The sequence below is a fragment of the Trachemys scripta genome, chromosome 8, assembly GCF_013100865.1.
Source record: "Trachemys scripta elegans isolate TJP31775 chromosome 8, CAS_Tse_1.0, whole genome shotgun sequence".
NCBI lineage: Eukaryota > Metazoa > Chordata > Testudines > Emydidae > Trachemys > Trachemys scripta.
The window spans coordinates 93,582,314-93,654,402 of NC_048305.1; the positions used below are offsets into that span (position 1 = coordinate 93,582,314).

The 72,089-nt window shown below is 41.8% G+C and overlaps 2 protein-coding genes across 4 annotated transcripts in view; one reads left to right on the forward strand and one right to left on the reverse strand.

Annotated features, from left to right (window-relative positions):
- Window positions 1-3,899: 3,899 nt before the first annotated feature.
- HOOK1 (hook microtubule tethering protein 1) lies at window positions 3,900-48,034 on the reverse strand. Its single transcript, XM_034779388.1, is given in 17 exon segments — window positions 3,900-8,790; window positions 11,499-11,586; window positions 13,583-13,723; window positions 15,232-15,292; window positions 15,371-15,458; window positions 15,839-15,949; window positions 16,671-16,872; window positions 18,332-18,472; window positions 19,399-19,565; window positions 21,803-21,886; window positions 22,906-22,968; window positions 25,038-25,105; window positions 26,601-26,733; window positions 29,714-29,764; window positions 30,135-30,207; window positions 35,581-35,666; window positions 47,862-48,034. Coding segments are annotated over 17 exon segments (1,710 nt in total). The 5' UTR covers window positions 47,913-48,034; the 3' UTR covers window positions 3,900-8,688.
- Window positions 48,035-63,160: 15,126 nt separating this feature from the next.
- LOC117882217 (E3 ubiquitin-protein ligase RNF170-like) overlaps window positions 63,161-72,089 on the forward strand; it is a 19,393-nt gene continuing 10,464 nt past the window's right edge. The window contains exons 1-3 of one of the 3 annotated variants that reach the window (XM_034780289.1): window positions 63,161-63,263; window positions 70,493-70,611; window positions 71,031-71,106. In XM_034780289.1, coding sequence (XP_034636180.1) covers window positions 63,243-63,263; window positions 70,493-70,611; window positions 71,031-71,106 — 216 coding nt within the window. In that variant the 5' untranslated portion in view covers window positions 63,161-63,242. The remainder of the gene's footprint in view (window positions 63,264-70,492; window positions 70,612-71,030; window positions 71,107-72,089) is intronic. The other 2 variants (XM_034780290.1, XM_034780291.1) reach the window with 2 other exon arrangements.

Consider the following 72,089-nt stretch of genomic DNA (forward strand, 5'->3'; position numbering starts at 1 on the left):
AGACAAGGGAATCTTAACTACACAAAAGTTCTGAAAAGTGTAGATAATTATATAAACTTTATCAGAGTCCACTCTCCTTAGAGGACTTGACTGAGATAAACACATACAGTAGTGTGATAGACAAATACTGCAACTAAAACAGCGTAAACAATTATGTGGATTTTCAAAAGTGGCTATCAAAGTGATGAAATTGTTTATTATTATAATAGACTATTGCAAGAAAAGGAACCACCCCCTACCAAGACAGACGGATAAAAATTTTAAATACTACATCACTGTAAAAAGGAAACTTTTTTGTGGATATATAATCCAGAGTACGTTCAGTGCAAATATTTCAGAAAGTCATAATTCCATTGCATTAGCAGCCATAAATGTGCAATTATCCCCACTGATTTAACAATCTAGGATCCTAGTCTACTGTCAGTACACAGAAAAGTCAACGGGAATTTTGAGTGCATAACAAATGCAGGATCAGGCCCTTAAAGATTTAAAAACTGTGTTTAGAAATTTTATATTTACCCAAGTAGCTGTCACTAGGAACAGCATTTTTAGTATAACCTGTATAATATTTTAGTGTCTCTAATATTATTTTAATAACTCTATATCAAAATACATAACTCATTACATGCAACAGACTAAATTATACTGAAAAAGTCATACTTTCCATTCAACAATGCGTGGTATTATACAGATTTCTAATTACCATAGTGCACTGGTAGCACTATAGTTAAACTACAGTTTACTTTAACCTCTGAGATGTTTTAAATTCATACACATTACTTTTCATAAGGAATAAAACACTTAACCTTAAAAATAAACACCTTTTTTATAATATATACACACACACACACACACACACACACCCCCCCCCCCNTGTGGCAGCGACAAAAAAAAAAAAAAAATCATGGTTATGAAAGAAAAACTGTCCTAGAAAAAAGGACAAATTACTTACCTGTACAGCACCTGTTGTACTTTGAAATGCATTGTGCACATATACATTCCAATGTAGGCGCTTATGCACCCAATGCACTCAAGATAGAGACTTTTTGCTAGCAGTAACAGCAGGCAGCGCATGCAACCCTGCCATCCTCATGCCCGAAGCAGAGAATATAAAGGGGCACACTGCCATGGTGTGATGGGGTGTGCTCCCCACACCAGCCCAGCAAGAGCTGAATTAGGCTAGGTGGGCCCAATAGGTAATTGGTCTGTAAGCAGGGGAGCTTTAGGCTGGAGGCAGTTATTAAGGACAGGCTCACCTGTGCAGGAACGGGGAAGAGGCTGTATAAAGCCGGGTAGCTGCCCGCAGATGGGGGCAGCTGCTGCTGGGAAAGGCAGTAGGGAAGTAATCTGCAGTTGCTCACTGAACGGAGGGAGTTGGAGACTAGCAAACCCAGAGACGGAAGAAGATAGGTATGTTGGAAGAAGCCCAGGGACAGGGACCAAGGCTGCTTGTTATAGGGTCCTTGGGCTGGAACCCAGTGTAGAGGGCAGGCCTGGGTTCCCCTACCAGCCATTGGGGAGTGGCAAGGGCTTTGGAGATGCCAGCCAGACAGCAGGTCTGGAAAGACTGAGTTCCCTGGAAGGGGAGGACCTTAGTGGTCTGGCTGGAGGGCCATGCCACAAAGAGGAGGCTGCAGATCTGGGAATAAGTGCGGCAGCAGAGTGAGACAAGACGGGAGAAGATGCTACTGGAGGGACAGTGCAAGCTGGCACAGCTAATTCCCAAGGTGGCCAGCAGGAGGCGCTGCAAGGAGTGTGTGAACCCTGTGACATGTAATGAACATCAGAGGAAGTAGGGAAAGCACTGGGGTCATGGAATGTATATGTGCATAACACGTCAAAGAACAAGAGTTACTAGATAGGTAAGTAACCATTTTTTTCTCCTTCTGGTGATTGTGCACATATATACCTTCCACCTTGGGTAGAAATAGCAAATAGCAATAGTTTGCTTGAATGTGGTGGGACTTCAGCAAGTCAGTGCTGCAGTCTTTCTTCAAGCAGTTCAAAGTTTGCATCCGTTTGAGAAGCTTGCGTAATTGCACAGTGTCTGGAGAAGGTATATAAAGTTGTTTCTGCTTAACAAAATGTTCACTAATGGTACATTGCTCAAAAAGGCTTAATGTACTGGGATATATGCTCAGCTGTAACAGGTTGTCCTTTCATCCTTCTAACATAAGCTACAAAAAGTCTGGGAGATGATCTCAAAGTGTGACCCAGATAAAAGGATACAGCCCTTCAAATGTCAAGAACATGAAGCTTTTCCTCAGTCTTGTAAAAGTGGGGCTTCAGAAATAATATTAGGAGATATATGATCTGGTTGAGGTGGAATACCAAGACAACTTTAAGAATAAGATGAGGGTGCATCCTGAGACCTTGTCTTTGTGGAATATCACATAAGAAGCTCCTGAAGATCTGATACCCTCCTTGTGGGAATAATTGCTACCAAAAATGCTGTTTTCATTAATAGCAATGGTAAAGAAGCTGTTGCCAATGGTTCAAAGGGGGAACCCAATAAAGTGTGACCATCGAATTCCGGTCCCATGCTGGTATGGAGCAGATAGGAGGGCAAACGTGAATAAGTCCTTTTAAAAGCCTGGTTACCAAAGTATGTGAAGAGATAGAACATCCTTCCATCAGCATATGTAATGCAGATATAGCTGTTAAACAGACTCTCACTGAACTGATGGAGAGACCAGAAGATTTCAGATGTAATAGGTAAACCTAGGTATGTCTTATCTCTGTGCGACACAGTGATAACTGATGAGATCTGGCCTAGGTTCATTTAACTGCAATAGTGGCTCTAATAGAGTCTGTTCTGTTGCTGACCAAAATGGCCTGCATCTCCAGAGAAAAGACTTTTTCAACATTACTTAGCCAGAGATCATTCAGGCTATGAGGTGGAGAGATTGGAGATTAGAGTGCAGCTCTCTCCTAGACAGTACAAATATATTAAGTGCATTATTCCTTATCCTTTAAGGCAGGCCTGCACAACATGCGGCCCGCGTGGGCCCACTGTGCGGCCCGCGGCGGAGGGTGAGGGAGGGGGGCTGAGGAGGCGAGCGAGCGGGCGGGCAGTGGCGGGGGGGCAGGTGAGCCAGTGGCTGGCCCCAGCTCACTGCTGCTCCGCCTCCACCTCCTCCCCTGAACACGCGCCCCCCAGGTTACCTGCTGCGGCGCGGGCGGCCCTCCTTGTGCCCCCCTGCCCCAGCTCACCTCCACCTCCATCTCCCTGGACCTGAGCGCGAAGCCGCCGCACCGCTTCTCAGCCCTCCCAGGCATTCCGGGTGGATGGGGGAAGGGTTCTGGGGGGGAGGGGGAGTCAAGGAACGCGGGGGGTTGGATGGGGCAGGAGTTCCGGCGGGGGAGGGGGGCAGGCCATGACCTCCTTGTCGGGTGAGGAGGGAACTGTTTTTTTAGATTTTGGCAGCTCATCACTGGCCGGAAGGGTGGGGAGCTGAGGAGGCGAGCAGTGGCGGGGGGTGAGTAGGCGAGCAGGCAGCGGGGGACTGAGGCAGCGAGCTACAAGTCGGGGGCTGACCTGTTCTACTGATCTGGTCTGGCTCCCATCCCCTCTCCAAGCGTTGCAGCTGTCTGGAGGTGCCTGCCTTCCTCATTCACACCTCATTAATTCAACAGGGCAACTGATTACAAAGTGGGGGGAAGACCTTATTTATTCTACTTCTAGCATAAAGACATTTTTCTTTTACCTTAATTATACTACCTTAGGGGCCCGCTATAACATATTACCAAGGTTCAATAACGCTGTTTCGGTGGGGCGGAGCTGGAGAAGGAGGGTTTGTTTCCGCATGGTGGGCGGCGCTTGGGGGGGGGGGGGTGGTTTCGGGGGGGGGGGGGGGGGGGGGGGGGGCGGGGGGGGGGGGGGGGGGGGGGGGGGGGGGGGGGGGTTCGGCCCTCAGCTGTTTTCTTTGGAGTAATATGGCCCTCGCCGCTTTACGAGTTGTACAGGCCTGCTTTAAGGGAATAATGTCATTTCATTACCTTAAGTAGTTACTCAGACACTTCAACTTAAACACACTGGATAGATAAAACCGTAAAACACGTGTATTAATTACAAACAGAGATTTTAAGTGGGTATAAGTAATGAGGCATAAAAACCAGAAAAGCTTAGAAGAAAAATAAAGATTAAACACTTACTAATATCTACTTAAGAATCTCTTAGTTGCAAAGCAAACTGTGTCACCACATGCTCCAGCGGATTACAGAGCAAACTTTCAGCTCTGCTATGATCTAGCAAAGGTTTCTCCTCCTCCCCTAGAGTCCTATGGCTGTTTCCTTTTGTCTTCTAAAGTGTGGAGAATAAAGTGGGGGGGGGCAGGTGCCTTGGGGTGTTTGCCCATGCTTTTTATAGTTCCAGTCCCTCTCGTGAAAAAAACATATCCAGTTGAGAATTGAGAGGCAAAGTCTGTGTGGAAGGATGATCCCTGCTGTTCTTCTTCACCTATTTGTGTCCCTTCCAGCTTGATGATTCTGCCTTCTGCTTTGATGCAAATTAAGGCAAACATAGACCTGTCTTGAACAAAGGAATGTGTTTGACCAGTTTGGTGCTACATGAACCTGAATATGTATTTTTAACATCATAGAGGGGAATCATGTTGCCACACGTTTTATCAGGACAATACTGACCAACAAATTATGAATTTTCAAATGATACTTACAAGGCACACCTTGTACAAAGATGACTATAAAAGTGTGTAGGGTGTGAGTGCAGGGGTGTATTCTATAACAATACTGTTCTGGACACATCCCTTTGAAGTTTCTTGGATTAACCAATGATCCAAGTAGAAAAATATTTGAACTCCAGAATGATGAAGATGGGCTGCTATCATTTGGTAAACACTTTTTGGGCAGAGGGCAGGCCAGAGGGTAGTGTCCTGGCAGTGCCTGTTCCCAACTACAAATTGAAGACACTCTCTGTGATCCAGATGTGTTGCCACATGAAAGTAAGCATCCTGCAAATCGAGGGCAGCATACCAATCACTAGGGAAGGGATAACAGATGTGAGGCTGACCCTCCTGAATTTGATTTTCTTGATTAAACTTGTTTTCTCAAATCCAAAATGGGCCTTAGACCACCTCACTTTTTGGAAATCAGCATGTAATGGGAACAGACATCTTTCCCTTTGTGTTGATAAGGAATTTCCCTCTATTGCTCCCAATTCCAAAAAGAGACTATACTTCCTGAAGTAAAACAGTTTTGTGAGATGGGTTCCTGAGAAGGGATGGGGAAGATGGGTTGAGGGAAGGGCAGTAGAAAGGATAACATAGCCCTCGTTCACAGTGCTGAGCTCTCACTTGTCTGATGTGATCTCAGGCCATGCCTGGCAAAAGAGAGAGGGAGGCACTTTCCAAAAGGAGGTTCTGGCTCTAGGAGGTGAGATGTGGTTGGTGTGCTGTCCTTGATCAAAATGACTGTTTCAATGCAGAAGTCTGATAAGAAGAGCCTGCTGATGATGAAGCTGATGTCCCACATCTAGATGGTTTAGATCTCCTCTTCAAAGCATCCTGAAGTCTGAGCTGGTAGAATGAAGATCGATAGTATGTCTGAGGTTTGATCTGTTTTCTTTTTGTTGCTGGAATACAAACTCCCAGAGAAGAGAGAGTTGCTTGGGAGTCTAACATGTACATGGCATTATCAGTCATTCGAGAAAACAATTTAGAATCTTCAAATGGAAGGTCTTTGATTGTGTCATACAGCTCTCTATGGCCTGTAACCAAGACTGCCTCATCGACCTGGCTGCAGCCATCGAGTGCAAAGTGGTGTCTGATGCATCAATGGTCGCTTGGAGATAGGTTTCAGAGTAGCAGCCGTGTGGCACTTCTGAGACTACTGCTAGAAAGTGGTCCTTGTATTCTTCTCGCAATTTGCAAATTTTGCAAATACTAACACATTAACATACATATCTGGACAATAATGCTTGATAATTTGACATCATTATTTGAAGGTTTGTGGTGGTATATATAAGTTGTTTACATTCTTTGTCCTTGGGGTAGGATTTCTTTGATCACTGCCATGATTACCAAGGAGTCTGGGACAGGGTGGGTGGGGAAAAAAAAAAAAAATCATATTCCTGCTGGGGAACATGACAACGCCTGCCCATGTGTTTGGCAGTGGGTGGAACAGAAGCTGGGGTTTGCCAAAAGGTTTCAGCAGGATCTAATGGGGCTTCATTCATGGGAAGGACAACCCTTCCCGGGGCTGGAGCTTGTAAAATACCTAAAAACTTGTGCGGATTGTCATGCACAATTTTGACTGTACTCCTAACAACTACACACCTTGTGAGATCTTGAAAGACTTTGAAGTCTCCAGACAGTGGTGAAGATGACTCAAGAGTTATGGACTCATCAGGGAAAGAAGAATGTGAAAAGAAAGACATGCGGGTTCATCCCTAGATTTCCCTTCCTCTGCCGGTTCCAAAACTGGATATGGCTGACGAACTGAAAGATGTTCCCTGATAGACAAAGGCACTGGAGAAGGTCACTTGCTCCTAGACTGCATAGCAAATGGTGATCTGGAAGCTCTGGGAGCAGTTCAAGGGGGACAGTATGGCCAGGGCAGGTGGCCATGGAATGCAGAATGATGTACCAGCGTTAGCAGCTATGCTGGCAAAAGTGTGTTGATGGTACAGTGAAAAAAAAAAAATGGTGCTGTTCATGCCAATGTAGTTGAAGCTACTGTAATCAGTACCAGATGGTGATGAAAAGGAGAGTCAAGCACAGGGATGCACATGAAGGCTTTTGCTGCAGGGACATAGACAGTACACATAGCAGAGATAAGTACTTCTCAGATAACGCAAGTGGCACTGGAACCAGCAGTGCCAGTGTTGTAGATATCGCTGACAGAGAAGGTGAAGCCCCCAGTCTCGATAGCCCCACTGGAGCCGGAGTTGATGGTGCTGCCTCAGACAGTACTGGTGAATGTTGGTGTTTATGACCAGACCTTGACTCCCATACTGGAGGCATTTTTAGCAGATCTGTCCCCCTTTTGAGATGAAGAATGCAATCCGGACTGTGACAGCCTCAGAAAATGAAGACTGTATTGAAGGCTATGAGAAGACCACAGGAGAAGAACATCGTTTTTCTCCTGATTTTGGCTTTGGAACTGAAGCAGCCAGAAAGGCACCGAAGAACTCTCCATCTTCTCAGGACTGGGATCGGGCTCTGAAGGACGACACTTTTCAAATAAATGTACCTTAAGGCAGAAGTCCCTTTGCTTCTTTGTCGTCATAGGAAAAGAGGTATAAATGTCCTTAACATGTCCCTGGCCTAAACAAATTAGGCAACTTGTGTGGCTATCATTCACAGGGATCATGGCCCTGCAAGTAACACACTGTTTAAACCCTGGGGATCTCTGCATGATGAAAGACACCCTGCACCAATAAATAAGCTACTAAACTACTCTCACAACTAATAGTATGCTCTAATACTAACCAATGCTAAAAATCTCTAAAAACTATGTACACAAAGATTTTTTTCAGTAAAGTTAGTTAAACAAACTGAAGCTCAAGAGCAATGGGGAGCTCCAACTCTTGCTGTGAGTGGTAAGAAGGAACTGAGGCAGAGGTGGTGGCCATACCCCTTTTTCCCTCGACTCTGTGTGCAAGGAAAGCAGGGGTGCATGCACTACCTGCTAACACTGCCAGCAAGAGTCTCCGACTCGAATGCATTGGGCACAAATGGACCTACAGTGGACTGTATACATGCACAATTGCTCAAAGAACCACCATCACAATAGTTAAAGAGCCTGTGGTGCTGGGAAAGCAGGGTAGTTCGGTGCAAGCTTAAATAAAGGGATAGAGCACTAAGCCTTCAGATCTGTTAGTGAGGATGTGTCCAGCCCCAGACGCTGCTTTTCAGAAAGTTGAAACTTACATATGCATGTTGCAAAAGTGGGGGATCAATGTGGACAACACTTGAAGGAGAAGAATATGTATATTCACCTGTTTGCCTAATACACTGTTTTCAAGGGATCTCAAAACAGTGGCTGGCAAAAACAAGGCTCATTTCACTATGAAGCATAACTGCCAAGTTATGTGCAGATACTGTTTGCAAGTTTAGTGAGCTAATTTGCATAGAATCATAAACTTGAGCTTGTGGTCAACACACACTGCCCCAAGCAATGGTAGAGGTAGGACATGGAGCTATGCAAAACCTGGCAGGTTTGGCTGGCATAGGTGAGTGCTGGGGTTTCTAAGGAGATAGGGGTTCACAGGGTATTGGGTCACAGGGGGCTGCTCTTCAGGAAGTGGGGCAAACTAGGTGCAGTTGGCTGCAGGAACACAGGAGGGAGAAAGAAGTTAAAGGGAGCCTTATGGCCTCTCTTTGCGGAGCTGAGAACCACTGCCCATCCTGGGAATTCCTTCCTGACTGAAATCCAGCAAGGAGAGGAAGGAGAGAAAAGATGCCTGCCTGGCTGACTACTCAGCATTGCAGCAATGTCCCTGGGGACCAAAAGGCAGAGTTTTTGCAGCTCAACCAGAAGTGTGAAATTCAGACTGAGCCACAGGCAGGTGTCACAGAGCTGTCAAATGAGTGACTGTCACAAGACATGTGTGACACCTGGGAGCCCAGATGAGGTGACTGAAGGACAGAGTGGCAGTTTTAACTGAATTTCCCATCTTTGGAAATAAGTCTGACCTTTAATAGTGTTTATATGTATTTACTGCTTATATCAAAAACTTAAATTAGAGTTCCGTTTCTTTTTTGGCTGTATATAAATATCAGTTAGCTTTACTTACATATGTGCTTCTATCTTCTGCTTCAGCTTGCTGGACTATAAAGGTAAGATAATTAAAAATGAATTTAGATACATAATCCAGAAAATTAAATATATAACTCTGGGTGCATATACAAAAGGGAGCTCCAACTTTTACAAATAGTTTTCTTCAAAAGTTTCACTTTTCAGATACTTTTACCATGTGTATTTTACTGCACAATTCAGAAGTGTAATAGTCTCTATGCATTTAGATAATTTTATTCATATTCTTTGCATCATCTGACATTCTGGATTTTATAGTATACTTCTTGCTATAGAACCATTTAGCAGCAGAAGTGGAAAGGCTGAGACAATTAAAAGAAGGAGGCAGAAAGAAGGAAACAAAGAAGACATGATTACAAAAGCAGACTCCAAATATTTTTCATTCATTAACTTTACGTCTCAATTTAGAGTATTAGAACATTTAGAAATTTAAAATGGGTTTATTTTAAAATACATAGTAATATTTTCCTACATTTGAAATAATTCACTCTGAAACTGTTAGAACAAAAACAAAAAAAACTAACCTGCTCCCCCTACCAAAAAAATAGTCTAAATGAAGCCAATTCATAGGATTTCCATCTAAATTTTGAGTGCCCCTCAGTTTATGAAAACACCAGTAGTAACTTTGGGCTTCACTGTTTACTAGGAAGAACTGTAGCCTCAACTGGCAGGACTTTCAGCTTCAAAATAGCAAGGCTAATGTGATTAATTTAAGAAAAAAAAACGTATAATTTGCCAGGGTGATTTATAGGCAGTATTGGTCTTCCCAGATTCTGCAACTAGTAGGATTTGGGGAAAGAACTACTTGCCACTTCCACAAGAAGAAAATCTCCCCAATCCCAAAGGGAATAAAAATCCAGAGGCAATTCTGTGAGTACAAATTCAGAATCTGAATCACTCTATTAAGCTTATTCTGTTATAGGGAATTCCTTAGAATGATTAAAGCCTGTCACTCAAACACAAAATAAAAAACATAAAAACCACACACACCCACAATTGCTGTGCTTTGTGTCATAATTTTCACGACCTATCAATCCTAACCTGAATTTACCACTCCTGAAAGCAAGGATGCAAGTAAATAAAACTTAAATGTAAACTGTTAATTTTAATTAAATGGTTTAAAAAATTGTAATCTTAAATAATTACAATTATATCACAAAAACGCGTTTTTGAAGGGGATTGGCAGACAGAAGACGTTATAAAACATGTCTTACAGTGAAAGACTCTAAGGAGGTCAATCTGTTTTGTGATTAAGTCTTCCCGCAACCTTCTCTTTGTTAAGACAGTCTACCAATGCCAACATGGCAAACAGAAGTTTTATAATAAAAAGCTCTTCAGCCCAGCAGACAAAAGGTATAACAAGATCCAACAGCTTGAAGCTGATGCTAGACCAACTCAGACTAGAAATAAGGCACAATTTTTAACTGTGATGGTAATTAACTATTGGAACACGTTACCAAGGGTCATGGTTAAGGCTGCGAGTCTGTCACGGAAGTCACGGATTCCAGCTTGGGCAGCCCCTGGGCCAGTAGCAGCAGTTTGGGTGTGTGGGAGGGGGCTCAGGCTAGAGGCAGGGGGGTTAGGGGGTGTAGCAGGCTCTTACCTTGGGGTGAGAGACTCCTACTGCCAAGGCCCTGCAGCTCCTAAGTGGTGGAGGGGCTGGGGGGGGGCTCCGTGCAGCACGCTGCCTGCCGGCCCCGCTCCCGCAGCTCCCATTGGCTGCCATTTCCAGCCAATGAGAGCTGCAGCAGTCGATGCGCTTGTGCTCCTCCACTGCCTAGAAGCTGCAGGGACACTGAGCCGGGTAGGGAGCCACTGTCAGCCCCTCCAATCCCTCCCCTGCAGCACCAGCAAGGGTCTCCATCCTCCAGCACCAGCAGCAGGCAGCCCCGGGCCACCTGCCCCAGCACCTGTGGTGCCCCTGGACCACTCCCGCCCCCAGAGTACCCGTGGTCCCTGCCCAAGTTTACGTCACAGGTATTTTTAGTAAAAGTCATGGACCCCAGGTCACGGGCTGGGAATTTTTGTTTACTGCCCGTGACCTGTCCATGACTTTTACTAAAAATATCTGCGACTAAAACGTAGCCTTAGTCATGGTGGATTCTCCATCATTGTAAATTTTTAAATCAAGATTGTATGTTTTTCTAAAAGACATGCTCTATTTCAAGCAGGAATTAATTCATACGAAGTTCTATGGCCTGTGTTAAACAGGAAGTCAGACTACAATGGTCACAATGGTCCTTTCTTGCCTTTTCTATGAGTCCTCAAGGCCAATCCTTCTGATGAGAGGAAGCCCCCTAAGGCGCCATCATGGCAGGAGCAGAATGGCAGGCAGTGCACCTACTATCCCTGTGGGCACACTGTGAGAGTTAATTTGCAACACTTTGCCAGGTGAGTTTAAGTGAGGACTTATCAGGCTTGAGGGTTTTATTTTATTTTGTCTATTTAAAAAAAAAAAATTACAAGGAAGATGGACCCCAAACCCTGAACAAAGTAATTTTCATCAGGGAGAATAAATCCTATCTCTTAGGCTAATAAAAACCCCATCAAGCCACAGCCTTGTTGTTGTTACAATAATTATCAGCACCAGCAAGACTGAAAGGGAGAAGGGGCACCATTCTGATTACATTTAAAGAAAGTCTGACATTAACACACAAGAATTTTGAGAAAAGGTCAGAGGTCTCCACCTTCAAGAAGTTTGAGAACCACTAGTTTTCACTTACTCCTTCTGTCTTGGATCCTTGCTCCTGCAAAGCCTTCTGGAGATCCTCAATCTGTTGCTGCAGCTCTCCAATACGCTCATTGCTTAGCCTGTTAGAAGGTAAAAGAACTCAGTCACTCATCCATCTTCTAATAATCAGGACATGTAGAGTGAAGTTATTCCCCTACACATCTGGGTTATAATTCTTCAGTAAGGTTACACAAAATGGAAGCGTCTGAAGTCAATACATATTTTGTTTGTGTATCAGACCTAATCATAGAGGCTGCAGGCAGGTGCTTGGAACATTTACTGGACACTTAGTAGCCTGTGGGCTAAAACTTACTTTTTTGGAGGGGGTGGGAGGGCTGTGTAGGTGGTGGACAGTGCCTACCTGGAGAGAAGGGAAGTGTCTGTGGTACCTGAGAAAGTGCTGGGATTCCTGCCCGAATGCTGCCCCTAGACTATTTCAGGGCTTCATCTTCAGTATCAGCTTTTGGTTAAAGGAGTCTGATAAATTTGAAGTCCCTCCTCCCCACCCTAACCCCTTCTGGCTGTAGGACAAGGGACGTTACTTGCTCTTTTGCTATTACCTTGAGCACTCTGCCCCATACCACAAAGCCTCCTGGCTTCTAACAATGGGAAGCGTCTTTACTACTACTCTCTCTCATCTCCTTCTGGCTGTTACATAGGGTATCTACTAATCTAGCCCCTCACAACCTCTACTGCCTCCAATGCTGGTCTGTATTTGGAGCTTCCCAAAGCAGCAGCAGCAGTGAATTGGACATGCTTCTTGTCCAAGTAATTGGTGCCCTCAGCATGAAACAACAAACAACAAGCATGAAAACTAATGAGATTGATGATCTTTAAAAACATAAGGGCTAGTATTTTTTTTAAATGAAGATTTAGACTTCAGATGTTGATGGCACTGGTCTCCCAACTGAGCAGGGAAAACTTCCTTCTTGGAAGTGGTGGTAGAAGATTGCATTTTTTCCTTCCTGCTGCAGATGATTTATCTTATACTAAAATATTAAGTATTTGGATACTTTATTGGGCAAGATTGTATGAGCTGATGTATTTTGTTTTGAAGAAACCTTAGCTTTTGGGCTGAGACAATGCAAAGTTTCAATCCCATCGAAAAAAACCTTTGCAAACGTAAGGGAAAGAAGAGAGGGGATAAAACTGGACCATTTTAAAATGGCCTACATATAGTCTCCTATTTGTGGATCTCACAAACATATTCATAGGTTTTCAGCAAAAGTGTCTGCAGTACTCTTAAAAATGTTAGCAACTTAAACTACTCCTAAATTGTTATAGCCTAAGGGTACATCTACACTACAGCGGGGAGTCGATTTAAGATACGCAAATTCAGCTACGTGAATAGCGTAGCTGAATTCGACGTATTGCAGCTGACTTACCCCGTTGTGAGGACGGCGGCAAAATCGACTTCTGCCGCTTTTTGTCGGCGGCGCTTACTACCACCTCCGCTGGTGGAGTTAGAGCGCCGATTCGGGGATCGATTGTCGCGTCCCAACGGGACGCGATAAATCGATCCCCGAAAGGTCGATTTCTACCCGCCGATTCAGGCGGGTAGTATAGACCAGACCTAAGATAAACTTCATTCAGCATTAACCAGTGGGGAAATTCACCCAGTACCACAACTCTGGCTTCCCAGCCCAAAGGTCTACAGTTTGAGCAATGTAAAACTATAGTGACCGATTTTCTTCACCCACTCTAGGACTATCAAGAATCACCCAGAGATGAGTCCTAAAGAATATCTGCTTCAAAGAATACCACAGCATGGAGCCGCCACATTTGGCCTGCTGACATCTTTTTTTGCAGGTTTACACTTTCTATGTTCTTTGTAGTTTCCTTACCCCTTCCTCTTTGTAATTAATGCATCAATGCTTCCATTAGCCAAAGGGCAGGACAAGTGGTTACCGTCAACTAGTGTTGGATCAGCAAGGCAAGTCACACTGCCTTCTAAGGTTTCAGTTCTGAGATTATTCTCTGCAGTGCGATTAGCTGCTGTTTTGTCTGACTGGTGCCTACTCCAAACTGCTCTCAGGTTTATAAAAGAAGGTTAAAAAAACCAGGAAAACAAATCACCTTTTTTCTGTTTCCAGTTCATTCATCATCCGATGCTTTTGCTCTAGCTGTTCCTGGAGTTCTACAATACGTTCATTTTCTGAACCTTCTTGTTGCAAGAGAAGCATCTTGTTTTCATGCTGCAGTCGAATAAACATTTCTCTATGGGTCAAAAACAAAAAGTCTCCATTCTGTGAAGAATTTATATAAATAGTTCTTGACTAACTAAAAAGAAAGTAATTTTGCAGAAGAGGTGGCATTCCAGTTCACTAAGATCCACTGTACTGAATGTTCTTCAATAAACACAAGTGTCATAGTACAGCGTTAGCAAAAACAACCTGAAACAAACACCTTCAAAGATCATCAGCAAAGTTGGAACCTCTAGATCCAACACTCACACCTCTTCCACTTGAGCCAACAATCATCCCTTATGTGGGCTAGAGGGGCACGAGACACTCTGTCAGTGAGTTTCTCCGCTATTTGCTGATAGCAAAGGCATAAGTCTCAGGAATCCTACGTTCCATTCCAGGCTTTGGAAGGGAGTGTTCTCTAGTGGCCAGACTTCAGCCAGTTTCCCCAAAGCTTGACCCCTTCTGCTACACCCCCCTCTAAACTGTCCCAGTCCTGTCTCTTCCCCACCCTTGTCTTTTTGTCCCAGTCACATTCTCCTTGATTACCCCATCCCAGTGTCCACCTGGGCTTCTCATCTTAGGGTACGTCTTCACTACCTGCCGATACGGCGGGTAGCAATCGATTTATCCGGGATCGATATATCGCGTCTTGTTAAGACGCGATATATCGATCCCCGAACGTGCTCACCGTTGACTCCGGAACTCCACCAGAGCGAGCGGCGGTAGTGCAGTCGACGGGGGAGCCGCGGCCGTCGATCCCGCGTTGTCTGGACCCCAGGTAATTCGATCCAAGATACTTCGACTTCAGCTACGCTATTCGCATAGCTGAAGTTGCGTATCTTGGATCGATTCCCCCCCCCCCCAGTGTAGACCAGCCCCAACTCCCAGTCTCCTGGCCCAGCCAGTCCTAGTATCCCCCTTTGGGCTCACTGTGAATTCCAAGGTGATGTACTTTCCCCCAGCCTCATTCTTGGAAACTGCTGACCTTAAAAAAACCCCACAATCCTGTGGCAGACACCTGCATATAAAATTTCAGTTCAAAAGGTTAAAGATTGGTCAACTGAAAACAGGGTCTTATAATGGGAAGTGTTGAGCAACCTTAATAATAGGTGGTGTTACCACCCTGCCTATAATACTATTAGACTACTTCTAAACGTCTTCTTTCAATTCCTCTATGAGAAGAAAACACATTTACTGTAGTATTAGTAAGACATATAACACCACATTATTCAGGGCTGAACCTGCACTTTGCAAGTTTATGTGATTGCCTATCCTTGGTTCTGCCAGACTTTCCATATAACCATGGCAAGTTCTTAACCACTCTGCTTCAGTTTCCTCATCTACAAAATGAGGATACCTTCCTACCTTATACAGTGTGTTGCAAAGTTTAATTTAATGTCTGTAAAGCATTTTACTAGTACCTTCCCTATAAGAACATCAAAATGCTAGTTTTTTAGTTGCGGGGGGGGGGGGGGAACTGTTTGAGTCACGGAACTTTTGAAAGAGAAGGGTGTTGCTCAAAGTGAGCTCTTTCCTTACCTGTATTCCACTGGTAGAATTTCAGCAGCAAGATTCTCATGACTTTTTACAGCAGATGCATCTGAAAAGACATGACAAATTGACAAATTCACTTCTAGATAACATTCCAATCTATTTTAAAAAAACATCAAGAAAGTACCTGCTTGATTCAGGCGATCCTGTTGCATCTGAGAACACCGGAGCTCTTCATTAGTTTCTTTCAGAGCATCACGCTGTACTATAAGTCTCTAAGAAAAGGTCAAAGCACATTTAAGGTAGAAATAAGACAAAATTGTTTCATGTTGGCACATTCCATTACGAATGAAAGATCTATCATTTATAACACTATTTTCAGGACAGGAGTTAAATGTTGAAGGCTTCTGATAATGTTTATACCAAATGCTGACCTATCAATTTCCAAATTACAAAGACCAGTATATTAAAGCAACTATATATAATTTCTAGTGCTAAGTCTCATCCCTATGGTAGCACTACTGATGCCTAAGAGCACCTGAGAAATTATTCTCAAGGTGACCACAGTGAAAAATTCTGGCCAGGCCAGCAGACAATAAAAAAAATCTGAGAGACTTTCTAGTGAGTTTGATTAACACTCATGCATAAGACTTACCTCTTTTTCTTTGAATAAAGCTTCATGCTTTTCTTCAAGTCGCTTCAATTCAAATGCTAAAGTATCAGCTCTTTTGGACTCCTCCGAAAGTCTGTTATGAAGCTCCTGGACCTATAATGACATAGGCATTATATTTAGTGTATGTTCTAAGATTTTATTGATATAATTTTTTTAAACTCTGGCACTCTTATGGGTGGGGAAAAAGAGGGCTGGATTAAGAAGAGGAAGGAGATTATGTTTAAGTAGTTTGTTATTCACACAGTCTCAGAAGCCTAATAAAATAGGTTTCTATGGTTGTTGTAATTTAAATCAGAAATAAAAATGTGTGTCTCTTTGCTGAATGCAACCAACACACATGGTTCATCTTGGCCAGCAACTTTTTTTCCCCTTAAATAAAAGGCATAGGAATTCTGATGACTAGTTTGGAACTTTTAGAAGCGAATTGTTATGCACTTCCAAAAATGAAAACAAGATATTTTTAAAAAGGATTTTTTAAAATCAGTAAGATAGTATATCATACCTAGAGGATGTCAGCTACACATTAAACAAGACACCTGATCACCACTTCACTCAGTGAACCGATGGGTTGCACACTGTGCCGTGAACTGCAGGTCAAGAAATGACCTCAGTTAAGCCAGTTGGTGAGAGTTTGGAGGGGAAAAGGGGAGACTGAGAGTATATTGCAGAGCTGAAAGTTTCCTTATAAACAGTCTTGACACCAGCCCAACAATTGTTAGATCAAGCAGCCCAATTTTTTTCAGTCAACTGTAATTATATTTTATAAAAATACACCTGAGAATAGTTAAGATGTTGAGTACAGTTGTTGCCTTACCTGCCTTTTGTATGTTTCCAGCTGAGCACGTGCTGCATTTGCCTTCTTTAGCTCTTCCTCTAAGCTGACTGTATTATGCATATACATCATGTTGGTGTCTTGCAGAGACTTCACCTGTCGGCGGAAGTCATTCAAGTCCTCCAGTTTTTTACGATACACTTCAACTGTTGACTCCAGTTTACTTGCCTTATCTGCAAAAGTTCTACAAGAATAAAAATGAATTACAGAAACAGTGAGATGCATTTTTCACACAAACAAACTACAACTAAGCAAATCAATAAGTTCTGCCCTCATCTGCAAGGATGGTTCCAATTAGCTTAGACAGGGAGATGCATGCATATATCCAAGGCTAGAGTTACGTCCTCTGTGTAAAACTAATGCATTATTTTAATTCTTAGCTGTAGGGTTGATACAGACTCATAAATGCAAAGTTTAGTTTTAAAAGTAGTCATTGTGGAGGTGCAGCCCCACAAAACTGTGTGTTGACATATGTCTTGTAGACAGTATATGAAATGGCCCCACACATTCATGATGGTGTTGGAATTAATACAAGTGAACTATGCCCTAGGCTACAGATTGATCCTGCAGCTGAGTAAGCCTGCAAAATACCGGTGCCTCTATCTAGCAGGAATAGGTACAAAGCTAAGGTATATTACTACAGATAGGTTTTGGAGATCATTATCCTATGGGTATTTTTGCCAGGAGGCATGACCAAGGAAGACAAATTGATCAGCTCCTTTTAAAAAGTATATAAGACAGAAAGTGTTCTGTCCAAATGATATCAAGGTATTTTGAATCAGAAATGGATCTTCATTTTACTGGCACTAAAGAATTAACAAACCTTTAAACTAAATATTGAGTCACTTTACTGTTTGGTATCTTACAAAATTAAAAATTAGCATAGAAGTCATTACAAAATCCAGTCTCTTATACTTAACCTGATGTTCTTCTATGAAACTTGATATAATGTAAGATTGCAATATATTTTATTCTATATTAAATTATCTATTATAACAATAAAAAAAAAAGAGTGACTTTACATGGTTATATTTCTAGAAATATTATAGCACCATATTTACTTTCTGTATTTTTTAGTAACTAGTTTAGTTTACATATGTTGAACTGAACTCAACATGATAAGTTCTCATCATGCTTGTTGTGTTTTGCCCCTACTTAGTCTTGTAATCCTGAACATACAATCTAACTAAAATACTGATGCAATAGTTAAGTTTCATTTTCACTTGGTTTGAGACTTATATTTGGGCAATTACATTTTTTCTGTATCAGAAAAGGCGGGCCTTTGCCAATAAAAATATCCTGTTGGTAATAAAATCCATTATGATTACAACATTCTCATTTCCTAGGGTATTTTATGTTTTCTACATCAGGAGGAGAAAGGTTGTATCTTTTAGTCCTGCTTCATGTGGAAGTCTTTTGCAGAATAATGTTGATATGCAGAGTACTTATTGTGGTCATAAACTTACATTTCACCTTCCAGTTTTATTTTTCACTCTGGTCCTTTTTTCCATTTAGTTTCAAGTTTGCTTGTAGTAACACATAAACTGTGTAATTTTATACAGAAATGTCTATCTTTAAATATGGAGCCTTGGCATTATCATTCAGAACCTTCAGTCTGAATGGTAACTATGTCCACTACATACCTAAGAACGTCAATTTCATCTTTTAGGGCCCTAGATTCTTCTGCCAAACAGGTCAACTCATCATTTCTATGTTGCAGCTCAATCAGTTGTTTCTCCAGATCTTCACAGTGAACACGATAATCATCCTTTGCAGCTTCAAGCCTTTTGTAAATAAGAAGCTGTTGAGAAAATATATTTTCCTATCTTTTGTTCACGTAACTAATATGATCCGCTTTCTACTGAAACAGTAAAAAAATATTCAAAATACATAAACGTAGCAGACACACAATAAAAAAGTATTGTCACAGGGCTATTTACTACAACCACACCATATCATATAAACAGATCTGTTAGTTTACTGTGTTAATATTTTACTCAAAGGAGTTTCTGGTTAATTTATGACTGCCGTAAAAGAACGTATGAATCACTTAGACCCAGACAATGTTGGGTTTTTATTAGTACAAATCACCACATGAAACATGTGCTTCAGTTCTTATTCTTGGTCCTGCCTTTCTCCCTCCCATCAGAGCCCACAATATTTTAGAACGGGGGTGACAACCTTTCAGAAGTGGTGTGCCGAGTGTTCATTTATTCACTCTAATTTAAGGTTTCACGTGCCAGTAATACATTTTAACGTTTTTAGAAGGTCTCTTTCCATAAGTCTATAATATATAACTAAACTATTGTTGTATGTAAAGTAAATAAGGTTTTTAAAATGTTTAAGAAGCTTCATTTAAAATTAAATTAAAATACAGAGGCCCCCGGACCAGTGACCAGGACCTGGGCAGTGTGAGTGCCACTGAAAATCAGCTCGTGTGCCACCTTGGGCACTTGTGCAATGGATTGCCTACCCTGGTTTTAGAAAATGGTGGAAAGAAAAGCATTAATGGTCTCAATGATCATCCAAAATGGAAGAAGTTTAGGGGAAACACTAAACTGTACCTTATATAGTTTATATTAATTCAATGACAGAGAAGCTTTTAGAATAGTGAACTGAGAAGGAAAATCCTGCATATTTAGAAGAAACTCCCATCACATATGACAACAACATTTTGAGAGATTAAATAAAGCTGCAAGTTATTTCATACCTGAAGTTTTCTTCCTGTAGTTGTTCTAGCTGCAGCTGTACATGGAAATACTTTTTTGCAACAACAGTATTTGGATCATCAAGAGAGCCATCTAACTGGTCTAATCTGTCATTCATGACCTCGTTTTCAGACATCAAGCTGTTTTTTTCATCTTGAAGGGCAGCCACCTAGTGCACGTAACACAACATCAAGTTTATAGGTCCCATCCGATTGCCAAGAAGAACACAAAATAATAGATTATAAGATGCCACCAAATAATTTGTTTGTTACATAGAAGTTGAGCATTTGAAAAATTTAGGAGTGATTTATAAATACCCTTAAGCACCTAGCTGCTTTAGAGTATGAAAGTTGTCAACCAAGGAGGTGTGCCTTTTTGTTTTGTTTTATAAATGAAAACTATCTTCTAGGGCATGTGGTATTGTAATAAATATGGGGGGGCAACTGATATTTCCAGATTTTATAAAAACAAAAGGAAACAAATATGTTATGATTAGAAACTGAACAGAAACAATAACAGTAGGATGAAGAGTATTTCCCATTTGGCTTGTGTACTAACAATAAAAAGCAGAATGGCATTGGCTAGCACACTAACACGGCACTGCCGTGCGTTCAGCTATGGATGGTTTTGCAAAAAGCAGGTCCAAGAGCCATAAGCTAATAAGCAGACACACAAAAAATCCTAGACAGCATCATATAGGGCATGCATTTTTGAAGTGATTGAACTGGTTTGATTTTGAAAGTGTTCACAGCTAAGCAAATGGGAACATAACATTACACTAAGTTGGTAAGTATATTAAAACAGCCATAAAATGGGCAAGGGTTAAAAGACGGAACCCTTAAGCTCTTTCAAGTGAAAGATGATGTGTTAATTTTAATACTTCATCAAACATCAGAGCATATAGCATGTGTTAGTTAACTGGCACTTAAACAGTAGAATGTGCTCTTCGGGTTATGTTTTCCTGAATCATAAAGGAAACCTACCTTTCTTATATTCTTGGAAAATATCAAGGAAGACTGAGACCTTACAAGTGAATTTATTAAGAATTAGTTTAAATGAGAACGGTCAGTCATTATTATGACTTTCAATACATATGCAGCATACCATGGTGGCAATATTTAATAAGATATAAAGTTAGCATAATAATCTGAGGCAATATTAAAAGATTTTTTTTATTTATCCATCCATGATTATACACAATTTAAGTGCCTATAATTAAATAGATGTAAAAGAAACCAACAGCACTCTCCCACCTCTTCACTGCGTACTTACTGCCTTTAAGGTCCTATTCTCTGAATATCTGGGAAGCCAACTTACTGTATATTTGCAGACCTAGAGCAAATCTGTGCCTTAAGAGTCTTTTATTATTCCCTGTACAAGGCCTAATCAGTCTTCAATCATGGAGACAGTAAACACTTTTAAAAGGCAGGATGTTTATTAACTGAATGTCTCATTCATTTCCTTCATCCTCATTTCAGGTCCCTCAGAGTCCCATTGGCTGTCTCCTACTTCTTTTCAACACCACATACATTATGCTGAAACCATGGTGCACCATTGGACGATGACATGAACAAATATGTATTGTGTAATTTCAAAAATATGGACACCTATTTTACAAAATATACTTTCCATTAACTTTAGTTACCATTCGTACATTCATGTTCAACTATACATACTTTTAACCACTACTCCTGGTCATGACATGCAAAGAGGATAGACCAACCAGATTTGTGTGAACTGCCATCAAGTTAACTACTCCAAACAGAAGTCTATAACAGCTGTGTGGTAGTTCGGACTTCTCAAAACGATGCATGATAGGTATCATAGCATAAGGAGAAAGGGCAATTTGGGACTGAAGCAGAAATGGCTGGCATAAAGTTACAGGCTAAAATATTTCCCTAGCCTTGCTATTTGGTAAATTCAGCACAATCATACATTTACAGTGAGTGCTATTATTTCACCTTCAGTGACTGCAATCAGTCCATTATAATGAATTGGTTCTTAATATATTTTTAAAAGGGCTAAAGCTATAGTTAGCTGAAAATAAGCATGGAACATTTTTATAAGCATTTTTACTATTCATAGCTATAGTATTGCAATGACCGATTACTAACTGCAAGATATCAAGTTATTGCACCAAGAAATCTTTCATACTATGGATTAGCAATATATTTTCCAATAGTTGCAGGGGAGCTGAGCACGGATTTACATTAAAGGATAATATTTCCAACAATCACATGTATGAAGCATTTCAGCATGGGGAAGCTTTGTTTCAGTACAAACTGAAAAGGCTAAGAACTTATAGGTGAAATTTAATCTCTAAAGACACTGCATTTTGCAACTGTTTAACAGAGCTTCTATTTCTTAATGTCACATATTTGAAAAAGTATGTTTGTCTCTCCTTACCTGCAGGTCTAGTTCTTGACATCTTTGCTTCAGTTCTTCTTTTTCTGCTAGTGCTTCTTGAAGGTCTTCAAGGGCTCTTTTCATCTTAAAAAAAAAAAAGATTTCATGCAAGTTAGATATATTGAAATTAAGATTATTTTATATGCTCCCTATCTGTACGAGGCGGGACATGTAAGATAGATATGACAGAGAGAGTAAGGCACATCTCTGCTGCAAAAACAGACAGAAAAACTGTAAAACCAGGTTCTGAGATTTGCTGCTACAGAGGTGTTTGTTTTTGTTTGGTTGCATTTTTTTTTTTTTCCCCTCCAGTGTAGACGTACTCGAAGTGACTTGCTTGCCTAAGGTCAGAGAGAATCTGCAGCAGGGCAGAAGATTGAACCTGAGACTCCAGCATACAAGACTAGCAACCAGGCTACTGACCATCTTTCCTCTGATAGCTATAGGAAGGTCAATGTCATCATAGGGGAAGCATCTGAGCTCTTTCTTGGGGAAAGAGTGCTTTTAAATTAACGATAATTCTACTTCAAGAACAGAACTCTGGGTGTTTGGGTTGACACCGAACTCAAATATTTTCTAAGATCACTCTGCAGTATGCACTCATCTGTACTTTCTAACCTTAATGGAGGTTGATAGCACTTACTCTTTGCTCTTCCTGTCACATCCTCCTGCAGTCTCTACTCAGGCAACAGAGATGATAAGATCAGCCATTTCATGTCTTTTACAAAAAAGCTAAGTTTATGTGCACTGCTTTACTCAGTCATTCACCTACCTCTAGCACTATGGGTGACAATGAAAGATAAGAGTTAAATTTACTCTAACTTCCTAGTGTAGCATCAGCATGTTGCTCTGCCCTTTGTGAAATACAAGTCTGGGCACTGATTTTGGTAAGCTGGTCTGAGGGAAACAACAACAACTGGCTGGTAAAGCAAGAAGCAAGTTAATCTGTATGGATGAAGGACTGAAATTTCTTTCATTGGGAGATGATGGGAGAGGTACCTTTGTGTCTACTCTCTGAATTTACAAGCATGGTACGATGTGAATAAATTATTTTTGAAACTCTTAACATTATTTGACTATTATAACAAACATAAGACAATTACCTGTTGCTCCATTTCACCAGATGTATCATTTGTGACAGAACTCAGTATTTCCTTGCTCATGAGCTAAAAAACAAAAATGGCACATAGATTAAAATAGTGCAAATAGATATACTATAGAGTGAGTGGCTTCTGGTGTTGAATTAGATTCCACCTCTCCCCAATTTAACTTCAGTAGTTGTTGGTGTGACAGATACAGCAGTTTCCTGCATATCCTTGGGAAACCTTATTGAATCAGGGTTAAGTATCTTTGGGGTCCATTGTATTAAATTAATGGTTTATGTATTATTGTGAACCAGGACTGTACATAACTTTTCTAAGGGGGAGATGTGATGTGAGGCCTGGGAGTACAAAGGATTATATTGAAAATGTGCCACACAAGAATGGACTTTTGGGATAGCAAGTATGAAGTGGATTTCCTGGGGAATACGTAGGGAGAGGTTAATGCAAATTCCCACCTCTGCTTATGCAAAAACTCAGCCTTCTGAAACTATGCCCTAAGGAGTGGGCCATGTCTGCTGAGTATCTGTTCCCGGAGACAGGAGTTGGAAGGCCCGAAGTATACCAAGAAACGGTGAACTGCCAAGCCAGGGTTCTGAATCTGAGACAGCTATGAACTTGTAACCAGAGAAAACCCAGGTGTGGGTTCTGAAGGACTGAAACCTATCAGAGCTTGAGTCTGGAGTTGGCAGTGACCACTGGTAAACTTTTTAGCATGCATGAAGGTTCTTTTATTATTTAATATGTTTTCTCTGTAATGCTTTCACATTAAGACTAAAGAAAGAGTGGTGTGGTAACTTATGATTGCGAGCCATGCACTAGTCATAGCTTCTGGAAAAAAAAAACAAAGTGCAGACACTGTCTTGCTGGGGATAACAGTATAGGCAGGGAACCATGAAGCCTAAAAGAACCGCCAGTCAGGAGAGAGTGAGATGCCGGTCTTCATGCTAGAGAGGTGATGGCTGAGACCTTAGAGTGGGTGCCCTTGGTGGACCACGGAGGGGGAATACAGATGCAGTTGCTCTGAAACTGTGACAGTTAGTATTTGACTATTATACTGTTACACTTTACTACTAATTCAAATCTACAGTACCCAGAGAAAGTACTCTGTTCTTTTAACAAAACAGGTGTAGTAGCTTTATGGGTTAAATGTTGATCCCACTGAAATCAATGGCAAAACTCTCATCAATTTCAACGGGGATGAATGTTCACCCAATGAGTTGAACCAGCATTAGCAGCTGTCACCACTCCAGTGTTTCTTAGATTAATTGTCACGGAGGGAACAACTGGAAGACTAGTATAGAGTACTGGATACTGCATTTGGCAACTATCACAGCTAATAAGCTCTGCCTCTTATTCAAATCTTTTGATAAAAAAAAAAAAGTTATAGCGATAGACCCAGACTTTAACCAGAAGAAAAGTTCAATTAGTCAAAATATGTAGCAAACAACATTCTGATTAGCAGAATTATATCTACACACAAAACCTTAGTACCCTTAAACACAACTGGTTTCTTAACTATTGAAACTAAAGTTGTATTAGGTTTTATTACTGGATATATTTTCAGTGCAGGATAGGTTAGTAGACTCGTCGAATCATTAGGGTTGGAAGAGACATCAGGAGGTCATCTAGTCCAACCCCCTGCTCAAAGCAGGTCCAACCCCAACTAAATCAGGAACAATCCCAAATAAATCAGGACCAACCCCAAATAAATCAAAGAACTCCAAGTAAACCAGACTTCACCAAACTCAGAGAACTGGTAGGTAAGGTAACATGGGAAAAAGTTCAGGAGAGCTGGTCCCATGCAGAAGTCAGAGCAGCTTAAGGGCTGCCCTAACTTCCATCTGCTTTCAACAGCCCCCTAAGGACCAACACTCAAGTGAGAATCCTCAGAACACAAAGTGTGCTCTGGCACAAGAGCTGACTTGAGAACAGAAAGCATAGAGCTGTTTACAAGACACAAGGGGAATGCCCAACTGCCTTTAAGGAAGCTTTCTGGTTCCTTTTTGCTGGTGATCAATGCAAAACAGCAGGAGAGGGAAGAGGGGCAGGGTGTAAAGATCTGGCTCTATATATTTACATTCAAGCTTTCCTGTTGAAAGTTTTAGGCTATTTATATATGAATTATTACTTGCCTCTTGAATAGCAGCCATAACAACATGTTGAACAGACTCTTCTAGGGTCATTATATTTTGTATATGTTCTGTAATGGAGAAAAAGTATTTCCAATAGTTTACTTATGACAACATTTACTGTAAAATGGCTTGAAGTGGCATATGTTCTGCCCTTTCCGCAAAGCGGATATCAATGGATAATAAAGAACATGATAATTCTATGACAAATCATTTCCAAAAAAGTTATTGCTCTTATTAAGAATAGTTTCAGTGATGCTGACATATTAGTAAATATGGAGTGAGGCCCTATATACGTAGGCCCAATTCTCTCATACATTTACTCACATAATTTCAACAGGTTGCATCATATGGAAGTTTGCAAGATTAGATTAAGGACAATTTTTTCCTTCCGAAGTAGGCATATAGCTCAGAGAGAATTTGGCCCTTTGAACATCCTAGGACTAGAATATTACTGCAAAATGTTTTTGACTGCTAACTAAGAAAAAAGAAGAAAGAATGACCAGCTCTAAAGCTTCACAATGCAACCTTTTCCACAAAGGCTCCTGTTGTTTCATAGCTTATGTTATGCATAACAAAAGCCGTAATTTCTATTTATAGCATTTCACAACCCAAAATTAAACTACTATTTAAGACAGAAGGGCTTCGTTTAAACTCACAAGAGACCAAAATGCAAACTAAGGCTTTTCATTCCAGTATGAAAGTTGTAAATTTTGCAACACAACATATTAAAACAATTTAACATCTTGTTTACCATAGGTACTTCTAAAATTTACAGTATATACAAAGGAGTGAAAAGCCTTTAAATATCTACATTTCCAAAATTTTGCAAGTTTTCATTTGACCCTATTATGTCAGCTTTATTTGGTTTGAGTTTTCAAATTTTTTGGTGGAGAAAAACTTATCACTGAGATAGCACATAAAGTGCGATAGACGAAATGTCATCGCTAATGCTTTAATTCTCAATGCAGGATGATACCACCTGGCTTTCTAAATACTCACTGATGCAAGACTTTAATTAAATGACTATTTTTTTATTGAATAATCAAAAAGTGTTTTCCTGCACTGTAATGGGTGCTTATGTGGGCATTAACAAACAAAAAGCAACCACCTTAGACCTTTACAGATAAATAAGAGGTAGCTTAAACTATTAGTTTTAAAATGTATTCATTTGTAAATTTTATGCCTGGGCACATATTTTGTTATCAATCTGGGATTTTATATAGTATAAGTAATAAATGTAAAAGCCACTTTCCAGTCCACTTTTAACGAAAAATATTTGACGCCAGATTAAGAACCTGTATGCAGACGCACTTTCTAAAGTTATTATTAGTTTTTACAAACTCCAATTTCAAAGAGTTTATGATAATAATATTGTATAACACATTAGCAGAAAGAGGCTAATACCTACTGTTGGATTCAGGAACAGAAAGTATTTTTTAAATGAGACATCAATTCCATCTTATTCTCTATGCATGTTACTATTTGCTATTTCCTAAAGTAAGGGTGGCCTGAGGAGGTTGTTTGTTCCTAGGTATATCTTCAACAGGTGAAAACAGCATGTACCTTGTTTCTTTTCACAGTTGACTGCACAACCTAGAATAAGCTGCAGTAACCTGCCCAGCTCTGTAGGATCCGAATGTTCAGATATCTGATTTAAGTCAGGAACAAGTTCTTCTGAAATCTGCTGACCTAAAAACTGTAAAATATAAAAGGTAAGTTTGGCATTTCAATTATATGCATGATGAAGCTTTAGCATCCGTATACATATTCATCCATCCTGCAAAAAGATCTGGGCTGGGAAACACAGTCGGGACAAAAAACTGGAGATATTACTAGAGGTAAATATGACTTTGGAGACAGATGAGGAAAGACCCTGGACACTACCTTGGGTTACTATACACAGAAGAACTAGTTAAGTCTGTCACACAGCCTTTTGCCTAATGGTAATACTCAGGTAGCAATACTGAATTAAGGAAATAAGACTATGAAGAAAAATAGTAAGAAATTTGAAAAGGACTAGAAAAACAAAATAGCTGGAGGGATGTATTGCTTTAAAGCAGTATCTCCAGGAAAAGCCCCTAAAAAAAACAACACACACACACACAAAACACACTTACACCACCAATGAAAATATGCCATACTATATATTAATACAAAAAGGCCTACATTACAGCTAGATACTACGGTCATGAGTTCCTTAAAACGGATATGCAATAGCAATGCACTAACTGCATAAAATTCAGGGGGGTTATATCTGCTCAGCCCCTTGCACATAAATATTATATGATCACTAGTTACATGTTCCTGGAACAGGTGTGCAGTAATACAAAATACCTTTTCTGCATTTTAGATCAGTGGTCTCCAACCTTTTTACGCCCAAGATCACTTTTTGAAGTTAAGAGCAACCCAGGATCTACCCCTTCCCTTCCCTGAGGCCCCGCCCCTTCCCCAAAGTTCTGCCCTACTCACTCCCCGCCTCCCTCCCCAGTCACTTGCTCTCCCGTACGCTCACCCACTTTCACTGGGCTGGGGTCGGGGTTCGGGAGGGGATGTGGGCTCTGGACTGGGGACGAGGGTTTCACAGTGTGGGAGGGGCTCTGGGCTGAGCCTGGGGCAGGGGGTTGGGGGTTCAGGAGGGGGTGAGGAGTGCAAGCTCTGGGAGGGAGTTTGGGTGCAGGAGGGGGCTCCAGACTGGGGCAGAGTGTTGGGCTGCAGGAAGGGGCATGGGGTGCTGGCTCTGGGAGGGGGTTCAGGACTGAAGTGTAGGAGGGGTGGAGGTGCTGGTTCTGGGAGGAGGGTCAGGGCTGGGGCTTGGGGTACAGGAGGGGGTTCAGGGTGCAGGAGGAGGTATGGGGTGCTGACTCCGGAAGGGGGCTCAGGGGTGGTGTGGGGTGCTGGCTCTGGGAGGGGGCTCAGGGCTGAAGTGCGGCCTCCCACCAGGCAGCACTCATCTCCAGCGGCTCCCAGTCGGTGGTGCAGCGTGGCTGCCCCTAAGCCAGGCTCCCTGCCGACCTCGGCCCCACACCACTCCTGGAAAGGGCCAATGTGCCCCTGCGGCCCCCGGGGACGGGGGGGGTGGGAGAGCGGGTGGCACATGGCTTTGCGCACTGCCCCTCTCTGCAAGTACCGCCCCGGCAGCTCCCATTCCCGGCCAATGGGAGTTGCGGGGACGGTGCTTACAAGCAGGAGCAATGTGTGGAGGGAGACCCCTGCCCCCAGGGCCGTAGGCCGCCCTGGCCGCTTCCAGGAGTGGCGTGGGGCCGGGGCAGACAGGGAGTCTGTCTTAGCGGCAGCCCAGCTGCACAGCTGGAGATCACGACTGACTGGGAGATCCTCCAGGATTGACCAGTCGATCATGATCGACCGGTTGGTGACCACTGTTTTAGATAAACACAATTTACGATTTAGTTGAAGAGAAGGGCATAAAAAAGTAGTCTGTTTACATTATTATATTGTGTTTGTCAGGAAGGTGGTTATCCTGCACATAATCACAGAATGAAGTATCTTTTTGCTTAAAAAAAAAAGAAGAGGTGTTCAAGCAGGCAGAATTAGGGTTATTTTGGGAATCCTAACTTTAAACTGCCTCACTTTATAGCAATTCAAGGCTCAAGATTGGGTGGTGTATTAACAGTTGTCATTTAGTATCCTTTTCTTAACAATCAAATAGAAAAAGTACTGTGTTCAAATTATTATTTTGTCAAAATCTGCATGTGCATTTATTTAAGTGTCTGATCAATTTATTCAAGTTTTTTGCCCCCTCCCTGCAAGTTTTCCAAAACAATTTGCCTGGGGTCTTAGAACAGAGATTAGAAATTTCAGTTTAAGAGATTGCTTTGGAAAGTGACAATAAGGAGCTTTAAAGAGGAGTGACTATCTCAATCATGAGTAAAGTAAAATTATCCAAGGAGTAAGTGGATTCTGGCAAAAATAAATACAGATTTTGAAAGCTTACTGTGGAGAAAAATAACTAAGTGATTAAATGTCAAATAAGATTATCCTTGCTTATGTAAAAAAAATGCAAAAAATATATTGAGAATGCTGCATTAAAAGCTAAGCGAATCTGTTTTTTCTATTAGCAGAACCTAAGAGCAGCAGCACAACATGTTTCACGGGATGTTTTCGCCCCAGGGATTTCTCATCCAAATACTTATAAGGCCTCGCCCTGGTTAGCTTTTAAAGCCAAATAAGGTCGCATACTTTCCCACAAAAGGATGCTTTTATAAATACGCAATATCAAAAACCTCACTTTCTTCTTATATGGCAGCAAGCATGTTTCTGCAGGATACACAATTATTAATGTCATAGTAAAAAAGCAGAATCAGGCCGTGGAGAATTTCACTTGCAGCTGGCCAAACATGTCTGCTGCTAAAAACATAATGGACTAGACAGTGTAAATTCACAGTGTTGAGTTCCAAAGAGTTGCCATTACTTGGTCAAGTCACAGCATGTTCGAGAAATACTCATCACTCCACCCAAACAAGTTTTACATGTAGCTTCAGTATTTTTCTATTGAGAGAATTTTCATTTATACCACGCTCTAACACACATTTCACAAAAAGAGTATCATTATAGGAAAAGTTTAGTATTATTCTATAGTTGGGATTAACTTTAGCAAAAAAGACCAATCCTTATTTGTTATATGAACAAAACCAACAAAACTGCTGCTTTTTCCATACCTCATGATAGTAGTCCATAATTCCTTGCAGAACCTTTTTCAGATTACTGGCCTAACAGTGTATAAAAGATAACATTGGTTATATGCTACTATTAAGAATAGATACTTTTCTCTGACTAAAAACAAAACAAGAAAAAGTTTAATCTGACTGCATTTTATTTTCATTTAAAAATCTACACAGTAGTTTTATGAGAAATATGTAATGATGCTGGGAGGGAATTAAGATGAGAAAGGAACTGCATGTGAAGCATAGGTCATGGTAAAATATGTTTCAGTCAGTTACATACAATTTGAATGTGTGTGTTAATTATTGCTCTTTTTGACACCTCCCCCAACACTGTAACATAGTAATATTAGATAAACTCAGGAAACATCGTCCTAAGCGACTGCAAATAGCTTTTGCCAACTTTCATTTTTGGTACCTTTATTCTCCAGTTGTCACCAACATCTTCTTTAATACGGCTTAGCCATGATTCATCAAACCAGGCAACATCTCTAGAATAAAAGTAAACTGTATTTACTAAACATTAAAATGGCATAATTCAAATGAGACATCAGACCTCCAGCGTTAGTTTTATATTAGAAAATTCACTACAGTATCTGAAGAGGTACATTATTGGAAATTTTCTGTCCTGGCGAGTGAATTCTACTGAATAAGACATCAAAGCTAGGTAGTGAAGACACTCCACCCTGTCGGGCAGAAGGAATTTTGAGGCTTCAAGAATATAGTGCAGGGGTGGCCAACCAGCAGCTCCTGCCAGGAGCCAATTCTGGGAAAAAAATGGTAGGTGCTCAGCACCCACCAGTAGTCCTATCAGTCCCCAGCCCCTCCCGCCTGCCAATGCCTCCCCCTCCTCCCCGCCCCATCAGCACCTGCCCCTCCTGCTCGCCTGCCACGGCGATCAGCTGTTTCGTGGCATTGCGGCTCTGGGAGGGAGGGGGAGGAGCACCCAGCCCCCCTTCCTCCCCCAGCACCTCCCGACATGATCAGCTGTTTCATGGCATTGAGGCTGCTCTGGGGGGGGGGTAGGAGGAGGCTGGGTGTGCGTCCTCGCTCCTCCCTCTCCCTCCCTGAGCCACCTCAACGCCGCAAAACAGCTGATCGCGATGGGAGGCACTGGGGGAGGGAGGAGCGAGGACCTGGTGCACAGCCTCCCCCCGTCACTTCCTGCTCTGTCTCCTTTTCTGCTGCCCCTGTTTCGCACCAGGAGGCTCGGGGAGGGAGCAGGGAGGAGGGGGACATCTCACTGGGGGAGGGGGCGGAATGAGGCAGGAAGAGGCAGGGCAGGGAGGGGCAGGATTGGGGTGGGGACTTGGTGAAAAGGGTGGAGTGGGAGGCGGGGCCTGGGGCAGAGCCAGGTGTCCAGAAACCCCTGGCTGGAGCCTGGTCTCCTTCAATAAAGTACACAGTGACTACTAGCTGGTGTGGAAATTTTTAATCAAAATTTTTCTTACACCATCTAACAATGGAAAGCAAGTGCAAATGGAAAAGCAAATACACAGATGAAAAATCGAAGCTTCCAACAGGAGTGGGAGCATAAGTACTTTTTCGTTGAACGTAATCATAAGGCCATGTGTCTTCTTTGCCAGACATGTGTCTCTCAGTTCAAATCTTCAAACTTGCAGCGTCATTTCGCTTCTAGCCATGCACATATGGATCAAGAATTCCCACAAGGTTCTGAACTCTGCACTTTAAAATGGAAAATTTTGAAAAAACAAACAGATGTAGAAGCCCAATTCTTCACCAGATTTGCCAACCGATTGCAGACTGTAACCTTAGCCTCCTATTATGTGGCCGGGCACATGGCCCGTATAAAAAAGCCCTACTCTGAAGGCGAGTTTATAAAAATGTGCATCACTGATGTGATTTCAATCTTGTCACCAGAGAACGAGAATCTACAGAAGAAAATTTCTGGCCTGCAGCTTTCACGCCACACAGCAGAACGCAGAATCTCCGACCTGAACAGTGACACTGAATGGCTACTGCACTTGCAACTTCAGCACTGTGAGTATTTGAGCATCGCTTTGGATGAGTCGTGCGACGTACAGGATAAACCTCAATTATCGGTATTTGTCCGGACTGTGTTGTAAGGGAAGAACTCCTGGATATCGTCCCACTAAAGGACAGAACTCGTGGACGAGATCTAAAGGAGGCATTGATGTTGCTAGTTGTGAAACACCACTTCCCTTTACAGAAGCTCACTGCTATTGCAACAGATGGGGCTCCATCCATGTGGGGATCTGTGAATGGATTAGTAGGGCTTTGTAAATCTGACGAGAGCTTTCCCAAATTTTGGGCATTTCACTGTATTATTCATCGGGAAACACTCGTATCTAAAAATCTCAAATTTGATCATGTCATGAATCCAGTCTTGCACATTTTGAATTTCATTTGCTCAAATGCACTCAATCACAGACAATTTCAAAATCTAGTCAAAGAACTGGATGAAGACGACTTCCCTGCTGATTTGCCATTTCACTGCACAGTTCGATGGCTCTTGAGAGGTAAAGTTATTTCCCGTTTTTTCGAGCTCCTGGAACCAGTAAAATTGTTTATGGAGGAGAAGCAAAGAATACACCCTGAGCTTACAGATCCTGCGGAGGTTCTAGACTTGGCATTTCTTGCAGACATGCTGCTGCATTTGGATAAACTAAACGTGGACTTACAACGAAAATTCTGGTTGCTGTCTTATCTAGTGCAAAGTGTATTTGCGTTCATGAACAAACTGCAGGTGTTTCATAGACAAATGCTTGAGGGAGAGCTGACACACTTTCCCTCAATGTCATAACTTCCAGACAGATCAAAAGAAGATGCACAAGAACCCCTAAAACAGAGCACAACTAGATATGCAAGCATGATTAAAGATTTTAAGGACAGTTTTGAGGAAAGATTCCAAGATTTGCAGCAGAAAAGACCTCAAATCAGATTTCTGATTGACCCTTTTAGTGCTGAAGCCGATTGTCTGAAGCCCCCTTTAGTTACTGACGAAGCAACATCCCAGATGGAAATAATAAAACTTTTGAAAGATGACAGATTGAAATTTGTTCCGAAGACAGAGGGGACCCTTACTTTCTGGAAATCTGTGCCAAAGGATAAATACCCCCAACATCAGAAGTGCGGCCCTAAAATTAATCTCGATGTTTGCCTTGACCTATCTTTGAGTGTCTGTTTTCTCAACACTCAAAACATGTGAAATCCAAGCACCGATCCGTTTTGACAGACTGCCACTTAAGAGGACTGCTGCGTGTGAGCACAACTGAACACAAACCAAACTTCAAGGGAATTGCTGAAAGCAAAGATTGCTAGAAGTCCCACTAAGTAAAACATTAAGACAAGTTGTTTTTATTATCGTTAACTATATATTATAAATGCATAATAAATATACATTATCAAATTATATGATTATGTGTGCATATATATATATACACACACACACTCACACACACACACACACACACACACACACGTATATAATCATTACATAATACTGTGGGTCTTTGGCAGTGTACATTGGTAAATTCTGGCTCCTTCTTAGGCTCAGGTTGGCCACCCCTGATATAGTGAATTAAAATTAAAACATAAATATCTAAAATATTTCTTTATTGTGCCTAGTTTTTGTGCTTTGTAACATCAGACAAAAAAAATCATGTTTATGTTTAGAATAAACAATTAAAAAAAATCTGAACTGACAAAAGCCAGCTACAGCAATTACAGTTAGAGTTAACATATTTATACACTTCTGCTATAACAATTTAATTAGTCAAAAGAATTAGGAAAGAAAAAGTTATTTGTTCTAGATTGTCATTTTACATAACTTTTTGTATTTCTTTTTAGAGCCACTAATATAAAGCTGTCCCACTGAATGGATCTTGCTTTCATTAGGAGACATTTAGAGACTTTAAAGGATCAGTCCATATGCATGCTATTAGTTTACCAATGGAACCTTTTAACAATATTGGAACAAGTTATTAAACAATCAATTTGTAAGCATGTAGAGGATAACAGTGTTATAAGGAATAGCCAGCATGGGTTTGTCAAGAACAAATCATGCCAAACCAACCTAATTTCTTTCTTTGACAGGGTCACTGACCTAGTGTAGAGGGGGAAACAGGATATATGATACATCTTGATTTTAATAAGGCTCTTGTCACAGTCTCACAAGTCGTTCTCATAAACAAACTAAGGAAATGTGGTTGAGATGAAACTCCTATAAAGTGGGTGAAGAACTGGTTGAGAGACCGTACTCGTTGTCAAACTGCGAGGCTGTAGTTACTGCAGGAAGATGCTAATTAATCTCTGCTGACTGTGGTAGGTGCAGTTTGTTAACCCAGACAAGATACAGAGATGGGTGCTGCCCCTTTGGTCAGAGGATCTAGGCAAAACAGTCCTCGGGGAGCAACCCTAAGAGCAGCCAAACCCAAGGAGTAATTTTGGGCTTAAAGTTGTGTAACTTCACGTTGAATCATTTTGTTACAGCCAAACCCTAAGAAGGTGGTTATCGTTGCCCTTATATAACATGTGCATACTATGTTTTGGAGCACGCTGGGAAAAGCACCTGCTTACACTTATCAAATTGCTAATCATCAAAGCTGTGTTTTAAAACAGGATATGACTCCGCATTAAACCCTTCTTTTCTCATCTGAGCCAGTGGTAAAAAGCCATAACACTATTTCAGTGACAGTCTGATGTTCTGATCTTGTGTCTGAGCTCACTGCAGTTTCAAACAGTGGGCTTGCCACCAAAGTGACATGTCCACTAGTGTTTAACTCCACTCTGCCACTCCAACCCCAATTCTCTGTTGAAATCTTAGCAGGACAGAAAAATATTTTCAATATCCCTCCCATTTTTTAAATAGGGGTTTTCCCATGATAGCTTCAATACTTGAACTATAAAAGCTCCTAATTACCCTTAAAACATAATGGTCAAGGAGTTGGGCAAAGCCAATAGCAGTACTACACAAAGACATGTAGGTTGAATTTCCAGTTCCTCTCTCTAAAAGGAAAGTAGAGCAAGGACTCAAGCACTGATATCCATGAAAATGGTGTCAAAGAGAAATGATGATCTTGTACTCCTTGCACCATGAATACTGCTATTGGGAATTTAAGGATAGTTTATCCCAATTAATTAACTGAAAAAACAAAAACAATTCATGAAGACAGACAGAAAAGAGAACAGTGATGATCCTAAAGTTTGTATTTCATATCATTTTTTCCACCATGAACAAGACACACCAAAGATTAGATGTATGCTCCCAAAACATTTTCCCATTAGACTATTCTGTAATAAGGAGACAAGATGGGTGCGTTAGTATCTTTTATTGGACCAACTTCTGTTGATGAAAGAGACAAGCTTTCAAACACCTGAAGAAGAGCTCTGTGGAGCTCAAAAGCTTGTCTCTTTCACCAATAGAAACTGGGCCAATAAAAGATATTAACTCACCCATCTTGTCTCTCTCTTACCCTGAGACCAACACAACTACAACAATACTGCAAACATATTCTGTAATAAATCAAATTTCCATAGCAAATTAGTTCTGAACAATCTATGGGATATAAGGGAAAATCTGTGCTTCAACTATGTTTATACTAAAAAAGCCAAACCAAAAGCTCTGAGGAGAAGAGAGTGGAGAAATTACTCCAAACCATCCACTCTATCGTGTTGTTGATATTCAGTCATAGTGACACTGTAAAGGCATCTTTTTCGCTCAATTATAACACCCATATCATACAAGTTGAGATATGTAACATTTTCTAGGAAGATATACTTCGTTATTCTGCATATCTGGTACTTTGGAAAAAGCGTGTGAAACCTAAATAAGAATGTAGAATAATTTGATATATACTTTTTGAACTTAACTGTCAACTTACATTTGATGAAGTACCTGTGCCATTGCAACACCATTTGTCAAGTCTTGAACATCTTTGCAGGGTCCAGAGGTATTAAATGTCTGCAACTAAAGAAAGGCAAACAATATGTTTCCAGTTCAACATAGAAAGAGACAGGGAATTAGACGCAATTATCTATTTTTCCTTAGTATGAACCTTTAGTAAAATGCCTCTTTATTTTAAGTAGCCTGGAACATCAAAATCTCTTCCACAAACTGAATAATTTGTAAACTAAGCCAATAAACTATTCCTGCTCAATACTCTGACAGAAAGGCAATTGCCAATATTGGTTTAAAATGTTCAAATATGCTGACCCAGTGTTTTTCCATAGTAGTGATATTCCTATCTCTCATTGTAAACTCAACTTGTGAATTAACATCAATTTGAGAGACTGGTGTAACATTTACTTGTTTCTTAAATTAGGTGACAAAGCTTTCATTTTGGACGTTTAAATCCCTCATCAAAAAATTTGCTTAAAAATAATAAAAAGGGAGGCATCAAGAGAAATATTCTAATTTCAAACAATCCCAATTCAATCCTTCATAATGTATATGTTAAATCAGGGGTAGGCAACCTGTGGCACGCCAGCTTATTTTCAGTGGCACTCACACTGCCTGGGGCCTGGCCACCAGTCCAGGGGGCTCTGCATCTTAATTTAATTTTAAATGAAGCTTCTTAAACATTTTAAAAACCTTATTTACTTTACATAAAACAATAGTTTAGTTATATATTATAGACTTATAGAAAGAGATCTTCTAAAAACGTTAAAATGTATTACTGGCACACGAAACCTTAAATTAGAGTGAATAAATGAACACTCGGCACACCACTTCTGAAAGGTTGCCGACCCCTCTGTTAAATATAAATGTCCCCCTCCCTTAAGACCTCTAAGATTATTGGGAAAAAAGTTATATAAAAACAGATAGAGATGAGTGCTTTTGGGTGGGGAAAAAAAAAGTACGGATACAGAACAGTTATCGCATTCTTCAATCATTCTTAGTTGTTTTCATATTCTTAGTGTGTGCAAGTGTTGCATATTGGAAATATACTTGTTTGGAACATGGGAGACTCCAAAGTCATCCTTACATTTTGGACTCCATATCAAACATATAACTAAAATTCACGAAACCCTTCTTTAACATATAATAGTACTATGAAGCTTTTACAAAAGAGCTGGAATACAAGACCAGGAGAAAGGTACATAACAGACAATGAACATTTGAATTTCCTAATGGTTGTATATAAAGAAGCGTTTCCCATTTAGTCTCTCATGGCTGGATACACAGTAACTATAATTTTATTTTTGTTCATATATTTCTATGTTAAGAATAAACATCACAGCCCCATATTCCATCTACCACCCTTCATCTCTCCTATGAAAACTGGTGTTATAGGAGCTGATAGGAGGAGATGGAAGTGTTAGGCAATCTAACAATTTCCATTATAAAAATGTCTTGAAACCTTTTAAGAAGCTCTAACACCTCCATTTTGAGTTTGCAACCTAATTAGACATCTTTTAGTGTATTTTTGAATGAAATTACTATTTATATTACCGTAGTGCCTGCAGGAGCAGCACAAAACATAAGAACATAAAAACAGCCATACTGAGTCAGACCAAAAGATCATCTAGCCCAGTATCCTGTCTTCCGACAGTGGCCAATGCCAGGGGCTTTCAGAGGGAATTAAAAGAACAGGTAATCACCAAGTGATCCATCCCGTCGCCCATTCCTAGCTTCTGGCCAACAGAGGCTAGGGACACCATCCCTACCCATCCTGGCTAATAGCCATTGATGGACCTATCCTCCATGAACTTATCTCGTTCTTTTTTGAACCCTGTTATAGTCTTCGCCTTCACAACATCCTCTGGCAATGAATTCCACAGGTTAACTGCACTGTGTGAAGAAAAACTTCCCTTTGTTTGTTTGAAACCTGCTGCCTATTAATTTCATTTGGTGAGCCCTAGTTCTTTTTCCTTATTTACTTTCTCCACACCAGTCATGATTTTATAGACCTCTATCATATCCCCCCTTAGTTAACTTTTTTCCAAGCCCAGAAGTCCCAGTTTTATTAATCTCTCCTCATATGGAAGCTGTTCCATGCCCCTAATCATTTTTGTTTCCCTTTTCTGTACCTTTTCCAATTTCAATATATGTTTTTTGTGACAGTGCGACCAGATCTGTATGCAGTCAAGATGTGGGTGTACCATGGATTTATATGAAGGCAATATGATATTTTCTGTCTTATTATCTATCCCTTTCTTCATGATTCCCAACATTCTGTTCGCTTTTTTGACTACCACTGCACATTGAGTGGATGTTTTCAGAGAACTATCCACAATGACTCCAAGATCTCTGTTTTGAGTGGTAACAGCTAATTTAGATCCCATCATTCTATATGTATAGTTGGGATTATGTTTTCTAATGTGCATTACTTTGCATATATTAACATTGAACTTTATCTGCCATTTTGTTGCCAAGTCACCCAGTTTTGTGAGGTCCCTTTGTAACTCTTCACAGTCTGCTTTGGACTTACAAAACTGCTCAAGAAATCTGCAAATTTTGCCACCTCACTCTTTGCCCCTTTTTCCAGATCATTTATGAATATGTTGAATAAGACTGGTCCCAGTACAGATCCCTGGGGGACACCACTATTTACCCCTCTACATTCTGAAAACTGTCCATTTATTCCTACCCTTTGTTTCCTATCTTTTAACCAGTTACTGATCCATGAAAGGACCTTCCCTCTTATTCCATGACAACTTACTTTGCTTAAGAGCCTTTAGTGAGGGACCTTGTCAAAGGCTTTCTAAAAATCTAAGTACACTCTATACACTGCATCATCCTTGTCCACATGCATGTTGGCCTCCCCAAAGAATTCTAGTAGATTGATGGGGCATGATTTCCCTTTACAAAAACCATGTTGACTCTTCCCCAACAAATTGTATGCATCTATGCGTCTGATAATTCTGTTCTTTACTACAGTTTCAACTAATTTGCCGGGTACTGAAGTTAGGCGTACTGGCCTGTAATTGCCGGGATCGCTTCTGGAGCCTTTTAAAAAAATTCCTAGAAGTTACAGGCATACTTCCAACATGGAGAGTGAAGCCAGATACAGCACTGCAGTAGACATTTTTACATGCAAAGTCCAGGATACAGTAGCCAAGTGTTTGATCACCTGCTTTGTGGATTCTTGCTGTTGCTACAGATTCACAGACAACAATTCTGCTCCATGCTCTGACTGGCCTCTAGTTAATTTCTGAGTACAGTTTAAGGTGTTGATTTCAATTTATAAAGCCCTAAAATATGCAAGGTCCTGGTTACCTTGGAGACCTCTTTACAAATGATGAAGCCGTTTCAGGAAAGGATTATCAATGGTGGAATTTGCTTCCCCCATCCATTCTCCAAAGCATGGATTTGCCAGCCTTTGGATAATATTGATTCATTCATCTGTTCTCCCACGATTTGGGTGATTATTTAAGCTGGGTTGGTGGAAGACCCTGTTTCAAGCTATGGAAGCATGAGACGACTGTTATGCATTATGTTTCATAAGGATTGTCCACGTGCCCAGAACATCAGAAGTTGCATTTAAGTTGAAATAAGCAGGCAGAAAAAGGGTCAAGCACAAAGAGGACATAATTGGAGTGTTTTATATTAAGATGTGTTTCTTATCCTACATTACAATAGGTAGGTAAGCAAAAAGTCAGTAGTCCCTGGTAGCATAAAAGGTAAGTTAGAGGAAGCAGCCCTAGAACAGTTGTGGACTAGTCTCAGCTTGTAACAGAGCAGCCCTCAACACACAGCAGCCCAACATAAGGATGGGCTTAGAAGCCTAAGAGTCACACTCGGACAAATCTGAATTCAGACCTCCAGTGCCATTATACTGGGAGAATAAAATTTTCAGTTTATGGGCATTCAGACCTAAAGATTGCAATGCACATCAATGTGCCATACCACTTTACTTCTATAAACATCTTCAGCCCTTGTTTAACCAAGTAAATAAGGCCTTTATGAGCCTTCTGACATGTAGTGCTACTTTATACATGCTGGTATCTCCTGGAATAGAAGCAACTAATTAGGATTAAAAGGAAAGAAGCGCTCGCCAGAAAGAACTTGCTCTCTGTTCTTCTTTGTTGTCCAGGGTCACTTTTTGATAGCTGTGAGGAACATAGGCAACCAAGATAAGCTGTTTATGTTATTATGAGGCTATGCTCACTTTTGCCTGAGAACTTTTTTTGTGTGCTTGCTATGTATATCTTTGTCATTTGATTTGCTTCTAGGTATGCTAGATACAGACGAACACGGCTACCCCTCTCATACTTGGTACTTCTGCAGTGTGTTTTTAAACTCATAATTGCTGGTAATGGCAATATGAAAGCAAATAGCAAGTGGTTTATATATATATATATAATACAGGTCTGAGCAATTTTCATAGATTTACAGGCTGATTTTGGACCTCTGAAGACAATGGAGGTTTGCAACTGACTTCCGTGGAAGCAGGATCCATTACTTGCAGTAGAATCATTTACAGAAAAGAGACATGAACTTTGCTAAACTGACTCAGTGAAGAGAAATATATCCCAGGAAAATACTATTCCTTACCCCATAGCCTACAGAAGTCAAAGGCACTGCAAAGGACCGGGGCATGATTCCCCAGTGCAGTGTAGGGCTGCCACAAGCACTGCAGTCCATAGGCAATCTCTGACAGGCTGCTGCAAGTTAAAGCATGCAGGAACAGCTTTAACTGGAGCTGGGGCCCATTTCAGCACCCAGTATAGCCCAGAATCCAGTTTAAATCACCTTTGCTCTCCACCCCATTGGGTGGGGCAAACACTTTCTGCCTTAGAAGCACAACTATTAGGCTGATGCATTGCATATGCCTTGAAGGGTGTAGTACACATCTTACGACATAATTCTTAATGTGATTTCTCCTAAGATATTGCATGTTCAGTCACCAAATAGCTATACATTTTAAAGTAGGACCATACACACATAGTTGTCAGATAGGTTTCTATGCTTAGATGGAGGATCCAGGCTGGAGGCTCTCCAGCTGCTACCATGGCTAAATAAGCTATGAAGACAGGTTCTGCCTCCAAAGAAATTTTGAATAGAAATGTTTACAGATTTTTTTACAAGTGGGAGGAAAGAAAAGATCATGGTCCAAACTAACATTATTCAGCCACTCATGGAGAGGAAGTCAACACTAAGAATGTTTACCACTGCCAAATGGATGAAACTATAAGTACAGTAACTCCTCATTTAACACTGTCCCACTCAACGTTGTTTCAATGTTACGTCCCTGCTCAATTAGGGAACATGCTCGTTTAAAGTTGTGCAATGCTCCCTTATAATGTTGTTTGGTTGCCTGCTTGTAAGATTCTGTGGAAGAGCAGCGACTTTACAAAGGAGCATTGCACAAGTTCTGCTTCTCCGCCTCTTCCCCCTCCCTCCCAGCGCTTCCCGCACAGCCAAACAGCTGTTTGGTGGGGCTTAGGACTTTTTGGGAGGGAGGGGCAGGAGCGGGGAAGCGCTGTGTCTCCGCTCCTCCCCCTCCCTCCCAGAAAGTCCTAAGTGCCGCCAAACAGCTGTTTGGCAGCACTTAGGACTTTGGAGGGGGGAGGGATGTGGCGTGCTCTGGAGAGGAGGTGGAGTGGGGGTGGGAGGAGGTGGGCCTGGAGTGGAGCAGGGACAGGAAGAGGTGGGCCTGGAGCATTCCTGGCAAAATCCGAGCCTGTTCTCTGGGGGGCTGGTCCACATTAACCCCCACTTCGAACTAAGATACGCAATTTCAGCTACGTTATTCACGTAGCTGAAGTCGAACTATCTTAGTTTGAACTTACCGCAGGTCCACACGCGGCAGGCAGGCTCCCCCGTCGACTCCGCGTACTCCTCTCGCGGAGCAGGAGTACCGGCGTCGACGGCGAGCACTTCCGGGATCGATTTATCGCGTCTAGACAAGATGTGATAAATCGATCCCAGAAGATCGATTGCTTACCGCCGGACCCGGAGGTAAGTATAGACGTACCCTGGGGAAGCTGCCGCCGCTGCTGCAAAGGTGTTTCCTAGTTAGTGTCCTTGTCTGCAGCAGGCTGTTCCTGTGTGGGGTAAGCCAGGGGCACTTCCCAACCACAGTACAGTACTGTACAGTATGCAGTATAATGACTTTTGTCTGCTCCAAAAAATTTCCTTGGAACCTAACCCCCTGCATTTACATTAAATCTTATGGGACAACTGGATTCGTTTAACATTGTTTCACTTAAAGTTGTATTTTTCAGGAACATAACTACAACGTTAAGTGAGGAGTTACTGTACAGAATATCTTAACTAAGGATTTCTTCCCCAGAGGCAGCCATTCAACATTCTATAATGCAGAATATATCTGCATCTTCCCCTGGGTCTGTAGGGGACCAAATAAGATTTTAAGATTGCAACTTCCATATATTCTAAATAAATCTCTTGACGATAATTAAAAGAACAACAACAGATAGCTTGAATATGGTGATCAATCTCATCTGCCGGAGTTATTCCAGACCTGCAATACTATCTACTAGAACTTGAGAGGATGAAATAGCTCCTCTAGATATCCAAGACTTTTTTCCTCCTTTGCTTATAAAGGGTAGTAGAAGCACTCAAAGGCTTGGCTACGAGCTATTTCCTTAGGTACTTACTGTCTCAAGGACATACAGCTTTGGGATCACAGGAGTTAAGTTCTGTATATTTTGCTTGAGAAAGCCTTCTAAAAGACATTATAAGAAGTATACATAAAGAACAGAGGGGAAAAAAAAGTTTCCTGTCAACATAACTAGGAAAGTAGGTTACTGACTATGGGCGTGATCCTGAGTGCTTGACTTCAGTGTGAGGTAAACACACTCATGCTTAACTTTAGGCACATAAGCTGTCCCACTGAGACAATGGAACTACACATGTGCTTGAAGTTAAGTATGTGTCTTTGCAGGACAGAGGCATAAGTAATGCTTGAACATCTTAAAGGCACGTCAGTGCATTGGATGTATGTATTTGTCATGTTATAAAAAAAATAGTCAAATTCTGCTCTGTTATCCTGGTGTAAGTCTAAAGTAATTCTATGTAAAAGCATAATTTGGCCACATGCTTCCTCTGATATAAAGCACAATGCTAAAGGAAATTCAAGAGAAGGAACTGCTTTAGTATGTTAAGAATCTACGTATACACTATCGTTCCAGGCACTTAAATATCTAAGACACTGACACAGGTATCCATGACACAAGCCTACTCTAAAGATAGCTTCCCCCTGACTGTTGCTGCAGGTATTATTTCCATTCTGATCTAAATGGAAAGTATTGTGGTTTCCCTAATATGAAGGGAATAAAGGCTCTCTTTCTGGGGGGACAATTCAGAAAATCTAAGTTTGACGACTAGTGTGGAAGTAATAGTGTTAGACAACAGAAGTTCAGTTTCTCCTGGGCACTTATAAATATATTTTTGTTAATTTGAGTAAGCTAACTTCTTAATATTTGAAAATACAGTATTCCATGACACAGCAGACTGAAGAACATACTAATTCTGTGATGCCTTTGAAATATTAAAAAGGCATCCAATATGTACAAATATTAGTTAACACTTGTAATTCACATTTTCCCCTCCCCCAATGGAGGATATGTATTTATGCTACAGGGATTGCATCAATAAAAATGCATAACCAAAAGGAAGATTATGCATAAGGTGAACATCCCTTTGTAATACTAATGATAATACAAACCACTTGAGCTTCTCTCTCATGACTACCCAGAATAATTGAAACCACTTAATATTATAGATAATTATAGCTCATAGGTCTCTAACTATTCCTTTCAATACAAAGCATCTTCTCCCCACCCCACTGCTATTTTGGAAGTGAATTATATATTAAACATAGTTATGGAAAATTAAAGTTGCACAGACTGTAGCAGCATATGGCTATTAATACCATTAAGCGTTCACTAACTTATGAGTTACATCAGTGAAATAAGATATTAGACCAGAAAAACAAAACAAATATAACAAACAACAACAATACATATATGGCAATACATACACGCTGCAATAGCAACACACAAACAATATGAACATACGGGGCCTGATTCTCATTTTCACTAAGGCCCCTTTACATTGCTCTAACAGTTTAAAGGGACCTTTATGTGGAAATAAATTATAATTACATTCACTTTATGATCCCTTTCCATGATTAGATCTGTATAAACAGCCAAGGTATAAATGAGAGTTAGGCCCATAATGTCTTAAAGCAGCACTAATAAAAATAAGTTAGACACACCCATTTCCACACTAAGAAAAAATTCTGGAATTTGGATATATGCTCAAGTTGTTCTTACCCATGCTGCGGCGAGCCTTAGGATAGACTATTTTTATTTGTATATTAATGGAAAAATTTTAAAAACCCTGAAACTATGATAAGATGAAGGAAAGGGAGACTGAGAAAAGATACAGAATTTAATTTTTGTACAACATGTTGAACATGTAAAACACTATGCGGGTACTAGCAGAAAAAAATGGAGTGAAGAAAAAAGCATGAAGTTATTTTTAAACTATTATGTAAGACTCTGAATTCCATGACCCGGTAATAAAACATACCTATATATTTACAAATACTTTACTCCGTATATGCATGCACACAGTTTGAATTTGTTGAAGGAGTAAAAAATGGGGTTCCCCTTCCTATAAGTACTGCTAAACCGTCTCTATCTTGGTTATTTTTTTATCCCTGCATTTCTAAATTACTTCTAAAGAGTGATTAATTCCCCTCCCCCATTCCCATTCGGCACCCACCAACTGGCTAGTATTTCCAAAGAAACATTCTGGACCAGATAGCCCTGGTATAACCTAACACTGGCTTTATATAATTCCTACTGCAAGACTCTCAGTATTTGGTACAATACAGTTCCACCAAAAATCTTTTGACAAAGCCACTTTGAACCTGCAAGTCCTGAACTACAGAGACAAGAAATCAGCCAAAATATGAGCAAAACTGAAGGGGAATGTTCAATTTCGATTAATCAAATTGTTTGTCGCACATGCAGCCCTGCACATTTTGAAGAGTTTGAGAATCACTGTACTAAATATTTTAAGATCTGACATTTTTGCTTTTGTCAATTGAAGTCTGCACTTTAAGTGTTAATTGGGTCTAAGTTTCCTTTTATTGTTTTTTGTTAATAATTTAACAGGCTTCCAAACCAAAGCTAATGCTGAAAAAATAATGATCAGACTCACAGGATATTGGTATTGAGAATGGTCAAACCTGCCCACTGCTCCAAAACCATTGTTATTGCAACGATGACTTGTTGGTTACAAGAAATGTCACTTGGTTCTTATGCAAATTATAACATAATAGCAATTTTTCTACCTATAAAAAATTTAAGTTCCAGTGCTTCCTGAATTTGGGGGGGGCGGGGGGTGGTAGTGGTAGATGTAGTATATCTTTACTTTAGTAAGGCTTTTTATACCATCTCCTATGACTTTCTCATAAATATATTAAGGAAATACAACCCAGATGGAGCAACTATAAGGTGAGTGCATAACTGGTTGGAAAACTGGTAGTTCTCAGTGGTTAACAGTCAACCTGGAAGGGCATATCGCATGGGATTCTGCAGGGATCAATTCTGGGTCTGGTTCTGTTCAATATTTTTATCAATGATTTAGATAATGGTCTACAGAGTACACATATAAAGTTTGCAGACAATAGCAAGCTGGGAGGGGTTGCAAGTGCTTTAGAGGGTAAGATTAAAATTCAAAATGATCTGGACAAACTGGAGAAGTGGTTTGAAGTAAATAGGATGATATTCAACAAGGACAAATGCAAAATACTCCACTTAGGAAGGAACACGCAGTTGCACACATACAAAATCGGAAATGACTGCCTAGGAAGGTGTACTGCAGAAAGGGATCTTGGGGCCATCGCGGATCACAAGCTAAATGAGAGCCAACAGTGTAACACTGTTGCAAAAAAAGCAAACATCATTCTCGGATGTATTAGCAGGAGTGTTGTAAACAAGACATGAGACGTAATTCTTCCGCTCTACTCCACGCTGATTAGGCCTCAACTGGAGTATTATGTCTAATTCTGGGTGCCCCATTTAAGGAAAGATGTGGACAAATTGGAGAAAGTCCAGAGAAGAGCAACAAAAATGATTAAAGGTCTAGAAAATATGACCTATGAGGGAAGACTGAAAAAATTGGGTTTGTTTAGTCTAGAGAAGAGAAGACTGAGAAGGGACATGATAACAGTTTTCAAGTACATAAAAGGCTGTTTGTTACAAGGAAAAGGGAGAAAAATTGTTCTCCTTAACCTCTGAGGATAGGACAAGACGCAATGGGCTTAAATTACAGCAAGCACAGTTTAGATTGTACATTAGAAAAAATTTCCTGTCAGGATGGTTAAGCACTGGAATAAATTGCTTCGGGAGTTTGTGGAATCTCCATCATTGGAGATTTTTAAGAGCTGGTTAGACAAACACCTGTCAGGGATGGTCTAGATAATACTTAGTCCTGCCATGGGTGAACAGGACTGGAGTAGATGACCTCTCAAAGTCCCTTCCAGTCCTACAAGTCTATGATTCTAAGATTTCCCTGCCCAATCTCTTACAGCCTTGGTTATTAGGTCAGAGGTGTAAGAATTAGCAGTATTTTCCCTTTGCATATTAAAAGGGCACAAAAACACTCCTGTAAACCATGATTCTTACTGATGCATAATTCAGAGGTCTGCAGTCTCTTACCATAATCAGGAAGCCGGTAAAAGAACATATCAAGTCTGATTTCTATTTCTTTCCACTGAATAGTTAGAGAAAATTAAAAATATTATCTCTCTCACACACACATTATAAAGTATAAATTACTATTTTTTAAAATTAACATGACTCTGCACAGGTATTATTTCAAGACACTGGCCAAAGAGGTTTTTTGTTTGTTTGTTTGTTTTTTAATGGCATGCACAAAACCACTGGCATTTTAGACAAGACTGTTGCAGATCTCTGACAACTTAAATGATGAGGCAGACTTGACATAAGTCACACTCAGCTGTGGAGAGAAACTTAAAAGAGAGGAGCAGATTAAAGAGAGAGAAGGAGAATTAATTTTAAACAGTGTCTCTCCTCATCTGGGGTGCAAAATGTTTATATGTTTAAGAGGTATATTTACAATCTCCATTTTTTAAACATAAAACTTCCTCCTGTGGGACTTTATTTTAGAAGCAGCTATAGTTATAAATGTTTAGTCAAACACGGAACTGCATAGGCTTTCATCAGAGGGCGAGAGATTGCTTTAAAGTGAACCTGAGAATGAAGGTGTCATTCTCCTTGTGACAGAGACACTTGGCGCAGGTCAGCCTCTTTGATCACACCCTCATAAGCTGGACTGTGGTCTAAGGTTGTAAGAGGTGGAAAGGAACCCCCTCCCCTCAAAAAAAAATAAAAAGCAAATACAAGATTCTGGATGCCACAGGTCAAGAGAGTCTGGAGTTAAAACCAAACCTCAAAGCAGGTTAAAGCATGAGAGAAGAGCTTAATGCTTCCGGAATGCTGGTAAAGGTAAATTTTATTCTTTGTGGATTTAAAATCGCAGTGTGAAACTAACACAATATTGAATGATGATGGGGACACTAACCAGGTTTGGGGGTTTGCCTCAGATCTAAAGACTAAATCAGAACTAGCTCTGTCCAGGTACTCCCAGCTTCTGTCACATTACAAAAAAAACACACCGTCATAAGCTTGAATTCAACCGGTTGTTTGTGTAGGCGGCGTGGATGCACTATATAGGGTGTGTAAGCTGAGAGGATATTACACAGGGCGTGAGGGGAAGGAGGCATTGCGTAGGAGGGCGAGAGATAATAAAGGGGGCAGTTTAAAAAGACACCCTCCTGCAAACCCCGAGGAGAGGAGAGGGGACAAGACGCACTCGTGACAGATACAAGCCACGCTGCTAATGTAGCGACGGGCACGGACATTATAGCGGGGGGGGGGGGGGGGGGCATTATACAAGATCGGAGCCCACGGGCGAGGGGCAAGGATACAGCGCGGGACCGCGGTCCAGGGGCACTAACTGGGATGCGGTGTTAACCGGGCACGGGGATGAACACAGGGGGCAGGTGCACAGGCTGGTGACAGTAACAAGGGGCGTTATGAGGGGCGCAGGGGGAGGTTACGGGGATCGCTTATACAGGATAGCGGGCAGCGCGCTGACAGGATAGAGCCCCCGCCCGCCCCAAGAGGGGTCAGGCCGCCCCGCCCCGCGCGCACTCACCCAGAGCATGAGGCTGTCGCAGAGCACCAGCTCGCTGGGCTTCGCCTCCATGGCGGCGGCGGCGGCCTGCTCCTCTGAGCGCTGGCCGGCTCCTCTCTCAGGAGCGCTACGTATCCAGCTCAATTCACTAATCTCACTTACGCCCAAAACAATGCGCAGTTTACGTGACAACACCTCCTCCCCCACGCTGCAGCGCCACTGTCACATAGCCACTCCCGCCCACTGTCCTGGGCCTTGACTGACATGGGAGTCCTCCAATCACTGCAAGGGAAGGAGGAGAGGCCTCCAAGCGCCTCGCCCACCCTGCATTTGCACCAATCAGGGAACCCAGAGGCGGGGAAGGTTCGGCCGGGGAGCGAGCGCTGATCGGGGTCGCGCAAGGGAGGCCGGGAGAGCTGCTGGCTGGGGCTCTAAGAGCGGGTGGGCGGCGACTCTAAGCGGGAGATTCTCCTTCATGTGAAACAACCACCCCGTCGGAGCGCCCCAGCGCGCGCACCACCCCGGCCTCCTGCTGTAGCCACCGCCCAGCCCTCCCCGTCCTCAGTCACTGCCGCCACCGCCACAGCATCACAGCCCCCCCTGCCTCTCCGTCTCCTCAACCACTACCCAGCCCCTCGCCACTGCCGCCACCACCATCTCCACCAAAGCACCACAGCCCAGTCCCCCTGCGCGCAGCCCCCTCTGCCTCTCCGTCTCCTCAACCGCCATCCAGCCCCTCGGCCACTGCCGCCACCACCATCTCCACCAAAGCACCACAGCCCAGTCCCCCTGCGCGCAGCCCCCTCTGCCTCTCCGTCTCCTCAACCGCCATCCAGCCCCTCGGCCACTGCCGCAGCCACCAATCACCCACCACCGTCAGTCTGTGGCCCCGGCCCCATCAGTACCTCCTACTAGCCTCCATCACCACTGCAGCCCCAGCATCAGGGCCCCCAGCCGATCAGTCGCCACTGCACCTCCAACCTGTCATTGCCACTACCCTGTGCACACCCCTCCGCCTCTTCACCAGCACCAGGCCCCTCGGAGCCACTAGCCCCTACCACCTCTGCCACCTCATCCACATGCCCTCAGCCTACACTGCTTCGTCCTCTCATCTCCACCCACTCTGCCACTGCCCCCGCACAAAACTGTTTCCCAGCATTAACTATAAAGTAATAATTGTTATAACCTGGCCCGGTACCACTCTGTATGGTCACCAGTCTGTTGTGGGTGAAACCAGTTGCTTGGTCGCCCGTGCTTTGTCTTGAATGATCCCTTAGAATATGTGGTAACTAGTTATGATCATTTATTTTTTGATCTTAGCTGTGACACTCTGAATACTTTCTCCAGACCTGAGGAAGAGCTCTGTGTAGCTCAAAAGCTTGTCTCTCTCAACAACACAAGTTGGTCCATCTTTACCCATCTCATCTCTCTCTAAAGGTTCATCGAACATTATTCCCAATTTACAGGTTGGGATAGGGAGGCACAGGGAAGCCAAGGCCCACATTCTCTAAAAGTGACCACTGATTTTGGGTGCCAACTCGGAGACTGTTGGACATGATTTTCAGAAGCGCTAAGGTTCCTACAATTCCAGTTGATGTCCGTGGGAGCTGTATATATTCAGCATCTCTGAAAATGAGGTCATAAGTGTCTCAAGTGGGACAACCAAAAATCAGATGCCAAACTTTACAACTGTCCAAAATGACTTGTCTACGGTCATGTAGCAAGTAAGTGGCAGAACAAGGAAATAGAAATCACATCTGTATCTTATCCACTGGACCACTCTGTCTTCCACTATACTGTGAACAGAAAATTGGGATATACTTAATTAAAAGCTGAGTCAGGCTGACATAGTTGGAATTTTTAAGAATGAGTGGTGTTACTATCAGAACACAGCACCTTTCGGGTGTGGTACAGTCTGGGTGGTACAGTGCAAAAACCTTGCCCATTGTAACTTGGTTGCAGCAAGGAATAGAATAGATAGTAGCCTGCAACAAGGAAATCTCATGTTGTGGTAACTTAATTAATTTTTTCTGTTGATGTTTCTTGTTCTAATGAAAATATTTTTAGTTAATTGAAGGCATGATTGGCTTCTTTGGATCCGGACATAACAGACTAAAGACTGGATATTACGTCTTAGTGGTACAACAATAGTTAAGGTTTTGTTGAGTTGGTATAATTGTTTTAGCAGCAAATAGAAGATTTTCTCAAAATGTAATACAAAATTTGCTTCTTAAGTATTGTTGGAAAAATTCCATACTTGAAGGAGTAAATATAGATGAATTACTCTAGTTAAGTCTAATATTGTTTCTTATTTCCCCCAAACAGTGCAGGGAGGTCTGAGGATAGTTACAGAGCTCTCATCTCTTTTTCATTCTGGATTGTCATTTTTTCCTCTTACTTTCTTGAATGTCTATAATCAAGTACTCAGCATCACTGTATAGCCCAGAGGACAGATACCTTATCTTCTTCAGCGGTTGGTGTTAATGCTACTCCAAAGACTGTCAGTTTGTAGGGTCTCAAGGGTGACACAATCTGTTCACTTTCTCGTTGCCCACAGAGAATGTTCTCTGACAGAGTTTGGAGAGGAGAAGAATTGAATTTCTACTCTTGAACTCAAGACTCCTCTCCACATGGTAATAGCTGGTGCAACCAGCCATGTCACCACAGAGAGCTGTATAATAACTGCCCATACAGATTTCAAAATAACCTGGGACTACATACTTTTTGTGCACACATAGATATATAAAATTTAGGAGCTATTGATTTTTTTGTTTGTTTGTTTCAATGAACAGGTATAAGGAGGATGTATTCACTCCCCATGACCTTAGCTATGATTTTTTTCCATAGGAATATAGGCATTGCCATCTCCCACAGTCTCTTATACTGTTTACCATTTAATTATGTGTCAGTTGGTTCTATTGTATTACACATAGGTTCTTATAGTGCCCTCATCATCATAATATCTGAGTGCCTTTCAATAGTGCTTTACAGGTACAGCTACACTCCAACCTCCCACCCTGCGGTAGCAAGTCTCAGAGCCTGGGTTAACTCACTCAGGCTTGTGCTATGGTTTAGCAGTGTAGCCATTCCCGCTCAGGCTGGAGCCTGGGCTCTAAAACCCAGGAAGGGAGGAGAATCTCAGAGCCTGGGCTTCAACTTGAGTGGGATTGTCCACACTGCTATTTTTAGCCCAGTAGGGTGAGCCCTGTGAGCCTGAGTCAATTGGCCTGGGCTCTGAGATTCGCTGTTTTTTTATGCAGTTTAGACATACCCTAAATGACTTGACTAACAGCTGTGATATATAGTTTGTTCTTTCTTTCATCTGTAGTCAAGGGAGAATTGTGTGTACTGCAGTGTTTTGTTTTTGTAATTTTTTAAGATGTACAAGTTTCTATGTGTTTATATTAGAGAAGGCAAGGTTGAAGAAGAGTGCCTTGCGCTTGTAGGTGGTGTTTGTGATAGAAGTTCATTTGGCAGTCTCTGCATGATCCCTGAGAAAGCTTTATCTCCTGCCCAGACAAGCTTTATATACTTATGATAGATTTCAGAGTAGCAGCTAAATGTGTTAGTCTCTAAGGTGCCACAAGTACTTATGATAGAACGTTCCATTGTACCTATAGAGCGAAGGTGTCAACTACAGTCCTAATCTTAGAGCTTTAGGCCATCAATTAGATATGCAAGACCTTGTCCATTGAGCACCTTTAAGATAAGGACTGAGACTTGGAACTTTACTCTATATTCTGTAGGAAGCCAATCTGGAGAGGGGAAGACAGATCTGCAGAGGCTCACTGTACTGCAGCATTCTGTACTAGTTGAAGTTTCCTAAGGGTTGATGGCTTCATGCCCAGGTATATTGCATTGCTGTAGTCCAGATGGGAGGGTGATGAAAGCATCTGTAATCAAGGACAGGTCATTGACTGCCAGGATAAAACAGAGGGTATGTCTGTACTAGAGCTGAAGGTGTAATTTCTAGTTCAAATAGACAAATCCACAATAGGACTGATCAAGCTAGTGTGCTAAAAATAGACGTGTAGTACAAGCAGTAGGACAGGCTAGCTGCCCAAAGTATGAGTCTTCATTAAACATTAAATATGTATACAGATGTGGAAATCCACAGATATAAAGCGCATATCTGCAGATTTGCAGGGCTCTCCTAACAATGAGCGAGACCAGCAGGGCCATGGTCAGTGACCGGGTCAGGAACCGCAGTGGTGAAAGCAGCAGCATGTCAGGCTGCTGCTTGCAGGAGCCAGCGCCCAACCTGGGCAGCTCCTTCAGCGTGACTGTACTGCCCCCAGCCCTGCACACTGGGGCAGGCACCAGGCTCACCAGCAGCTGTCCCTGGGCATCTGCATATTGCTCAATCTGACTAGTTCACCTATTGGCTGCACATGAATATTGAATAGGACAGGACAGAGAATAGATTCTTGCAGGACTCCACACATAAGAGGTTTTGTAATGGTGGTGGTGCAGTTTCCCATCACTACTCTTTTGGTGTTTCCCTCCAAACACTTCAGCACATTCCCTGGGATCCCTGTCATCTCTCCCGGCCAGGACAACAGTAGCTCATGGTCAACAGTGGTGACTGCTGAAGAGAGGTCCAGGAGGATGAGCATGGACGTCTGCCTTCCTTGCACTGACAGCAGGAAATCACCCCGCAGAACCACTAAAACTGTTTCTGTCCCATGTCCTGGCCTGATTCCAGATGGTGCTGGGTTTAGGATATTAATTTTTAATTAGTTGACATGGTTCATAGTTTTGGAGTTCCCAGTAGTGTTTGGTACCTGGTAATTACCCTTCTGGGGGCAAAAGAGGGGCATCAATGATTGCTATTATTAATTATTACTTTACAGAACACAAAGGCATGTCAGGCACTTTATAAAAGAAGACATAGTCCTTGCCCCAAATAACTTACATTTTAAACGATCCTTGATGCAATAACTGGGGAGGCCAGACTGTAGGCAGGGAATGGGACAGGAAAGGAAGAGGGTTACTACAATATAATTACAAGATTACTCAGTTTAAGGCACTTTGATCATTTAAAAAAGTATACAAATAAAATAGTTAAATAATTAACTCACTTAAGGGAAGCATTGCAAAAGAAGGGAGTTTTCAAGAGCTACTTTTCAACGAGGGGAGGGCAGTAGCTTGTCAGATCAGAATAGAAAGGGCTTTCCATCTACAGTAAGGCAGCATGAAGAAAGGCAGAGAAGGGCTTGTGGTAGAAGATGAATGGGGCCTTGCTGGTGGAGTAGAGGAGGTGAGGGAATAATGTGATGAGACAAGATCAGTTATGTAGAAAGGAACCTAGTTATGTTGGGCGTTGAAGGTGAGGACAAGTTTAAATTTGATTTGATCAATCCTGGACAGGGGGAAGAAATACTAGAGCATGGTTCTCAAACTGTGGGTCAGGACCCCAAAATGGGTCACAACCCCATTTTAATGGGGTCGCCAGGGCTAGCTTAGACTTGCTGGGGCCCAGGGGCTGAAGCCAAAGCCTGAGCCCCACTGTCTGGGGCCAAAGCTGAAGCCCAGGACCAAAGCCAAAGCCCAAGGACTTCAGCCTGGGGTGGTGGGGCTCAGGTTATAGGCTGCCTGCCTGGGGCTGAACCGCTGTACTAGAGTATAGAGCAGGGATGGGCAAACTTTTTGGCCCAAGGGCCACATCTAGTATGGAAATTGTATGGGGGGCCATGAATGTTCACGAAATGGGGTTTGGAGTGCGGGAGGTGGTGCTGGCTCTGTGGTGGGTCCAGAAATGAGGAGTTCAGTGTTTGGGAGGCGGCTCTGGGCTGGGGCAGAGGGTTGGGGTGTGGGGGGAAGGGCTCCAGCTAGGGGTGTGGGCTCTGGTGTGGGGCTGGGATGAGGGTTTGGAGGGCAGGAGGGGGATCAGGGCTGGGGCAGGGAGTTGGGACATGGGAGGGAGTCAGGGATGCAGGCTCTGGGTGGCACTTACATCAAGCAGCTCCCAGAAGCAGTGGCTTGTCCCCCCTCGTACGCGGAGATGTGGCCAGGGAGCTCTGCATGCCGCCCCCTCTGCAGGTGCCGCCCCTGCAGCTCCCATTGGCCGTGTTTCCTGACCAGTGGGAGCTGCGGGGGCGGCGCTTGGGGTGGGGACAGCGTGCGGAGCTCCTTGGCTGCCCCTATGTTTAGGAGCCGAAGGGGAGACAACCCGCCTCTTCTGGGAGCCGCACGGAGCCATAGTATGTGCGGACCGGGGCAAGCCCCCGACCCTGCTCCCTGACTGGAGTGCCAGCGCGGGACAAGCCCCAGACCCTCGAGGGCCGGATTAAAATGTCTGAAGGGCCGGATGCAGCCCCCTGGCTGTAATTTGCCCACCGCTGGCATAGAGGGAAAGCTGGAAATTACACCTCTTAACATTGTACCCAACCAGAGTGTCACAGTGTGTATGTTGGGAGAAGGGGAGCAAGTATGGGGGGGTTGCTGTTAGGAGCGGGGAGGAGATGAAATGTGTAAATAATGAGACACAGCACTTTAACACTTTTTAATGTACATAAAATGATTTTGCCTTTCATGAACTATATTGAAAATGATTAACAGTAAAAGTAATGTTTAAAAATGTTGAAACAGCTTAATCTCTCTGATTTTGTTGATTTTTTCCCCTCCTCTTCCATTCTATACATACATTTTTCTTCAGTATTTTTTCTAAAATGCTTAGCTTTTCAATGTCTTAGTTTATTTTTCTTTAGTTCCTGTCTTCCCTTCTCTTACAGATTATAGATTTGTTCCTTCTGTGATTCTGTTTTTCCCTTGTATTTATTTTGTTCCTCATCCTCTGTCACAGTCCTTGTTTTAAGTATTTTTCCTTTATCTCTTTTAAGATTTGTTCTCCTTTATAATTATTTTCAGTCTTTTAGCTAATTTCGCCACGTCTCCCTTTCTGTATGCTCACCACTCTATTTTCTTCTCTGTCATTCTACCTCCATTCATTTTCCCTTGCCATAAGTGTAACGTGCTGGTATCTGTTTTTTCTTAACCACTTTTGCTCTTACTGAAACTTTCTTTCCACCCATCTCTCCCGCCAGCTTCCAGATTTTACCTCTCACTCTGCCCAGGTCAGTCCCTGGTAGGGTGACCAGACAGCAAACGTGAAAAATCGGAACGGGGGTGGGGGGTAATAGGAGCCTATATAAGAAAAAGACCCCAAAATCGGGACTGTCCCTATAAAATCGGGACATCTGGTCACCCTAGCCCAGGGGTAGGCAACCTATGGCACGCGTGCCGAAGGCAGCATGCAAGCTGATTTTCAGTGGCACTCACACTGCCCGGGTCCTGGCCACCGGTTTGGGGGGCTCTACATTTTAATTTAATTTTAAATGAAGCTTCTTAAACATTTTAAAAACCTTATTTTCTTTACATACAACAATAGTTTAGTTATATATTATAGACTTATAGAAAGAGACCTTTTAAAAACGTTAAAATGTATTACTGGCATGCGAAACCTTAAATTAGAGTGAATAAATGAAGACTCGGCACACCATTTCTGAAATGTTGCCAACCCCTGCCCTAGCCCCTGATATACCTGCTTTCTCCAGCCGGCCATGCCTGATGCCTCTACTGCCTCCTTGTGTTGTCTTCTCCGTCCTTGGGACTGTGCTGCATATGGGTCTTTCTGCAGGTCAGCTGTTCCCATGAGTACAAAAGGCAGCCCTGCACAGAGCTGTGTGGCATAACAGAGTGTGTGGAGAAGGCTGGGGTTAATCAGAAACAGCCAAGCACCAATTCCCCTGCTAAAGTTGAGGCTGAGGAAATGTCTGAAAGTCAGGCAATTAGTTGTAACTGTGATAGGTGAGGGCTATGCTGGAAATCTGTTAAGGACTCTACTTTCCAAGGGGAGACTGCCTGAGGCACTAGAACCGAGTCAAAAAGCTGTATAGGAGACAGGGCTGTATAGGATTGTCAGTTCTTTACCCTTAAACCCCCATTAGCTCAGTCTCTCCTTCAAGATTATTAGGCACTCTGCACATATGATGTGTGAACTCGGCAGGTAGAAACGAGAGACAAAATTACAAATTCAAATGGTTTCCCTCTGCCTGGCAAACTATGCAGCTATGTTTTATCATCCCAGTGGCCATTCCCCATGTATGCATTAGGGAGACAGCAATACTAGCAGGCTGTAGTTTGTGAAGGAACAGGGCAGTGGGACAAAAGTGATGATGGTAAAGTACTCTAATCATTAAGAGAAAAGATAAACCCCATTTTTCCTTGGCCATAGACATTGCTAGTAACCTCTTCATGTGGTGCAGGTGCAGCTCATGTGATAGTATATCAGCAGATTACGTTTTTGTGCCAGTCACGATTATAGGCACCTTGACCTACCTTAACATTCCAGATAGGGGGAAGAGTAGCTTGGCACTGTCAGCAGTTGCTGTGATTTAACCTCGTGATATCTAACTTCTACTGACACCACTTTTAAAGTCAGCTTTAAAACAAGCTAGATATTTCTAGCTATATGCACTTATTTATTTATTTTTTAAAATATTCTTGTCTGCGCAAGGATGCAAGATCAAGCTCTTTGTGGATGTTTAACTTTTTATCTAGTAAAACAGCCTGCATTGCTGCTCTTGACATTAGATTTGACTAGTAAATCTTCTGAACTTCAGAGGAATTACATAACTGAATCAGTTATACAACAGTTCATTTTTTAGTTCATATTTTACCTGTTGGTTGATTGCACACTGAAAAAAACCCCTACATATTCAGATAGTGACGACTTGCCCCGAATCAGGGTGGTATACAAACAAGTCTTTTTTAAAATTTGAAGAATGTGTTTATTCTGTTTAGGATAGCTAATATATCATATATACAGGACGGTAGATATAATGAATTCTTCTGTACATTCATGTAGAAACAGAAAATGTAAAAGCCAAACAGTGACACTTGGTGGCCAGTTATGTAATTTACAGCCTCCTCCCCCTCACCCCCCGGAATGTATTTGAAAAGGTTTAAAGACTAGATGAAAAATTATCTATTTCACAGCCTTGCTGTCACATCTGGTAACTTGGCTGATGTTAATTTCAAGGCTATGCACTTCTCTGGCATTTTTCCAAGGACTGAAAGCCACACTACAAATATTAATTAAGCCTCACAACATCATGTGAGGTAGATGTCATGGATGCACATGCTAGAGATTAACTAGTTGATTTATCTAAATTCAAGTAGTGAATCATTGGTAGAGTTGTGAATAGGTTAGGAATCCTGATTCCCAATACCTGCTTTAACCACTAGACAACATTGTCCCTTCTGGTCTTCCATATATTGTCTAAAATTGTCCTGGCAGATAAAATCCACCTTCCCTTTGAACCAAACTCTGCCTAAATTGGAAGCTTTTATATTGTCACCATTAAAAAGGCAATGTCCACCTGTTTTGGCCCCAAATTTGACCTACTTTGAAGTTTTTATAATCAGATGAAGACTGGTCTGCTAGCTGAATTCTTTCTTTCTTTCTACAGACTCATTCCGCCACTGAAGACAAATGTGTAATTATTTCTGGTGTGAATAAATCTGCCATTTGGTTGGGGCCAGGAAATAATTACCAGTCTTTTACCAGACATCCTACAGCAGTGGTGGGCAACCTGCGGCCGCTTCCCGCAGCTCCCATTAGCCGTGAACGGTGAACCGCAGCACTGGGAGCTGCGGGCGGGTGTGCAAACGTAAACAAACTATCTGGCAGCTCGCCAGCAGATTACACTGATGGGCTGCGTGCGGCCCGCAGGTTGCCCACCACTGTTGTATGTGATTGTGAATGGGAGTAGAGGTGGTTTGTGAAATTGGAATAGGAGGGATGGTGGACAGACTGAGTTACCATTACCTTACATGGGCATTCCTTGCAAATTGGGAAGGATAAATGTAGCAGATGAAACAGTTATCCCCTGCCCTCCTCCCTGCCTAATTCCCATCGGTCACTCATGAAGGGGCTTCTACAGTGTTGGGGAAAGGAGGAGATAATGTCACAGAGCTAAAATTCCCCTCATCCCTCTATACCCCTAAGACACATGTGCCAGATTTCTGTTCCCTGCACGGAGAGAGGTAAAGGAGAACAATCTGGCTCACACATAGGACTCTTACTAAATAAAAGGCTGTTTGCACCCAGAGTGCTCTGAATACATCTTTGTGCTTGTACCTTTTTGACCTGTGGGAGATACAGCAGCAAGATAAATTATTAACTTTTTCAGGAAATGATCAACATGGATCAGCTGAATGAAGCACGGCCTGATCCAACCAAGTGTTAAGAGATCCATCTGGGAGCAATGCAGTAACTTTAGAATTATAAAATATTGACACCTGTACCAGATTTCAGCATTTCATTTCCCGCCTGCCTTCTGACTCTAGCGTTCCCTTCTGTTCCTTCCCCTTTCTGTCTGCTTCTCCCTCCGTCCTGCCCCCCACCAGTGGCTTGTCAATGCTCATATCTATGCTTTTCTATTTCTGGCTTTTTATTTACTTTCTTGTTGATATCTCTGCTTCTATTTTGGTGCTCATCCCTTCTGTATCTTTTTTCTGTGTCTGAGGTCATGAATGAAAAAGAGTTTGGTAGTTTCAGCATTGTCCCTAGCTGATGTTAGTTGACTACACTGAACTGCTTACATAATGTGGGGCTGCAGTCCCTATTTTTAATCTTTCCTATGTACTAAAATTTGATCATTTGTGTCAGTGATAAAAACCCCATCTTTTGGGGACCAGGCTGATCTGAGCAAGTGCTGGTAAATTATCCTGCATGACACACAGTGGTCTTTTAGTGAGATTGAAAGGGTCATAGAGACCTATTAAAAACAAATCTAAGTTCCCAATTTCAAATCGAGACCTGACATGGCTGTTGTTTCTGTACCGGCAACATCATTCAGCACTAAGGCCTGGTCTACACTAACCCCACTAACACTAACTACACGTGAATAACATAGCTTAAGTCGACGTACCTTAGTTCAAACTTACCGCAGTCCAGACGCGGCAGGCAGGCTCCCCCGTCAACTCCGCGTACTCCTCACGCCGAGCAGGATTACCAGAGTCGACGGGGAGCACTTCTGGGTTTGATTTATCACGTCCAGACAAGACACGATAAATCGAACCCAGAAGTTCGATTGCCTGCTGCCGAACCAGCGCGTAAGTATAGACAAGCCCTTAGTCCCTGATCCTGCAAAAGTTTATGCACATTGTTAATTTTATGCACCGAGTAGTACCAATTTCCATTGAAATCAATGGGACTACTCAATGCATAAAGTTAAGTCCAATAGGGTTGATTCCAGTCTTTGGTGGAACAGAATAGATTACAGAGCAACATACGTTTCTTAAAAATGGGTTTTACTTTGGCTCTAGAAGGTTTACCAATAGTCCTATTGTTGTACACCCCACCTTCCTACTTACTGGAAAAGAATAACTCTAAAAGGACACTTCCTTTCAGGAAATGAAGTTTTGCAATGTTACTTTTTAATGAACTCATAGCTCATACTAGATTAGGACATAGCAGATGGCATCATTTACATAACAAATACATAAAATTGGCATATTTCTGCCAATTTGGTGTGCAAGAGTGATGAAATCTTGAACCCAATGTCTTCATCTTTTATTCTTTTAAAATATTGTGTCATGAGTTTGCTCAAGCATTTTGACCATATTTTCATCAATGCTTGAAGGTCCCCTTGATATATCCTATTCCAGCGAGTGAAATAGCCAACTTACCAGCTACAAAAGAGGTTGCTGTGGGGATCTAGTCTATTTATTTATTTTAATCTATTGTATCAATATTTCTAACAAAAAATTATGTTTTTGCACATGTATTATTTTCATGGCAAAGGCTCCAGTTGCTTAGGTTTTACTAGCAGGCTGGTATGTTGCTAATTAAATGGATACTTCTCTTGCTCTCATCCACTTCCACTGACAGCTGCTATGTCATGTGTTGCTCTTGCATGGAAACCAGGTTAATAGCTGCCGTAATAGCTAAGATTTTGCTTTCAAGCAAAATACTGTAAGGCCTGCCTGTGTACACAGCAGTCAGCACTCTCCACTCTCATTTCCCAGAACGGAACTAGGTCACATCTTGGACACATGAGACGGTCCTTAATACGAAACTCCATCTCCAACATCAAACCTGTTGGTTGCCATTGTGCTGACCTTGACCCAAAGCATTACCAGGACAAGTTATTTCATATTATTACACTTCTTGACCCTAGTTTTGTTACCTAGAATCTTATTTTAAAACCCTGATGTAGAAAAGTAGGAACTAAGACAGGGGCGGACAAACTTTTTGGCCTGCCCCATCCAACCACCCCCGTTCCCTGACGGCCCTCCCAGGGCCCTTGCCCCATTCACCACCACCACCCCGCTCCCTGTCCCATGACCACCCCTGAAACCCCCACCTCCGACTGCCCCCCTGCCACCCGTCCTCTCATTCCTGACTGCCCCCCCGGGATCTCTACCCCATCCAACCACCCCTTCTCCCTGACCGCCCCCGGAACCGCTGCCCCCCGCCGCCCTATCCAACCCCTTCTCTCCTTCCTGACTGTTCCCCCTGAACTCCTATCCCCATTCAAACCCCCTGTTCCCCATCCTCTGACCGCCCCGACCCCTATCCACACCCCCGCCCCTTGATCACCACCCCGAACTCTCCTGCCCTCTATCCAACCCCCCCTGCTTCCTGCCTGGAACACTGGTGGCTGGAGGTGCTACAGCTGCGCCGCCCGGCTGGAGCCAGCCACGCCACCACGCAGCACAGAGCACCGGGTCAAGCCACGGCCCCGCAGCTGCACTGCCGGCAAGAGCTTGCTGCCCCACTGCCCAGAGCATTGTGCCGGCAGCGGGGAGAGCTGAGGCTGTGAGGGAGGGGAACCAGCAGGGGCAGGGCGGCGGCTAGCCTCCCAGGCCACGGGCTCATGGGCCAGGCAGGAGGGTCCCGCGGGCTGTAGTTTGCCCACCTCTGAACTAAGGGCTTGATATTGCCTGTGAGTAACTTTACTCATGTGAGCAGTCCTGTTGGTTTCAAATGCATTGGTTTCCTCGAGTAAAATAACTCAGGCACATAGGTTTCTGTAGAATCAAACTATAAGGTAAAAAACAAGTCCATCATTGTTATCACTAGTCTCTATTGTTTGTATCTTGGTGGTGCCTAGGGGCCCGAATCAAGCATCATCAGGACCTTTTCGTGCTGGCTGCTGTACAGATCTGTAATGAACAAGTTAGCCTCTGCCCTAAAGAGCTCACCATCTAGATTTGTGCCAAGACACAATAAATAAATAGGAGGGCAGGGAGACGGGAAAATGAAGCAGTAATAAAACAAGCATGTTTTTGCATAATGTCCCAGCTTGCCATCCACCTAGCTGTTATCAGCTGGCAGTCATGTTTCAACTGTTGATTTATTTTTAATATTCATACCACTTTACAGGGTTTTCCTGTCCCTAATCTATGTATTCAGAGTACATTCTGTAGTAATGAGAATGAAGGTTTGCTAGCCTCTAACTATACCTAGCGGAAGGGCTGGTATTTTGTTCTAAACCGGCAGCTAAGCAATGAAGTGAAAATTTAAGAGGGAAAATTGAAACCAGGAATTCCATTCTAATATTATCAATTCCAAATGTCTGCTGGGATCAAAAAAGGGGAAAAAGTAAACCTTCCTGCCCGAAGAAACAATGTGGAATGTATCATTCCTGTTCATTAGCAGTTACAAACCACTCACTCAGCCCTCGGAACTTTCAAGTTAATGTCGCTCGTAGAAAAAAGTCTGTTTTTTCTCACATACTCTTTTAAGAAGGGTTTGAGATACACACACACACACACACACACACACACACACACTTTGTTTGTTTAATGAGAGGCAGCCTTTCTCCTTTACGTTAAAACCAGTCCAGATCCAGCTCAGGTTACTAGCAATCAAATGTGACCACAGTTAGTGACCTAACTAAAATGGCTTTGATAGTTTTTGTCCAGTTCCCTGTGGTTAGGCATCCACATCTCAAAAACACGATCACAACCAGTAACAAGTGACAGCCTTGCTGCCAATCTTAGCACAGAGCCCACAGCTTGAGCAGACATTTGAGGGGCTTGGAGCATGAACTACCTTCAGATTCCTATTGGTGTTGGTATCTCTATGTCAGAGTTAAGGCAGAGGAGCACGGGGGAAGCTTGCATAGCCATTGTCTGTGCAGTGTCTGTTCCACAGATAAACAGACTTCAGCCTCCACAGCTGTCAGTCTGGCACCTTTCAAAAATAATTAACTCACATTATATATCTTATTATACACCCAGCTACGAATAACAAACTCTAGATATACACGTTATACACAGACTGACACAGATATGTGCATATGTGCACAGCCACACACACAGGTATGTAATTTGTCATCATTATATTTATAATGATCAAAGTGGAGGGCATTCCTAGAGATTAGTTACTAACAAGGAGTGCTGTGTATTGCACTAATCCCATCTGGTCATTAATCTCTAGGGAAGTGCTTTGTTTGCCACATCAAAACTGCCGTAAGGAATGTCACTCACAAGAACAATTCCAAGTACCATTTTTTGCTCTGACTGCCATTATCCTGTTACATTGCTGACATTTTTCCCCCAGGGGGGCTACTCAAGGGCTGAAAAATCAAGCGTGTTTAAATGTTTTGCAGGATCAAGGCCAGAGGCCTCAGCACTATGCAGGACTGAGCCCTTAATAGAGCTTATTAATTTTTTCTGCTTTGCTCGTTAAATTGTAAGAGAACCTTACAGGAATTAAAATGTATTCTTAGACTAGCTAGACCTTTTCCTGAGGGGCGTATACCAGAAAAAGGGACAAATCCTCTATGAAGATTACAGGTCTATCAGTTAAAATTCTTTGGGGTAAATTATTTCTTCTGTTGTAGACCAAAAAAACCCAAATCACATGATTAATTGGATTGCGTGCTGCACAATCAATTTAAATCGTTATGCAATATTAAGCTATCACAAGTGTCTGGCAAGTATTAAGATTGTTTCACCACAGTATTCTAGCTAAACTCTTATCTACGCACTAGATAGGCTGCTACTGTATCATATGATCACAATATTAGTGGCATGACCTTGATCAAGTTAATATTTGAAGATAGTAATGCAATATTGCAGTTACATTTGTGTATCTTTGTAATCATGTTAAAAAAAATGTTAAAATTCTAGAGGACCCTTGGGGGATCTAAGTTGCTTTATTTGAAAAGAGGTTTCTTTCCTTAGTGGAATTTAGACAATCTAACAAAACCTTGACATTAGGCAACCCAGTTAATAATTAACTAAGCTGAAGCCTGCCTCAATGAATTGTGTGTGATGACCCCACATCATAACACTTCTCTGTCAGCTGGCTGAAGAGAGAAGAAGTCTAGCTATTAAAGCCCTTCGCACAATTATAAAAGTAAGAATGCTAAGCCATACTTTATGCAGATCTTCAGAACCAAGGTAAGAAGAGAGCATTAGAATGATTACTGTGGTCTTTTATCGTTAACTTAAATCTGTTTTTGAAAAGGGGGAACTTTGGCACCAACCAATTCCTCCTTCCTTGCAGGATGTCTAATATTTTTAATTTGCTTGTGGCCAGGCTTAATATGTTCTGTAAAATAGGGATTGTGTCCAATTGCTGAAACTTACGTTCCCGTTTGCAGCACAGTACAATCAGCCTTTGCAGTGTATTATTTATGTGCATCCTTAGCAGCAGTTTTAAAAGTACTGCACTTTAAACACAGCCACAGCTCATGTATCACAGGGGTTTGACCCTGAGATAACGTGGTACCATAAATTCTAGCAAGTTGAAACTTCAGAGAGAGGTCTGTTTTCATTCTGAATAATGTCAGATGTTCCTAACAAAAAGCACTAATAATAGTTAACACTTTTCATCTACATAGTGCTTGGCAAACTTTAATTAATGCCCGTAACTCACCCCTGTGAGTTGGGCAAGTATTGCATGCTTCAAATTAAATAAAAATTGCATATGTAAAACTCAGAGGTTAAGTGATCTTCCCAAGATCACTGAGGCAGAAAAAGGATTAGATCTTCTGGCTCCCCATTCAATGCTCTAACAACTAGTTCACACAATTTCCGTGTGCACTCTTCTTAACCATATGCAAGGCACAATAATGACAGCTAAACACTATGGGTTAGATTTTCAGAAATAGTTCAGCACACACAATTAGGGAGAGTTTCCCCCCCTCAAAGAGCTCTGCTTGCATTTAGACCCCAAAATATGTGGCCAGATTGTAAAATAGGTCCGCTCTCTTGAAAATCTGACCCTAAGTATCAAATTGGGAGCTGCTGGGGGCTGAACACCTTTGAAAATCTTGCCCTTGTTTTAGGTGCTTAAATGGGAGTAGAATTAGTTTGAAAATCTGGCTTTTAAGGACATAACTGTGCTGTCTGAGAAAAGTATATAAACATAAGGGTCTGATTTCAGAAAGGGAGACGTTCCAAACAATTTTTAAAAAGGAACAACTAAACCAACCCATATAAACCTGTAGCAAATGTAAGATTTGACATCAAGCACTATATATCAACATCCAGTACAATTCTTATATTTTTAATATACTAGTCTTCAAAGGCTGTCACAAGCACATGTAGCATAAAAAAGGGGTTTTAGTTCTCTTTCAGTTGGGAAAAGTTTTACTTAGAAAGTCTCTTTGAGTTATCATCTATTTTTCCTGTTAAAAGGGACATGGTCTGGTTAAAAATAATGGCCCAAATTTTCTCACTTAGGTTTGTAAAATTCAGCACTTAAGTCTGTAGGTAGGTACCTAAATAACTGTGGTCTGATTTGTAGTAATGCTGAGCATTCGCAATTCCGAATGAAGTCAGTGTGAATAGTAGAATAACACTGAAAAATCAGACCACGCTTTTTAGGACCTGAATGCACATTCTCACGCCAAGCTTTAAGCACATAGATTTGAAAATTTTGGCTGATATTTTTAAAGAATCAGATTTCATGTCCAGGCTACAAATAACACTTGAGGTTAGTAAAAGTAACATTTTAACCTTCTAATTTATTGTCACACTGGTTATCTTGTTTCTGGTCAGATTATAGTCAATTTTGCTTTTAAATTCTACCATAAACTTGAAATATTTGGGCTGCAAACACTGCAGCGTAGGCCAGTATTTTAATTTAGTTAAAGTTGAATCTCTGACATAAAATTATGCTACCACCAAGAGGTGCTAAGGGTAGCACATCATATTCTCATCAGCAATAATGATAAATTCTGCTCTCAGATCTGCATGGAGGATCTTAACTGTACTATTCTTTTACCCTACCCCTCTACCTCTGCCCCACTAACACAATGGGACTTCTGGAGTTATAAGGTGGGCAGAATATTTGAGTTACCACCTTTTAGTTACTATGTAGACTTGAGAATAGAATTCTTTCAACCCTAACTAGGTGGGGTAACATGAATCGTGAGAGCACATTAGAACTTGGTTTTCATGCGTGACAGTTTGATGCATTTAACTAGTGACAAGTCTAAGCCTTGAATATCTCCAATCAAGGCAAATTCACAATTTCCTTTGCAAACTTGTTCTCTTGCCAGACTATTCTTATAAAATTATTCCTAACCAACCTAAATTTTCCCATTTGCAGCTGGAAAATATAGATAGGCACCACGATAGTGTGAAAACTCACTTTACATAGCATCTGGACTAAGTAGGCTATCATTATGTGGTCTAAAATATCTGTTTTAAAATTCAGATATGTATAATAAAGAGAACATTTTAAATAGGACACAAATAACTGAGAACATTTTAAAAATAATGGTGCTGACTATGGGATGTGATTAACTCTTTCAGATATATTTTTCATCACTTAATTAGTCTAATTCTGATCTCATACCAGTATTATATCTATTGACATCAATGGGGTCAAGTATCAGGGGGTAGCCGTGTTAGTCTGTATCTACAAAAACAACAAAGAGTCTGGTGGCACCTTAAAGACTAACAGATTTATTTGGGCATAAGCTTTCGTGAGTAAAAACCTCACTTCTTCGGATGCATAGAGTGAAAGCTACAGATGCAGGCATTATATATTGACACATGGAGAGCAGGGAGTTACTTCACAAGTGGAGAACCAGTGTTGACAAGGCCAATTCAATCAGGGTGGATGTAGTCCACTCCCAATAATAGATGAGGAGGTGTCAATTCCAGGAGAGGAAAAGCTGCTTCTGTAGTGAGCCAGCCACTCCCAATCCCTATTCAAGCCCAGATTAATGGTGTTGAATTTGCAAATGAATTTTAGTTCTGCTGTTTCTCTTTGAAGTCTGTTTCTGAAGTTTTTTTGTTCAATGACAGTGACTTTTAAATCTGTGATAGAATGACCAGGGAGATTGAAGTGTTCACTTACTGGCTTGTGTATGTTACCATTCCTGATGTCCGATTTGTGTCCATTTATTCTTTTGCGGAGGGACTGTCCGGTTTGGCCAATGTACATGGCAGAGGGGCATTGCTGGCACATGATGGCATATATGACATTAGTGGATGTGCAGGTGAATGAGCCCCTGATGGTGTGGCTGATGTGGTTGGGTCCTCTGATGCTGTTGCCAGAGTAGATATGGGGACAGAGTAGGCAACGAGGTTTGCTACAGGGATAGGTTCCTGGGTTGGTGTTTCTGTGGTGTGGTGTGTAGTTGCTGGTGAGTATTTGCTTCAGGTTGGGGGGTTGTCTGTAAGCGAGGACTGGCCTGCCTCCCAAGGTCTGTGAGAGTGAGGGATCATTTTCCAGGATAGGTTGTAGATCGTGGATAATGCGCTGGAGAGGTTTTAGCTGGGGGCTGTATGTGATGGCCAGTGGTGTTCTGTTATTGTCCTTGTTGGGCCTGTCCTGTAGTAGGTGATTTCTGGGTACCCGTCTTGCTCTGTCAATCTGTTTCCTCACTTCCCCAGGTGGGTATTGTAGTTTTACGAATGCTTGATAAAGATCTTGTAGGTGTTTGTCTCTGTCTGAGGGGTTGGAGCAAATTCGGTTGTATCTTAGGGCTTGGCTGTAGACAATGGATCGTATGATGTGTCTTGGATGGAAGCTGGAGGCATGTAGGTACGTATAGCGGTCAGTAGGTTTCCGGTATAGGGTGGTGTTTATGTGACCATCACTTATTTGTACTGTAGTGTCCAGGAAGTGGATCTCTTGTGTGGACTGGTCCAGGCTGAGGTTGATGGTGGGGTGGAAATTGTTGAAGTCCAGGTGGAATTCTTCAAGGGCCTCCTTTCCGTGGGTCCATATGATGAAGATGTCATCAATGTAGTGCAAGTAGAGGAGGGGCACTAGGGGACGAGAGCTGAGGAAGCCACTGACGGTCACTAAACGATGTACTGCTCTGCATCTTGTCCTACTGTGATAGTTCTTCGCAAGAGGCCATACAAAATATCATGGGCCTGATTCTGATCTCAGATACACCACTATAAATTAGGGAGTAACCCCTATGAAGTTAATGAAGTCACACCAATGTCAGAGGAGAATCAGGCCCCGGGTTTTGGCAACCTCTGGGACAACTGTTAGCATTCATCTGCCACCCATGTCAGAGGATAATGGATTGTCTTGGTCTGTCTCTAATGTATACCCCCAAATGGGGGGCCGACTGGTTTCCTGGTAATTTTCAGCAAGGAAAGGACAATCATTACCAGTTCTTCACATGTTAAAAATAAATTAAAATAATCTTAGATTAAGAATATAATTATAATTTCCCCTTTATTTTGTTTCTTTTTTTTTAAATTAAACTTTCTAGTGGGATCTAAATAATTAAATAGAATAAACATTTCAAGACAAAATGGGCCAGCAGCAATATGGCGCTAGCAACTAGAAGAATTAACCTGCAAGGTTAATAGATATATTATGATTCAGTCTGTAGATTAGTCTGTCCCTGAGCTGCGCATGTCCTTGTTAATGCAGTCCTCCCCAGGTTTATCAGACTATTTCCCTTGCAGCATTCCAACTCTTTTCCCTTTGCTGAGACCTATTTTAGATGTTGGATTTAGTTCAAGTTAAACAGATGGCAGCTCTGGTTCTTTTTTTAAACCAATGGTCACTTTAAACTACAACTGGGAGACTCAGGTCAGAGATAAGGATGCAGCTTATCTCAACTCATTTTTTATGGGAGTAGTCTGGCCCCATTATCCACAGCCCTTTGCACTGCTGAAATCTACCCAATTCTGGGCATCACATTTCCATTTTTTAGAGAGCTCACTACAGCAATCCAACCAGCTTCTAGAAGATGCTTCTCTTTAATCTGCAAAAGCACTTAGACTAGAATTAAACCTCCAGGTGCAGAGCTCCAGTTACAGTACAATATATCACCTTTACGGTGCCCCAGGCACTTCTACCAGCGCAGCAGCTCACCGACACCACCTTAGCCCATGTCTGGCATAATCAATACCTTAGTGAGTGGTTTCAAATATCACCCTGCATAAAGCCAGCCCAGATCCTGCAAACACAGATACGGTGCTTTACTCGCGTGAGCAGTGCCGCGTCAGTAGGACAACTCACCTGAGTAAGGCTATCCATGCCCGTCAGTGTTTCCAGGAGCAGAGTCCAAACATCTCATAGGACCACTGAGGTGAGCAATAATAATCTATGTAAATTGACCTTTTTCAAATGACTTTTCACCTTGTTGCAGTTAGCTTCCTTATCATAGAGGTATTATTTGATATTCTTGTATTGAACACTAATATTGAACCTGGCCTCTGCATCAAACATATTTTGCATCATTCACGGGGGCATAGTGGATTGTTGTGACATTAACCAAAAAGAGCACATCTTGAATACTTAATATTGACTAAAGTCATCTTTCCATACACTGCACACAAGCGACTTATCAAGACTGTCCCTGGTTTCCTTTGGGCTACAAAAGGCGGGCCTGCATCTGCAGAAAATTATCTATTGATTAAAAAGGGTTAATTCTTAACTATGACAATGAAAGGTAACAAAAGAGGAAGATGACCCTGAGTTAAGTTACTTATTTCCTTTCCCAGTGATGACTGTTTATTTCTACATTAATGAGTTGTGCACTGGCCACAGATTTCTCAGTTTGGAAAGGGTGTGCTTTTAGTTGCCCCTGTGTAAAGGCTGCGTACCTGAATGCTCCTCACATACCTCACCATACTTGGGATATGTTCCTACTTCCACTAAAGTCAACTGGAGTTTTGCTGACATTGACTTCAATGGGAGCAAGAACAGGTCCATGCATTTTTCAAAAAGGCAATTTTGTTTCCCATTGGGGCAGATCAGTGAGCAGCCCCCTGCTCAAATGACAACAAAAAGAGTTTTTCCTCCTTTCTCGCAGTGATGGATATCACCTTTGGTTTCTAAGATCCACCCGCAGCCCATTTTTATATAAATATAATTAGACTGAACATTGGAGGTTTTGTAGAAATATCACTGAGAAAGGAACTGTGCAGCCTCTTTTGTTACCTAGAATGTGTTGTCTGAGGAAGATCACAACACTTGGAGGTGGATAAGTCTTATTAGATCACTGACTCCATTATTTTGAAAGGGAAGTAGATAGTGTTACAATATCTCGTGTAGACATATACAAGAAAATTCATACAGGAAAAAGTGCTTTTCTACCCATGTATTAAATAAATTTTAAAACCCACACCTTTTGAATACAAGTGATATTTTTCAGTCTCTCCCTGTCAGTAGCTAGTCATCTTGTGTAAATAATTTTGCCATGTACAACACTGGCAGTATGGAAGCCCAGTGTGACAAGACAAAATTCATTACCTGCTTGGCAGTCAGGCTGAGACTTTCTTTTTTCCCAACTGCCTTAGGGATATGGGATGTCCAGCTCCCATTACTTGTAATAGGAACGAAGCATCTAAATCCCTTACCTGGCTTTGGACATCACAACTTTATCACTCAAAAATTACAAAATCTGTCCCTCCTGGCTGACCCAAACACTTCTCTTTGTAGCCACTGAATAGGAGATTTCTCGTTTTACTGTCTAGAAAGCCCCCAGCCTTCTTTCCCAGAATGCAGGTGCAAACATTTATATGGCGGATCAGAAATGCACCCTTTAGGGATGGATTCTGACATCAGTTACACGAGTGTAACTCTGGAGAAGTTCCACTGGCAGCTTCAGAACCTGGCCTTCAGTCTTTGACTCTGCCAGGGAAAAGTCAAAGTCATTGTAGCTGTGGTCAGAGTGGTCCTCCTCTGGATAACTTTGTACAATCTGAAGAATTCCAAAAGGCCAGGCAGGGCAGGGAAGCAATGAAAACTCTTCAGATGTATTTTTAGTTTATTTAAAATGTGCTAATTTCTATGGACCTATTCCCCAAGTCAAAAGACAAAGACAATCTAGGGGGCTGAATAAGCCACTCTAATAATGATTACTAAAAGCCTACACGTACCCGCTTTCACCCTCCTCCCCAAAGGGCACGGCTGTTCTTTTCTAAGTTGCATATCCATAGAAAGATATTAGATTTTGTTTCTACTGCAGGAAAGCTGTTCTTAAACTAATGGAGATTATTACAATATATGGCCAAATCTTGCAAGCCCTCCGCATTCTGAGTAACCAGTAATTTCAATTAGGGCTTTTATCTCGGTAAAGCTACTGCCATTCTAGTCTGGCCTTTTCTTTTGATTTGAAATTTGTCATACTGCATGAAATATACAATGAAACAAAATAAGATCTTAAATCTTGCAATTGTCTCAATGTGGGTAGATGCCGGAACTGTATGGAGCCCCTTTGAAATCAAGAGACCTGTTAGGTGCAGAGGTGTGCCCAGGTAGAACAACTTGCAGGCTCAGGATCAAGAAAATTGACACATTAATCTTATTGTGGTAAGATCACATTGCAGGAGTTAGAGAATTTTCCATCTCACTTCATTCAATAAGTAAATATCACAAGAAGATAAATAACTGGTTGCTTGGTAGCACTATATTTAAATTTCTTTGCTTTATTTACATATTCTTGGGGTGTCATAATGAGGGGATCATTGTCAGATTGTCATCTGACCTTCTGATGTTTAAAAAAATGGATACACATGATGCCTTGAGTATAGTGGCTAGTATTTTCAGTGTCCAAACACGATATCATTTACTGGCAGTTCCTACCAGAAAAAAGCTTAGCACTTGATGAGTTTATGCACCCATTTGTGCAATGACTCAACTCAGGAATTGAGACTAATATTGCATGACAACACAGTAACATTGAAGTCTCCCATTTTCTAAATGGCATAAACTCTCTGTTTTTTTTACAGGTTTGCTAATTTAAGTCAGCAGAAGATGAGTCATCTGGAAAAAGACTATAAACATTTGTCCCCTAGGAATCCTATTGTAAGTTCATTATTTTAAAACATATTTCAATATAAAATGCCCAAGTAGTTTATACTTGTTGAGGTCTAGAGGTCAGGTGAGCTTTTCAGAATTTCCATCAGTTACGGTCTGGGACTGCTGGGTTTCCCTTGATTCAATAGCTCAGTTACATAATTAGAAACACATTTGCTCCCTGTTTTTGTATCAGATAAAGTTTAAAAAAGTGAGTGTTTTATTACTTTTCAAACGAAAGGCTGATACATAATCCAATTAGGTAAAATATGCAACACGTAAACAAAGGCTGTGGACTCTGGGGCAGATCCTCAAGTGTCATAGCTCCATCAGTGGAGCTGTGACAATTTACATCAGCTAAGGATCTGCCCCTTTATGTCAAACTTTGATGAAATCAGAGTTTACAAGTATCCCCCATGAACCACACTGGGAGCTGGAATACATTCATGTGCTGTGCCATGTGTGTTTTTTAAATCATATTGCGTTAAAATCTGTTTACTGTGAGGTCATTTTTCAGGGCTGCTGTTGCTGTTTGTAATTCCATTTCCCCTACCTTGGGCTCCCTAGTTATCAGTCTCTCAGCAGCTGAGCAGGATGCAACCTGGTCAGTTCTTAGACAGGAGATCTTTAAGGCAAACCCAGATTGCTCCATGAAGTGGTGTTGGATTTTCATCAGGTGGTAGTCTTCCTTCCAGATACTGCTGAACTAGCATCATTCCAGAATGTTAAGGTGTTCTATGCTGCTGGAGAGGTCTGTTCTGATGAGAGGTGAAACCGAGAGCCTCACCACTTAAAACACCCATAGTAATTTTTTCAAGAGAACCGTTGTTCCCAGTGACCTGGACAAATTCCAGTGGGGGTAATTAACATTCTGTCTATCTTGAATTACTTTGTCACTTAACTGAGTGTGGTATATGACACTTCTTGTCCTAACATGTTTGTTATGTTGCTGTGTGCTATTATTCCTCTCCAGAGGCGGCTGCATTTCAGTG